Here is a 66,307-nt window from a genome sequence, read left to right as displayed (position 1 = left end):
AGTCAAACCCAAGAGGTATGTCAGAGTTACAATCAGCCCCCCTTCTCCCTTTTAGAAAACACTGCCAGCCAACACAAATTCCTACTCTCTTAATCTAAATAAACCATCATATATACAACTGATGCCTGTGTTCCGATTCTGGAAATCTGCACTTTTTGCTTTCATTTATCAGTACAAATCATCTTACTTTAAATAAAATTCATGGTAAGGATTTTTTTTCTTCTATTTCCAGCTCTAAAAGGGGCCAAGCAGAACAATAACGATAATGTGACAGACCAAGTTTGATGCATGGTTCTTCAGAAGGTATTTAAAGGTATTACTAGTTTCAGCTCTAGCAGCCACAAAAGTGGCCTAAATGCCCACATCTGAACATATTTGGCGGACCTCAAAATGATGCTACAGATTAAGTTTGATGAAGATCCATTAAGGCTTCATGAGAAGTCAGTTAAAGGTATTTCTATTTTTAGCTTTACTGGCCCCTAAAAGCGGCCAAGTGCTCCCGTCTGAATACAATTGGGAGAAGACTTTACAATGATGCTTCAGACAAAGTTTGATACAGATATGTCCAGGGGGTCATCAGAAGAAGTTGTTTAGAGGTATTTCTATTTTCAACTGTAGTGGCTTCTTAAATGGGCCAAGTGCCCCTATTTGAAAGGGGCCAAGTGCCCCCATTTGAACAAAGCTGAGAGAGGACCTTATAATGATGCTTCAGATCAAGTCTGCTGAAGATTCTACAAGAAGTCAAGTGGGGAGAAGGAGAGGACCTCATAATGATGCTCAAGACCAAGTTTGATGATGATCCATCAAGTGATCTTGAAACCTTGTTTAAAATATATTTCTACTTTTAGCCCTATTGGCCTCTGAAAGTGTTCCCATTTGAACAAATTTGTCTGAAAAATATTCCTATGAAGTTTCATGACCCTAGGTCAAAGATATGTGCAACACAAACTTCTACGCCCTTTTATACATATTTTTGACTATGACACGAGGTATAAAACTGGTCTGGCTCTAACAAAATCCCAGGTGCACAACTTCACATGCTGAATAATACTCCTGTAATGTTTCATCATCCTGGGTCAAAGACTTTTTGAGCTACATGTGACACAATTTTGACTAAGTCAAGGGCCATAACTCTGGTTTAGCTCAGTTAGATTCAAATTAAAACATCAGGTGCACATATCTGTGAGGTTTGATGACTCTGGGTCAATTACTTTTAGAGATATGCCTGACACAAATTCTGACAGAAGGACGGAACAAGGGCAAAACTAGTTGCCCCTCCCCGAAGATTTTTGGGGGCACAAAAATGCATAGAAGTCCATGTCATGATGCAACTGACCAGTTTTGATGTAACTCTGTCCAGTAGTTTCAGAAACAAGAGGGCCATGATGGCCCTATATCGCTCACCTGTTATCATTGCACTTGAGGACAAGAAGGTCCTCAGAAAAAATATCTAAGTCCAAAGGACAGGAACAACAAAGGGAAGAAATTAACCAAAAAGAAAAAAAAAATTCTTACAAGGTATAGATATGTCAAAATACACCTAAAAATTGGAGGTACCATCCATGTTGTACCACAGAAAAGTGGTCTTGGTTTTTCCCTACAGCCGATAATAAGAAAGTTACTAAAAATAAGCTATTTATAGTAACGTAAAAGGGAAGTAATTAAAAAAAAATATTGTAAGTGAACAAAGAAGGATCTGCCAAATAAATCTGTTTACATAAATGAAATTTCAGATCAGTATCTTCATTAGTTACGGAGATATACCCATTTTAATTTGAAATAAAGGGAGGTAATTTGACATAAAATCAGTCCATAGTTATCCACCCTGATTGTCTCAGTCCAACTAATGACAATAATGAAATTTCAAATAAGTCCTATAAGTACTAACTGATATAAATCCATTTTGACTACAATCAGGGGAGGTAATTAGATATAAAATAACTCTGGAACCTACGATTGGATCTGATTTGTCATGGAATCCAAGATTTATTGTTGCTGAAGATATTTTGAAAGATTGTATCAAATAAAACCATAAATGAAGTCTCTATATGGCTGCAAAAGCCAAAATAGCCAATTTTGGACCTTTAAGGGGCCATAACTCTGGAACCCATGATGGAATCTGGCCAGTTCAAGAAAGGAAGCAAGATCTTGTGGTGATACAAGTTGTGTGCAAGTTTGGTTAAAATCAAATCATAAATGAAGCTGCTATTGTGCAGACAAGGCCAAAATAGCTAATTTTGGCCCTTTCAGGGGCCATAACTCTGGAACCCATTAAGGGATCTGGCCAGTTCAAGAAAGGAACCGAGATCTTATGGTGACACAAGTTTTGTGCAAGTTTGATTAAATTCAAATCATAAATGAAGCTGCTATTGTGCAGACAAGGTCAAAATGGCTAATTCTGGCCCTTTCAGGGGCCATCACTCTGGAACCCATAATGGAATCTCGCCAGTTCAAGAAAGGAACCAAGATCTTATGGTGATACAAGTTGTGTGCAAGTTTGGTTTAAAATAAAATCATAAATGAAGCTGCTATTGTGCAGACAAGGTCAAAATAGCTAATTCTGGCACTTTCAGGGGCCATAACTCTGGAACCCATAATGGAATCTGGCCAGTTCAAGAAAGGAACCAAGATCTTATGGTGATACAAGTTGTGTGCCAGTTTGGTAAAAATCAAATCATAAATAAAGCTGCTATTGTGCAGACAAGGTCAAAATAGCTAATTTTGGCCCTTTCAGGGGCCATAACTCTTGAACCCATAACGGGATCTGGCCAGTTCAAGAAAGGAACCATGATCTTATGGTGATACAAGTTGTGTGCAAGTTTGGTTAAAATAAAATCATAAATGAAACCACTATCGTGCAGACAAGAAATTGTTGACGCACGGACGGACTGACGACGGACGAAGGGTGATCACAAAAGCTCACCTTGTCACTATGTGACAGGTGAGCTAAAAATGGATATACAGTAAAAATGCTCCCTTCTCAATATGACAAAATATAAACAAATGTGAACACAGCCATCTTTTTTGTACAGATAATCCAAATGAACCAAGGATCTACTTGGTGTGACCGTAGGGGTTGTCTTAATTTTCACAAACAAAATCTAGTTGTCTTCTGTTTATTTCCTGGTGTTGGTACACTCAGATACAATTTTCTCCTTTATTTGATATGTGAATTTTTTGTCACATTGTGTTTATTTACCTGAGAATTATACTTCTAAAGATAAATAATGTGTTCAAGGTTTAACTTTGCAAAACAAACTTTGCCTATAAACAGAAAAATGTGACAATTATGCCATTACAGTTTATCAAAGCTAATGTAAATTTTACCACATCAGTTAACTAATTAACATTTGTTTTGAAAGCTTAATTAGCAACTAACCTTGAAGTGTAAGATTACAAATAGAATTCAGTTAACCTAGACAATTTGGTTAATCTAGTGCAACATTACTGATCATGATTATGCAGTTCATAGAGTGCTTCATGATTTTTGTTTTAGCTCTAAAAGTCCCTACATGACCATCTGAATAGACTCGAGAGAGGACCTTGACAGGATGTTATAGATCAAGACTGGTGTAATTATGACCAGTAGTTTCAGAGATGATTTCTATGATTGGACTTCAGAGGATTGATGATGGATACCAGAACATCCATCTATATTAGAAGCTCATCTGGATCCTTTGATTCTGGTGAGCTTAAGACATGTAGTGGTCTTATTTTTTAACTAATTTCAACATTAAAGGTGCATTGTCTGTTAAATGGTGAAAAAATGTATCTTAATATTCTGTACAACAGAAAATAAAGTTTAAAAACCACATGCCTCATACTGTTTGTAAATAATTGACCGTACGCCAGAGAGACTGTAGCCATGCCTCCCGATAATCAAGGGACAAAACTCTGTCGAGGTCTGTCAAACAAATAAACAATATGGCAGCCACAGAAATTTCTCTATCGAACATTCCCGATGATTTTGGAATTAGCGATCTTAATAGCCACGTATCCCTTCGCAGAAAACAAAAGGCTTAAACTTTTGTAAGCGGGTGCTATGTAGAAAGAGTTAAGTTTAATAAAGTCAGCGAGAACATTGTCCAAATTGGCGGGGAAGTGGAGAGAAACCTGATCTCTTGCAATTTCATTTAAACACTAAGGTTACATATTTATGTATCATCTAAAGTAATAGAATAAGGAACTGTTCTATTTATCAAGCCTGCTTATTTTTTTAATTCTGAACCTCTCCAAAACCAACCTTGTTTAAACCCTCAAACACTGTAGGGACATTTTACATAATGTGTTTATGTTACTAGAAAATTAAGGTAAAAATAAAAATCAGCATAGCAAAATTAAAGGCATTTACAGCTATAGGTCAAGAACAGTTCTTCATAAAATACAATCTCAATCACCGTCTACATAAATATATAGGATACCTCAAAGTAGAATTACTGATTGGGATCCAGGTTCCACAGGACCAGTTTATGAACAAATAAAATATCAGCTTTATTTCTGTATCATTTATAAAGTAAATCATAATAATTTTTTTTTATCTACAATGGAACATTTTCTCAAATATTTATTTACATAAAATTGTACAATGATAGATCACCTGTTTTACAAAATAACCTTCCATACCACTGGGGTACTGCATTACATATGATAAACAGTCTTAAATTGTTGAGGTACCAAACAAGGTATAGAAAGAATTTAAAATTACTGCACAAGTTATGTATTGTTATGATGATTTTTGCCTTATATCAATAAAGTATCTATTTGAATTATCACATATAAGTGCTAGAAAAAATCTGAGTTACAGGGCACTGACTTCTGCAGATTTCATTGGTGCTTTTCATTGTCCAGTTAACCTCGACGGGGATACCAATTTGCTTATTGTATTTTATTATCAGAATTAGCCCGCCCGCTTAGCTAAGTAGGGAGAGCGCAGATCTACGGATCGCAGGGTCAGGAGTTCAATCCTCGGGCGAGGCTATATTCTCTGTGATGATTCGATAAAAGACATTGTGTCTGAAATCATTCGTCCTCTGATTCAAGTGGGGAGGTTGGCAGTTACTTGCGGAGAGCAGATTTGTAATAGAATCAAGGAACACTGGTTTGGGGTTTACTGCCCGCCTTTACAGAAGAGAAATTCAGACAAAAGGAGGGAATCTACAACAAAAGAACACTTAAATGCAAAAGAGATCATCACACTAAACAAGTATTAAATACGAAAAGTTAACAAGAAATTGCTGCTAAGTCGAAAAAAAAGGCATAACTTTGTAAATATAGTAAATAAAGTTATGAAACCTACGCACTGAAGGTCAGACCATCATAGTGAACAAGTTTCTGAAACTTCAATCCATTCTCTCAGTAACTGAGATACCAGCTAATATACAAAACTCTATGCTGAAAAACAGGGTATACCTTTGTAGAAATGGAGATATTTATAGAACCTGGCATTCCGTGTCAGATAATCACCACCAGCAAAGTGTGTGAAGTTCCAATCCATTCCCAACTGTGTGAGGGCAAAAATTACTGTACCAATATTAAAAAAAAAAATTCAAACAGTCAAGCTAAAATATACTCAAAGAATTATACTGACATTTTTCATGAAGTGAAACAAATTTTCAAAACCAATATCACTCATTATGTCTAAACGCTGTCACTGTTACCAATACAGTAAACACCATTACATATGAAACAATGTTACTGCTGGTGTTACTCTATACCACTGATGTACACAAACATTTCAACAGTTAGGTAAATCTGCCTTGAAAAAACACTGAAAGCCCTGATCCTTAAAATTTTCTTTTAAACTGATGCTTGCTGACTAAGATTTTTTTTCAAATATAGGACAAAATTTCCCTTTGACTTTGTTAAATGTTTAAAATTTGAAAAAAATTCTATCCAGAAATAACAGTAACAATATCTAATTATAAGCAGAACCGAAAATGAAGAGAGCCGTGCCATGGGAAAACCAACATAGTGGGTGTGCGACCAGCATGGATCCAGACCAGCCTGCGCATCCGCGCAGTCTGGTCAGGATCCATGCTGTTCGCTAACAGTTTCTCCAATTCCAATAGGCTTTAAAAGCGAACAGCATGGAGCCTGACCAGACTGCGCCGATGCGCAGGCTGGTCTGGATCCATGCTGGTCGCACACCCACTATGTTGGTTTTCCCATGGCACGGCTCAAGAAATGTTTGAAATAATGTATGAATATTTTGACTGCCTTCTTCAACTTTTAAAAGAGCAATTTTGTTGGAAGGCAGGATCTTGTTTGTATTGTTGTTTTTTTATTAGCTCACCTGTCACAAAGTGACAAGGTGAGCTTTTGTGATCGTGTGGCGTCCGTCATCCATCGTCCGTGCGTGCGTGCGTAAAGTTTTGCTTGTGACCACTCTAGAGGTCAAATTTTTCATGGGATCTTTATGAAAGTTGGTCAGAATGTTCATCTTGATGATATCTAGGTCAAGTTCGAAACTGGGTCATGTGCGGTCAAAAACTAGGTCAGTAGGTCTAAAAATAGAAAAACCTTGTGACCACTCTAGAGGTCAAATTTTTCATGGGATCTTTATGAAAGTTGGTCAGAATGTTCATCTTGATGATATCTAGGTCAAGTTCGAAACTGGGTCATGTGCGGTCAAAAACTAGGTCAGTAGGTCTAAAAATAGAAAAACCTTGTGACCTCTCTAGAGGCCATATTTTTCATGAGATCTTCATGAAAATTGGTCTGAATGTTCATCTTGATGATATCTAGGTCAAGTTTGAAACTGGGTCACGTGGGGTCAAAAACTAGGTCAGTAGATCTAAAAATAGAAAAACCTTGTGACCTCTCTAGAGGCCATATTTTTCATGAGATCTTCATGAAAATTGGTCAGAATGTTCATCTTGATGATATCTAGGTCAGGTTCGAAACTGGGTCACGTGGGGTCAAAAACTAGGTCAGTCGGTCTAAAAATAGAAAAACCTTGTGACCTCTTTAGAGGTCATATTTTTCAATGGATCTTCATGAAAATTGGTCAGAATGTTCACCTTGATGATATCTAGGTCAAGTTCGAAACTGGGTCACGTGCGGTCAAAAACTAGGTCAGTAGGTCTAAAAATAGAAAAACCTTGTGACCTCTCTAGGGGCCATATTTTTCATGAGATCTTCATGAAAATTGGTCAGAATGTTCATCTTGATGATATCTAGGTCAAGTTTGAAACTGGGTCACGTGGGGTCAAAAACTAGGTCAGTAGATCTAAAAATAGAAAAACCTTGTGACCTCTCTAGAGGCCATATTTCTCAATGAATCTTCATGAAAATTGGTCAGAATGTTCATCTTGATGATATCTAGGTCAAGTTTGAAACTGGGTCACGTGGGGTCAAAAACTAGGTCAGTAGATCCAAAATAGAAAAACCTTGTGACCTCTCTAGAGGCCATATTTTTTTCATGAGATCTTCATGAAAATTGGTCAGGATGTTCAGCTTGATGATATCTAGGTCAGGTTCGAAACTGGATCACGTGGGGTCAAAAACTAGGTCAGTTGGTCTAAAAATAGAAAAACCTTGTGACCTCTCTAGAGGTCATATTTTTTTATGGATCTTCATGAAAATTGGTCAGAATGTTCATCTTGATGATATCTAGGTCAAGTTTAAAAGTGGGTCACGTGCTTTCTAAAACTAGGTCATTAGGTCAAATAATAGAAAAACCTTGTGACCTCTTTAGAGGTCATATTTTTCAATGGATCTTCATGAAAATTGGTCAGAATTTTTTATCTTGATGATATCTAGGTCACATGTGCTCAAAAACTAGGTCACTTTGTCAAATAATAGAAATAACGATGTCATACTCAGTTCAACACTGGGTCATGTGGGGATAGGTGAGCGATTCAGGACCATCATGGTCCTCTTGTTTTTTATGTCTGGTATACTGAAAATGGTAGAGTGCTATTTCTTCTCACTAAATTTAAGTCAGAGTCACATTCTAGATCACTTTAGAAAAGTCCTCAACATTTGCTTATATCAAAGAGTTATAAAAATAAATAGATCGGCAACTTGAAAGGCATATAGAGCAAATCTTGCCAACATCCCGCGGCTGCAAACGAGATCTCGTTACTGGAAGTTCTTCATGCGTCATTTTGTATGCGAAAGAATGACACTGTCAATTTATCAATTATCACCGTATGACCACGCTTTTTTGATAGTAAGAAACGTGTATTTTGTGCTTAAGACTATTTCATATTAAACAAATGTTATTTTAGAAGCTAACATGTGTTTTACATGTAGTTTTAAAGGTACAAATTGCAACTCCGCGCTCGCTTCACAAAGATAACGCTGAATCACGCTTGGACGCAAAACATGCAAGATAACAGCCAGTTGCCATTCTGTGTATTTTATACTTCTTTGCTTATATTCATGCATTTAATAGATTTCCTGAATGGTTATAAAATGAGTATCACACAGAAAATTGCAGTAGAGTTATAAGCACAAATAACAAAAATAAGTGGAATAAAAACAGAACATGATACAGCATAAGACAAGGCATAAAGCAAACAAAAGTAAGGCTTAACTATGGTCTAAGAATATACTGAACTCTATTAAAGCTATGGTTACAACACAAAGTTATAATTACAATGACACATTAAATCCTTCAAATAAAGTATCAACAAACTGCCCATCAAGAACTCAAATAACAGAGCCATAAAATACATAAAACAAATACATTATCACAAACAATCAAATAAAAATAATTTATATGTGAATAATACGCTATGTATTCAAAGTATGACCTTAACATTGTGTTAAAATGAATCAAGTGCATACCATAAACATGTGCTACAGTTTAGTAGAACTGCATAAAAACATATCAATTAAATTTACTGTGGTCAAAATATATCCCACACACAACAGGTTTAGAAATTTTGCAGCAAATTATTTCAAGATCATCTAGCCAATCACACTAAGGTAGTTCTGCACGTTCAGATCGAAATTTTTTCTACAATGTAGATTTTTATTAAACTCTAATTTTTCAAAACTTCAAAATATACTTAGAAAATTCAGCAAATAAAAAAGATAGGGTCATGTGCTTGATTTTTTGCTAGACTGATTTGAGAATTTGGACCTCACACAATTTTTCATAATGGGAGTCTATGGGAAAATCACAACTTTCGTAACATTTTCGCAAATAGAAAATTTTCTACAATGTAGTTTTTAATGAAACTTCTCACAGTTGTAAAGGAACATATGGCCTATTATGTGGTGAAATAAAATGTATAGGCCTGTGAGCTTATTTTTGAGATATCTGACCATGATTAAATGGACCCGCACATTTCAAGCAAATTTTAAGACATTATTTTGAATTATTTAATGTGTCAGATGTTTTAATATTATATTCTAACTTAAAAAAGGTAGTAACAGTGCCACTGTAATAAATTTACTTACAGGTTGCCATTAATTCATAAAATGATTTTCATATACGTATGCCGAATCCAGGCTTTATTCTATGTTTTCCGGATATTACTGATGTTACGCCATCACTTCTGGTTTATCAAATGTGCAGAATTACCTTAATATTATATTCATATAGATAAACAGTGCATTTAAACAAGCCAGTAAACAAAACTCAAAGCCATTTGCACCCTTCTGTTCTCATGTTCTCTATACCTTGACAGCTCATGGAAAATTGGGAAATTCTTCACCATTTTGTAAGCAATATTTGTACACAAATATTAAACTTATTGTCAAACAAATTGTCTATATAAGTTCACAACTTAAGCAAATGATGGTTGGATATGTTTCATGAAATATGAAAAAACTCAACACCATAGAATAACCCACACACTATAAAATCAAATATTACATTTAGTTTATCACAAATGTAGTGTTTATGAACACTATAAAATGATACAACAAACTGAATTCTCACGGAAGTCTTAATCATAGATGAACAATCTGAAACTTACACAATGAATTTCACTGTCCACAGTGATCATGATTAACTAATATCAAGTTATTTGTTTGAGCATTATAAGCAGAAAGCTGACAAACAAACACACAAGAGACAGAAACTCTGTCACAATGAACAAGTTACATCAAACAACTATTTAAAGGTGCAACATTTTGTAAATTTTATATCATCTCTTAGAGACTTAACTGATATTAAAATCTAGTCTGGCTACCGACTAGATAATTAAAAAAAAAAAAATTCAATCATTACTCTATACATTCTGACCCGAGTCTTTCTGCCAGTGTTTTGAGAAGAAAAGGGGCATAATTATACAAAAATTGAATAGCCTCAGGACTTATCTCCTGTGAACAAAACACTGGGTCTGAACACAGACTAATTAAAAACAAGAAAGCTAGTTTCATAGGTGTATTCCTATTTGAAGCAGACATTGCAACATTTTTTATAAAAGTTTGTAATTAAAAAGCTAATATATTATATACCAGATTTGTACAATGCCTTTATTTAAACACATTGAAAGGCGCTTTACAAATATTGGCAGCTACTCAGGGCACTTAATCATTCTCTACTCACCAGACAGACAGAGCAAGAGAAAGCCCCAAGAAAAGAGAGAGAAATTCATAAGATACAGACCTGTAAGGCTAACTTAGCCTAGCTGACTGCGGACAGATAGTCTGGTTCTGTAACCTGCCCGGTATATAGCACTGATACATGCGAATCAAACTGCCTTGTTCTTTTTTCAGATTTCACAGCTCTGTTCCAGATGACAGTCATTATGCTATAGAGTAATCTTGAAAGTTTTAAGCTACATGTTGCTTAAACACAGTGTTCTATTGCTTCATCACATCAATGCAATTTTACACCAAATGGCTACTTTCCAGCTCTTCACTGTGGAGGAAGATGAAAGATGCCCATCAAGGCATTAATTCGAGATAGAACAACCATTCTTCTATAAGCTGACTGGCTGACATTCTAACATTGAAAAAATTCAACACCCTAAGAGAGGTATTTAACCTTGAGCAGTGAGAGGCAATTCAAAGTCAGTGACCTTAACTGATTGACCATGCAGACCCCTTAGAATAAATGTAGATGGCCAAAATAGACATAAGTGAGGTAATACAAATATTTGGAATTCTTTTTTATATTGAATTACTACAATAAATGCAATTTTCTATGCCAATATATGGTACATGACACTCTAATGACAAAAACATCTATAATGGCAAGACAACTGGTTATGGGAAAATTTGACAATATTTAATATTTCAGAAATTAGCATCAAAGACTTTTCCAAAAAACACACGAAATTTAAGACTGGATTATCCACCTTTAAAAATGACTTCAACAGGGGTGTAATTTTTCTTTCAATAAAATCTACTTGCCACAGTAAATTGTCACTCCCCCCATTTATTATTATCACTTATTATTAAAGGCACACTTGTGTTTACTGAAATAATTTGCATCAATGTGTTTATATTGTAAATGTCGATCATAATAAACTTGGCAATTACTCAATGTTGAAGTCATGCTTTCTAAAATTTGACAAAGCACTGGAAATTAAGTGGTGACGCATTTATTGTAACAAATGCATGATAAGTGAACCACAGTCTAGCATACACCTGTTTATCATCATCAATTAAATTTGAAGCATCTACCAACTCAAGATGATTTAATCATTTTTTGCTAGGTAATTTAGAACATATTTCCTATTAATTTTGGAAAAGTAATGCCACGAAAAGCATTTTCCATGTCTGTTGAGTATACAGTGAGGTTCACTCATCCTTTTCTGACTTTAACTCATAAATAAGAGCCGGTAAGTGGAATTTTACACCCCTGTTTCATAAACTGCCACACTAAAAATGCTATAATACATTTAATGCTGAAAGTGTCACTAAAATTACAAATGTATATAAACATCATCTAACACTTAAAGCTAACAGTTGCCTATAACAGCATGGGACTTTTACTACAGATGATAGTACAGTCCAACTCCGATCGCTCGAACTCTACAGGACAGGAAAAGTTAGTCTGAGTTATTGGTAGTTGAAGCATTGTAATAACATTCATTATACAGGAATTTTGCCGAGACTTGACAATGAATTCAAAGGGTGGTGTTCAAATGATCCGAGTTTGAGCAAACAAAGTTTAACTGTATGTAATAGTTTGTATCAGATGTAATGACACATAGAGGTTTTCAACATGACATGAATTACATGAATATATCACAGATATAAATGCATACAAGAAAGCATGTACACCGGAATGATTTTTAACAGTAGAAGAACTTCTCTGGAATGTTATGTCTAAAGAAAATTTCAACTAGTCTACTTAAATACTAGGAATATATTCCTATTTGACCAAAATATGCCTTAATCAATAAAACAAACTTAACAAGCTATAGTTCAATGCTTATATACAGTAAAACACTGACAGCTCGAGGTCCCAAAATACTTGACTTAACCATTATTTCGAACACCCCAAACACAAAAAGTATGTAGAAAATGGTTGGGGACCACATGTATTGCCCAAGTTGGCCCGGTTGCTCTAACCATTGATGCTCGGGTGAGCAGTCTTTCATGTATAACACATTCAAAGTTTTACAGATGTAAAACAGCAGAAACTGCTGCCAAATGCCAATTGATATGTCTATTGTAGGATATTTTGTATATTTATCACCATGCTTTCAATGTGTATGAAAACAGTTTCAGATTTTTCATATATTTGTTTCATGATTACAGTAATCTGTTCATTATGCAACACTTCCTATCACCTGGCATCCTGAGATATTTGGTATTCTGCTTTCAGCAGGTTCTGAGTATCTTTGTCTTCTGATGCTGTAAATTCTGTGTCCCATTCTAGGTCAACAGACAAGGCAGGGCTGGCAGGACTATCACGACTCTCTTGCTGGGCAAGGTGCATGTAAACTATCTTTTACTTAAGTTTCATACTGATGCATTTCTAATCGTATACAAACTTTATTAAATATCAAAACAATAAATGTGTTTAATAAATCTAATGCATCCATGAAACTATTACCTGTAATTCAGATTGTATGTGTAACATTAAAAGAGATAGGTCTCTGACCATAAACAATCATTCTAAGAAGTATAATCCCAAAAAGCCAAAGCAGTAATAATCCATTTTCAGTCTGGAGCTCATTGTGACCTTTACCTTCAAGCTTCTGACCCCAAAATAATAAGTGCCACCTACTGATCAGACAACTAATCTATACTATAAAGAATAACATCTACAGCCAAAGTATTTTCCAGTTATCGATCAGAAAACATTTTCAGTCTCAATGTCACTGACCTTTGGACTACTGATCCTCTAAAGAACAGGGGGCAACCTTACGGCTAGAGGCAATCATCCTATAAAGTTTGACCACTATAGGCCTAAACATTCTTTAATTAGACATCATTTTCAGTCTCGATGTCACTATGACCAAAATATCTATTTTTTTACCCCCCAAAAAAGAGGACCATGATTGTCCTGCATCTCTCACTTGACTCAAATGGGTGCATGATTTCATGGTAGGGGACTTGTACACAATGCTATAAACCAAACATCTATGCTTTAAACCATGCTGCTTTAAACAAGAAGGCAAGTGACCCAAGGGGCATGATCTGAACAAACTTGGTGGAGGACAATTACACAAAGTTTCAAGCCAAATATCTAAGCTCCTGGGCTTGAGGATTAAAACAAGAAGATTGTTTCCTCTACAAGTCTATATAACACAACTGAAACCTTGGGCAGGGCAATTTTTACCCATGAGACATGATCTAAACAAACTTTGCAGAGGACCACTAGACAATGCTACAGGCCAAACATCTAAGTTCTTGGCTTTGTTGTTTTTGGAGAAGAGGACTGTTCAACCAGAATTCTTCACAGATTGGAATTCTTTGAAAAAAACTTTGATAGAGGACCATGCAAGGAACAACCAAGTCAAGTTTTATCAACTTCTAACAAATGGTTTTCAGACTCAATTTTCAATAGACAAACCAACTGACATGATCAAAATAATATACCCCCAATTCTTCAAATGGGCTGATTGAAGGGAAGGCATATATGTTCTGATGAAGTATGAAAATGCATCCTACAAAATGTTTACTGTGTTTACCAGTATCTACATTTATATGTGTACACTGTTTCAGTAACTTTTAAGTATGTCCTAGTCAATTTGAAATCTATTTTTGAACAAAATTGTAATTATACAAAAACTGCCATGTGAAAGTGTTCTTGATTTCAAACCAGTTGTAACCTACTATATGCAACTTACAGTCAAATTCCCTGCATGTTACAGTTGGAAAAGACCAAGCCTCTTTTGGCATAATGTTTAGTCAAATACACAAAAAAAGCTGTATTGTAAGGTGATCAGCCCCTTGACAAGAGTACAATGCAGTACCATGCTAGCTACACAGAACATGTGTGAGAAAAAACTCCAATGCTTTCTAACGACTTTCTTACAATAGTTACCTTCATCATGGTCCCATTCTAATTCTACAGAGTTAGAGCCATCTGTGTGAGATCTTTCGCGTACTACCGGGGTCGGAGTGGAAGAACTGTTTGAACTCTGCCCATCATTTGATTCTGTAACATAATTTGTTGAGAGGGAAATTCTTTAAGCAACTTTTTTATTTAGTAAAAATTAAACCAATTTCCTACTTTGAATTAGAAATTTCTTGTTAAATGCCATCTCCCTATAGGACATACTTGCTGCTGGCCCTAACTGATGACATAGTAAAAATAAAACCATCTCTAATCAATACAGTTTCCCCAAGAGTTACAACTGACATAAGTTAAATTTAAAATAACTACAAAACAGCAAGCTTTTTAAAATGATAGCTGCATTTGTCAGCATTTCAAGATAACAACCAACAAATAGAGATAACAGCTTATCTCATCTAAACAAAGTTTATTTCAATTATATCCGATTACCTTTGGCTTAATCTAGTATATTTATCAGTTTGTAAACTTTGCATAATAAAATCCATGTCGTAAATACAAGGTATACAACTCTTGGTATTCTTTACTTAACATTTGGCCTAGAGTTATCTTTACTTTATGTACCAACTGCTGATCGAAACAGTATCATAATTTTTTATCAACAGGAATTGGAACATGAGAGTCAAATTACCACAAAACATGCTATTCTAAAGTAAAAAAGAACAATAGTACAATGCTGTTGTGTAGCTTAGTGTATTTGTTTGTTCTGATCATTTTTTTTTTAGTCACACTAACACTTATTTTAGGCCATACAGAAACTTTCCAACTTTTGACAATGAAGGAAGATCCTGGGTGCTCCTCCAGGCACCTAAGTAGAACTTATGACAGTCCATATACTATTTGCATGGCTTCCTCACACAAATTAAGTCCACACCCCAAGCAAGGTTTTGAGCTTAAAGCAGTGAAAGGCAAATAATTACCTTTTCTAAGATGAGCAGTTGCCTTCAGTGAGCGTTCACGGACACTCTCTAAAAACATCTCAAAATCATCTTCTCCTCCAGCACTGGAATTTATATACAATGTCACTAATAACTAGAACAAAATATTTACCCACCCTATTACATGTTTTACATGTTAACACACTTTTGAATAATTAAACAGTAAAACATATAAGTGACAAAAAATGTACCATGAAACAGGTAACTATACGTAAATTACAGATAAGTTACACTTATCATTAAATACCTAACTATATAGAAGAGTACAAATAACTTACACTTCCCATTCACCGTCCTCGCCTGCTTTCCATGACTTTGGACCATTTGGTTTTTTAGCTGCCTGTTCTTTCTGTTGTTGGAGTTTAGCTATGTGTGCCGCCTCTCTCTTGGCCTCGATATATGCCTCCTCCTCACGACGTAACTCCTCCTCATCTTCCTGAAGCTGAGTAATCATCAAACATATCAATCTCTATCACATAATTTATCCTTTTTTTAATGAAAATATAACTATTTAGTAAACTCTAAACACAAAGATAGAGTTTAGTTTTATCATGCCAATTTATTCTGAATTTGAGTTCTTTTAAAGTGACAGAATATAAGAATCTACTTATTTGAGATACCTTATAACACAAACTATAACCCTTAAATAAGAACATTCAAGATGCATACATTATTTCTAACTTGAATGACATGTGAGCATCATTTGTTCTAATAAATAACAAATATTCTATTTTGTCTCCCACCTAAGTAATCTAATTTATCAGTAAACTGTTTTTTGTTGGGTTTTTTTCCGTTTTTTATTCAAAATATATACAGTCAAGAAATTGTTTCTGTTCCACAAAACACTTAACTTTTTTCAATTCTATGACAGCAATGTTTTCAATTTGGACAAAAGTGACATAAATCTGCTGGCATACTCCTCTAAAGTTACGCTAAGGTCAAAATTATAGCACTAGCTGGTGAATACTGACTTCCAACTTCAACTGTTTAAGTTGGAAGAACATCTCATAATCGGGACCAAATTTCTTTAAGTCTTTTTACAAGTATCATATCAAAGTGTCAAGAGGTTCGGCCACCTTTGTTAACTTCACCCTTGATTAAGTTCAATCCAATACAGACTACATAATGTATCAATGTACACAAGTATGTGTAAAAAGTAATTATCCCATAAGTAAAAGAATTAAAAATCTTCAACAGTCAAGTTATTATAAAGCTGTAAAGTACTTCAATGATTATTATAAGTAATAATCTGCAAAGGTTAAATTAAAGATTTAATGTTATGATAAAATGTGAGATTCATGCTGTTTTCCTCATAACTGATTAAAATGTTAAATATCATCAACAAATACAGCTGATTACAAGTCAATGTGAATGGATACAACAAAGAAGATAAAAACAAGTGAAGGAAGTATTGGCAAGCAATACAAAGTCCTCTACTGGTTAATGTGGACCATTAAACAAAAAAGGAAAATATTCTGATCTAATCACTAGGTTGTTAGATGAAGCTCTATAATGTTTGATTTAGTGACATACGTTTCATTTTATCCAACCCTCCATAAAAGGGTAATAGACTAGATTATTAGATAAAGAAAATAACATGAAACCTTTGACCTCGTAACACAGCCTTCTGATATGGTGAACCTTTGAGAAAAGTTATTTGATTTTCAATATGAGCATACAAGACAAACAGGCAAGACAAGGAAAATTACCTATAAGTGTGACCTTGGCCTTTCAGCTATGGGTCTAATTCTTCCCCATGACATGTTGTCTTGTTATAGTGGATGTTCATGCCAAATTATTTGAAAATCCATCTATGCATAAAGATTTATAGACCAACTTGCAAACCTAAATTCATTTACCTCTCTATGTGTGACCAACGTTCTTAGTCTTGCATGCAACACTTTGTCTTGTAACAATAATATTTGTGTCAATTATTTTACATTTGTCAATGCTAAAAGATTAGTTTGTTATGGGTTTAATGCTGATTTTCTACAGTATTTGATTTATGTAACGGCGGGCAGTTAAGCTAACCAGCATTACCAGTACAAACCTGTTAACTTGTAACTGTCGATTTCACCCGCATGAACCAGAGGTGAAGGACAAACAATTTCAGACAAAGTCTTTTAACAAAAGAAGTTACAGACGGGCCAAGGAAAAACAGCTTAGGTTTATTAAATTTAAGTGTGACCTAGACCTTTGAGCTTTGGGTCAGCCTTGATCTCACAGTTTAATGATAAAAACTGTTCCAAACAGTCTGAAAATCAATCTATGTATGGCAAAGCTACTGACCTAATAAAAATGAAAAAAGAAGAATTAAAACAGCATAGCCCTTTAGTCCCAAAAATGGTTTTCTACTAAAAGTGGACTGAAAAATCAAACATCTATAAATCCTTCATATAGGGTAAGTTGTATCTACACTTTCTTAACTTCTACAGTTTCTTTTGACATCATTTCTTTACTTGAACAGAACAATTGTTAAAAATTATGGATGCACCTTAGACGAGTCCTGGATTATAGGAACTAAGTCTAGTTCACTGCTACAATGATGAACTTCCCTGCATGGAAGAAACACTAGTCTTTGGTCCAATGTAAAAGGTAAAATAGTTTTCCCAGATAGAAATTGACTGTCCTGAAAATCTACAAACTGATGTAGATTTCTGGTTATATGCAGTCTTATATCTGTTTTTCTAACCATGTCATCCCATGACCAACTAAATTTTAAGTTGCCCAAACTGACTTCAACTTGCATTGTGTTATACAAATAACTTGGAAGTTACATACATTTTAGATGTACTGTACTGGCATCAGATGCCCATTTAATAACAGATTTTCGCTAGTATAAGATTTAATGCTAAGAGAAATTATTATAAACCTGTAATTTGAAGTTGCCCTCGTAAACTAGAAAGTACATTTGAGCCGCGCCATGAGAAAACCAACATAGTGTCTTTGCGACCAGCATGGATCCAGACCAGCCTGCGCATCCGTGCAGACTGGTCAGGATCCATGCTGTTCGCTAACAGTATCTCTAATTCCAACAGGCTTTAAAGCGAATAGCATGGATCCTGACCAGACTGTGTGGATGAGCAGGCTGGTCTGGATTCATGCTGGTCGCAAAGCCACTATGTTGGTTTTCTAATGGCACGGCTCATTTGTATTTTGATTTGATTTTCTAATTTTTGACTTACAGAAGCAAGTGGATATATCCTAACTTTTAACACTGTATGTGGAGTTATCAGAGACTCTAGCAGTTTAAATTACAAATTCTAGCAAATTATCATACTTTCTAGCAATCATCACAAACTCTAGCAAATTATCATTAAAATTCTAGCAAATTCCAGTTTTCCCCTGGTTCAATCTGGGATACATGTAATTCACAGAACAAAACAAAGCGCAGCTATATTTCATATATACAAGCCAGTGCTTCAAGGAATGGGATACTGAGGAATTGATGATACATAATCTGCTAAACATACTTTTTAGATAAAGTCAAGTATTAGGTTTATCTCTGTAAACTTAAAAAAAAAATCCTACATATTCTACACAGATGCTTTTAATGCCTGATGAATAGAAACTACTGTTTGATCCAAATCCCTTACATATATGCATATTAATTAAATACAGAAAGACTTTTTTCTTGAAAATAAAATGTTCTTTCGCATAATTATTTCGAGTAATATTAATGTACTTTCAATGAAACTTTTTCATACTGTATAAATGGTTGATTTTCAATGCAATGTGAAAACACTTACGGTTTTTCGAATAAAGGGAATTATTCACAAAATTTAAAGCAAACAAAAGTTAAAACAACATTAAATTTTAAGCTATTATGATAAAAAGTACCATGACACCAGTATAAAAACAGTACCAGATAAAACATGTGACTGAGTATTGCAGTGGCAATATAGAAGTCCCCTACTGGTATAAAACTTTGTTTTTACGTAGGGGTCTGGGTGTTGCGCATGACACTTCGTCTAATTATGGGGAACATTTAAGCCAAGTAATATTGTAATCCCTTGATAGATGACAGAGTTCTGGATCGGACATGAAACAGACCCTGTTCATGACATGTTAACATCTAACTGCCAAGTGTGACCTTGACCTTTGAGCTAAGGGTCTGAAATTTGCGCATAATAGATAGTCTTATTATGGGGTACATTTGTGCCAAGTAATATTAAAATCTCTTCATGGAGAATTATGGACCGGCCAGGAAAAAAGCCCTGTTGACCTTTCACCTCCAAGTGTGACCTTGACCCTTGGGTCAGAGTTTTGCCCATGAAACGTCATCTCATCATGGGGAACATTTGTGCCAAGTAATATTAAAATCCCTTGATGAATGACAATTATGGACCGGACACAAAATTGATCTTTGATCATATATCTTTGAATAGAAGACTGCAAAATCTTTATCAGCATAAATAACATTACAATGTAGTAAATATTGCAAATAAATACAATACAGACTTCTTTTGCTAAACCATTATATGTCACAAGTCTGAACCTATTTCTGATGTGCAAAATTAGCAGTGATTGGGAAAATGAAGAAAATCTATGAAAACTAATGCATCTATATATAGACAGATATCACAGCACTGAATCTTCCACCTGTAAACACGCAATATGATGTCAAAAAGTAAATTAGCAATCAAGAAAACTTCCCAGTATATATGAAAAAAAAGAGTGGTTGTGTATTTATTACCTTTCTATCGAGTTCAGCATCTCTCAGCTTCTGCTCACTGACTAGAGTATTGTACTGTTTGGAACTGACTAACTGCTTTTCTCTTTCAGTAACTAATCTAGTGACACAGAAAATAAAAACACACATACTAACTCAAACACACATGTGAAACTAATTTCCTTAGTCCTAGAAATAAGCAGCATTATTTGTCCAAAAAAATATTCTGTGGCAGTCATCACATCTGGTTATGTATCCAAATAAATGTTTCATTCAATTGGAATATGATCTTTGATCTTTGTAATTGTTTTTTTTTTTTTTTTTTTTTTTTTTTTTTTTTGCTGGGTATAATGTCACACAGACACAATTGTAGGTCATATGGTGACTTTCCAGCTTTAATGGTGAAGACCCCAGGTGCCCCTCCCTGCACTATTTCATCACAGGTGGTGAGGGGCAAGTGATTTGAAGTCATCAACCTTAACCACACAGCCATGGAGGCCCCTTTATCTGAAAATTGTGGGGAAGATACTGGATGGGTAATTGAGCAATCTGACTAAAGTACTTGATCTTCTAAACGAAGATCTGAGAACGACCCATTCACATTCGTCTTCTGTATATTTTGGATTTCCAGTATTGCTATTTTTATTTAAACCAATCAGACGACTTGTTCGAATGTCAAAGAGAAAGAAAAATGTGCAGTCATACCAGGTTTCGAACCCGGGACCCCTCGCTTACAAAGTAAGTAGCCTACCGACTGAGCTAACCGGCTACTTGACACATTTAGACATAAGAATTGTAAATATCGGATGTCAAGGCTACAGGTAGATTTGCGAGATATTGTAAGTTAAGTTCTGATTGGCTAGCGAAAGGGTCGCCAGAACGAGGCTATGAATAGGTCGTTCTCAGATCCTATGCGTAGCATAATAGGAGATGTACTTTAGTCAGATTGGGTAATTGAGGTAAGAGAAAATTTATGTTCCAACTTGCTATCAGCAAAGTCAAACTTACATTGGATCTTAACTATAAAGATAAAAGAGTTTTGAATTCTATATGTTCTAGAGATTTCCACCAGTGGGAGCTCTTGCAGTTATACAACTAGTAAAACTGTAGTTACAGCAGACATATATATTAAAGCTTACTGGACACTCTCAAGATATTGTACTTTGAATATTTGCCATCCCTGAGCAAAAAAAGCTGCTTTCATATGATTAACCTTTAGCCTGCTAAATTTCTAAAATGGGCTGGTCTATCACTCAATTTAGGCAATACCATTTATTGTTTGAAGGGGTGTTTACTGAAAATTTACTGACTGAATAGCGAACTGTGCAGACCATGATTAGCCTGCATGGATGTACAGGCTAATCTTGGTCTGCACTGGTCGCAAAGGCAGAATAACTTGCCGCCAGCAAGGTAAAGGTTAAACAAAGACCCATTATAAATGTTTATTTTACAGACTTAAAAATTAGTTTCACAAAATAAAATTGACAGTAATAGCTTACTTAAAAACATGCACCCGTATCTCAACATGCTTTCAATAAGCATTTGGTTAGTTGATCATGCATCTAAATCTTATACTCTTTTTGACTGTAAACACTAAAATTTCACTAAGTTTTGATAATTCTGCATCAGTAATAAATAAATGATTTTTAAGAAGACATTGTGCTGAAATAAAATATAAAAGTTAATTAGATATAGCTATTCTGAGCTTAAATTTTCTTTTACTTGTATAATAATTCTTGTTCAGATTGCTAAAGCATGTAACTTTGCCAGACAACCCAAATACATCCGCCTTTACCAACTTTACCTAATCAAACTAACCCAAAACATCTGAACACAACCACAATGAGACACAAGTATCAGCAGTAACATAAGCACATAAACAGATTATATTTCATATCAAAATTTCAAATCACTCAGTGTTCTATCTATAATAACAGTATCGTGACAGCATTGTCAATCTGCATCCAATACATGCTTTCACTGTGATTATGTAATAAGACTGCACATCAATAAAGTAACAGTGTTCCCAATTAATTAACAGCAATTCAATTTATAATTACAATTGAACAGTGTTGGAAATATCGTTGATTCATCACAACAAAATAATGTGCTCATCAATTAACAGTGATGAAAATCAGATACATCTAGAGTGATAAAAATATATCCAAACTGCTAACTTTCTAGGATTTTACCTCGCAGATTCTGAACATTGCACCTGGTCCAATGATAGGTCAACTTTTCACAATACAGAATTGCAGTTCTGGTGCCCAAACAGATTGGGGCTTCTTAGAGCATCAAAATTTGTCAGGAATGAAGACATTCAGTGACAAATGATCAAATTAATTATCTGTCAAGGCCATCATTAATCAGCACTTTACAATTTATATTTGATTTATGTGATATCATATGATCAAATCACTATGCTTCAGGGATATAAATTAACACTCAGACTCTATTAGCCAACTGGGCTCCTTACAGGCAAATTCTAGGGGCCCAGCCTAAAAGTTAGGGGCCCAGCTATTATTAGCGGAAAAATATACTAACAGTGGTTTAAATCAACATACTTGATAATAAGTCTTGTAATTTGCTTCCTGCCAAAATACATCAATTCTTAAATATAATTACAGAACACTCATCAAACTCACATTGAAAGGTCCTGAAAGTTGTAATCAACCAGTGCATGACATGTTCTAAATATTGGACACAGCCTCTCAAACACAGACGCACTTAAAGTTTGAATGATTTTTGCAGCACTATATCATTTGGGTTGTTTATGGGCATTTTGATTGAGGCTGCATGCTTATGGACATCTGAATTCTAGTATTTTGTTACATTGTCGATTTACTGGACTCGCAACCCATCACGAAATTATTACTTGTTGCCGTCGGTGTTCTATGCAGCCGCGATCTGTTAACAGACCATTTTTCATTAAAAGTCCTCATTGGCCTTTAGGTCTTTTAATAATCCTGATAATATTTCCTTTTGTCACCGCGACCGGCCGTTCTAAGCTCTTTAACAACCTTCAATAAACCTCTACTTTCTAGTGCTGTATTTCTATGGGCACAGCCATTGTTAGTGACAGAGTAAATGATCCACGTATTCCGACTGGCCTTAGTATACATCTGTAATTTTGATTAGTCGATTTAAGTGACGTAGTGCATATTAATAAGACAGTCTCAGAAAAACCCAGAATACTGACATTAATAGGAGAATCCTTTTAAGCCATTCGCCAGCTGGGCGACTATTTTGGAAAATTGACTCAACCAGCTTCAAATCTGGTCGCACTGAGCGAATGTTAATTTATATCCCTGTGCTTTGTAGGCCAAAAGAAATTAGCACATCATGCAGAAGCTTTCACAACAGACAGGTGGATGAACAGACGTAAAGAAAAATACCAGTTTATAGTATGTAGAAACAGTAAAAGGTCCATTAAGCCTTTGTAGTTCCAACTGTGTACTGTGCAGCCAGGAATGCAAGAATTCAATCTTTCAAAACATCAGTATCAATATATACAATCTGACATATGTGTTAGAAAATGTCCAGTAGTTAATAACGGAGTACAATTAGAAGAAAAACTGGAGAAGATGAAAACAATAAAAATGAAATGGTCATAATTATTATAACGGATAAACAAGGTGCTGCTGAAGATATCCTACAATGACTGAGATGGTCTTAGTAACAGTATTTTGCCTCACTTGGTTTCCTCGGAGAGCAAACAGATTCTGTTCACAGTTTATTATAGATGCTAGAATATCTTATACTTAGTCTAGTCCTAATCTCTAACTCTGAACCTGATTACAAATGTTAGCAATTACTTCTACATGTTCACAGATACATTCAACTATAAATCCAATCAAGAGCTCAGTGCAACACTGTTTAACATAATTCTATGAAAAATATTACATGCATAAAGCACTGAAGAAACCAATTTGATGATTTTACTATACAAGACAAAGAAATACATTTTAGTTTATGCCATTGTCCTTTCTAAATGAAGGTTGGTCTGTTATATCTTTGAAAGAATTAAGATGCCCCAAAAATCGAGGGCGTATTAAGTATTTCAAAATTACTGGTGACAATAACATCCAAGCTTAACCAACATTCCAAACCAAATCTTTTCAACATCATTAGTTTAACAACTGTGTTACATTAAGCCTTCAGTTTATTGTACTGTAATAAAAACATAAACACTTTCGAAAATTCAATATAGAATTTGGAATGAAGAGAATACAATGTAGCTATGGAAGAGTATTATGTAAGTATCAAATGTTTGTAACACTATTACTTACTTGCTCATTTCATTTTGCACCTCCTCCTGTAAAGTCCAAAACATACAATTATAACATATACACTTGTCCACATGTGGAGTACAACATAATGTAGGAACATGTCAAGTCAACATTGCTATATAACTATAAAATAACTATTCCCTTCCATAAAATCTGAACATTACACAATGTTCAAAATAATATCTTTCTTTTAACAAAATCAAAACATCACTAAATCTTAACAAGATTTCTTCTTTATACACAAACTGCAAAAATCAAGTTTCAACATCAAAATCTTGGGAAACTTTCTCTCATTCATGAATGATCAGTTACTGCATATGGTAGAATGAAGTTTTCATCCTAACAAGTCAGCAACATTTATATAATAATTATTCTACATGTTTTGACCAATATACAAAAACTAAAAACAACATAACAAAAGACCAATAAATTGTAGATTCCAAGTAAAAGTAAATGAGCCGCGCCATGAGAAAACCAACATAGTGCATTTGCGACCATTATGGATCCAGACTAGCCTGCACATCCGTAAGGGTTTCTCTAATTGCAATAGGCTTTGAAAGCGAACAGCATGGATCATGACATCCGTGCAGGCTGGTCTGGATCCATGCTGGTTGCAAATGCACTTGACATCCATGCAGGCTGGTCTGGATCCATGCTGGTTGCAAATGCACTATGTTGGTTTTCTCATGGCACGGCTCAAATGTCTCTTAGTGTAACAATGTACATGTTATACTTACCTCATCCATCAAATTTGCAAACTGTAAAAAAGATAAAGATGTGCACTGGTGAAAAAGTATATGGGCTAAAAAAGGACCAAGGAATAAAACAGAATCATCAGCGTATCATGAATATTCAGTATCTTATGCTATCCATGAAATATTTAAATCATTCTGACAGGTGGGTTTCAACATAAATACATTCAAGATATAATCTGTGGTACATGTTCATGATTCCAGGATCTATTTAAAGCTATGTAAATTATGGGACAGATTTAAGTGCTGCTGGGTTCTGGATAAAAATTAAATGAAATTTGAGAATTTCTTTAATACATTTTCAAAAATTCTATTAACAACTACAATTTCGTATTTTAATATAGCATGTAAATGAATCTATTATAACCCTTACCCTGCTAAATTTCTATAATGAACTTGTCTGTGTTCCAATTTGGACAGTACCATCACCTGTTAAAATGCGTGTTTACTTAAAAGATACTGACTGAATTGCGAACAGTGCAGATCTTGATCAGACTGCACAGATGTGCAGGCTGATCATGATCTACACTGGTCGCAAAGGCAGAATCAATCCTGTCCAGCATGATAAGGGATAAAATCACATCATATCATGATGTAGTTTTTCCTTTCAAGAAATTCTCATATTTCAGCATGCTGAATACTAACTGCAAGGAAACAAATAAAGTCTGTACAACCATTACCTCTATTGATGTCTCTTTCTCCACATAGTATCTTGTCTGTAAAAACTGTCTCCTGAATAGATAAAATAACATTTTAACATTTAACTTTTTTTATAGAATAACAAGACTGTAAGTTTTTTAAGTATATTGATGAAAAATTAAATGAAAGTATCTGTCTCTAGATAACTACCAAAGTTGTTCAAATTATTATGAATTTTTGTTGCATATGTTACATATATAAATCTGGTATAACAATAATAATATGTCCATATCCATTGTATTCAAAATAATAATTCAAAAACTTGTTTTCCAATGTTATTATAGTTTTTATTATTAATGTGTGCACGTCTGAGACATTACAGGGCTTTTTTCCCCTATAAATCTACCTCTTGTAAAAGGAGGTAATCCCAATGCGAAAAAGTATGTTTTTTTCCCAAAGTTGAATTCAAAATTCCCAAATGATTATACCTTTTAGGGTTTTTGCTGTTTTAAGATAGTTTTGCTAATTTTTATGTATATTTAGGTAAATTATAATACTGTTGAACAATTACTGAAATGCAATTCATTACTATTTCACACAAAAATACATTTATGTAGATTTTGGTAATTAGCAAATTGTCCCAATTAAGACAAATTCTGAGAGCATTTTCCCAATTCCATCGGTGTCGGTGGCATTCCCAAATTGATGAAAAAAAGGCCTGCATTAATGAATTTATAAATCAATCTATGGTATCTGAAAGACATTTGGATACTATCTTATTACAATTGTATGATATGGATTAGCAATGATGTACCACTAGTCTTGATAAGTTTAGACTCTTCTCATTGTGAAAGAAGCTGATCCATTACACAGGCAATTGAATGTATAACAAAAATTGAAAACTATAACATTTATCCATCTCTTTGAACACATGATAAATTGTTTTCTAGTAAAAATCCTTTACAACATTCATACAACAAATGATAATGATACAGTATTCTTACCATTGCTGATTCATTCAATGTCAACTGATGTACAATTTAATTTCTTAAAGGATAAGTAATGATTCAATATAACTTTACCTGTTATTTACTTAAGATATCAATGCTTATCTGCAAACAAAACTTTGTGGGACTGTATAACAATGTACATTTTTAATCATCTCATATAGAATACTGCATTTTCAGCTGATAAAACAAATTTGCCGAAATCAATAATGGCGAAACTAATAGAAGAGGATGATTTTTGTCACTGTCGTCTTGTTAGACAGCATTTAGTAACATATGTGCTACCAACTGAAATTGATTACCGGACGGCTATAAAATCCCGAGGAAATGCTAGGCAGCGGGTTACTGGACGGGATGGCTAGAACGCAATATAGGTGACTGTTTACCGCATGGCTAGAAACTTCCTTTCTATGTTTTTAAAGGTTCTGTACATTCATTTTGCCATGTGTTCAGATATAAAATAATTGCTTACCCATGCTTCAGTACAGTTTTATAAAATGAAGGCAATGCCAACATCTACAGCGAACTTGCCCTTTCCGAACCAGTTTTTAATTTTTTATCGTTTTACTTCGTCAAGTTTATATTTTAAATATAAATTTCATTTTAAATGCTGGACAAATATGTCACGATTAAAATAATGTGAAAAGAAATTCGAAACAAAACATTGTTTGTAACAGATTTCTGTAATTGATCAGACTGGTACTGTGCGTAATCCGGGTCATACTCGCCTATTCCGAATCACCACAAATGACCTGAAATGGTTTTCTTACTACTATCCACAACAACATAAAACTACCACTTGAATCGAAAACTGAAATTATTTTATGTCAGGAATAGAAATAATCGCATTTAAGGCCAATTAAATGACCAAAACGATAGGCATGACATCCTTCTTTGGCATTATTGAAATATTCAGTTTTAAAACAGTCATGTGGGCGGTCTTGTCCTTTATGTGAATTAAATAGTCACATTGTATAATAATACCTCTGCCTTTTTCTTTAACATCTGGCCATGGGTAAAAACAATAACATAAATTAATATTTTGGACACATTGAATCGATATTTTTTCTGCAATCTTTAAACAACGTGCAGCAGAACAGAACTGAAAATTTGTGATTCGGAATAGGCACAATGTATGCCATCTATATTTCTACTTTAGGCATCTCAATGGTCAAATTGTTTTTAATGTGGGATATATGACTGGAAAGAGCATAAAATTTCCTTCTTTTTAATCTCCCTTCCGTTTCATTTCATTAAAAAGCTAGAACGCAAGCGCTCTTTGAATCTGACATTTTTGTTTACATTCGTCTAATTTCCACATAAGAAAAAATATAGCATTTGGACAATGTTGGAAATATGTATTATGTAAGAATAACTTGAACATTTACCAGCAATTAATTATTAGTTTAATGTATTAGATATAAAACCAAAACATAGCTTACGGTTTTTCTTGACGTATGCGCGACGGCTGCTTAAAAACTTGGAAATGAGTCAATTTACAGACTGGTTCGGAATAGGCAAGTTCACTGTATAGCCTGATAGCTACGTTCTAGAAAATAAACACAACCTGGTTTTCATCAAACGAGTTTTCGTAACTGTGAAATCAAAAATATAAGGATTCTATGTAAACAGAGACCTTCTGTCGAAGTGGCCAAAACATTTTCGTAGACAATTCCCCATAATCAGTGACTGTCATTGTACATTTGTTCCAAAACAATGAAATGTTTCGATCAGGTGAGCAGATGACACTTCCTCATATTTACACCGGAAGTGAGTTACCGCCCCTTTTTGGTAATACACCACTATATTTCCAACGACGGACCATCTCTGGTATAGATAAGATAAGATAATCGGCAAGACAGAGAGACAATACAACAGTATATAGTCTGTTACTCTGGTATAATAATCACAAATAAACAATGTAAACATAAGTCATAAAAGTGAAACATACGATTGATTCTGATTATATAAACACAATTAAATAAGCAGTAAATGTCCGTCAATGCACAATATAAACACATTAATATTAATAGTATTATTGCCTTCAGATGTTGTCAACCCGTCTGGGCCAGTGTTCAGTCAGGCTGTAAGCCAGATTGAGCACGTCTCACCCTAAATACACCTGCCCTGTTTTTAACCTGTTTTTTTAACCCTTGTCCTTCTTGCATTTTACCACCACTTTTTACTCTTTTAACATTTTTGCTAGTTGACGCGCAAAGTCTTAAGTCCCCAGCAGGGGTACGTTGACTAAATGGAAGATAGATAGATAGAAGATTATCATTCGCACTTAAAATACATGTACATCACACAACATTTATACCGGTGGAATATACTACAAGTCTTTTAATAACAAATTATCAGTCAATTTCTTCTGATATTAAAGCTGTCTCGTAAAAAAGAAGCAGTAGCCTCAATCAAAGACGCATTTTCTTGGGATAAAATCCACATAAATAGGTTCTGATCGTCATATGTAACACAGTGATTGTTTAGCTTGTGTACTGATTTTAATAACTGAATTCTAAGATTGGCGTTGATTGAACAATGTAATAAGAAGTGCATTTCGTTTTCAATAACTTTACATGTAGAACAAAATCTATCCTCTCGTTTAATGTTATAATACCTGCCAGTTTCAATATGTAAATTATGTGCACTGATTCTAAATTTACAATATATTTGACGCAGTTTAAAATCATTCAATACTGACAAATAATGTTCTTTGCCAAATGACATTTTGAAACTAAAATACGTTTCCAGGAGGGGATTAGTTTTATTTACACGGTCCCGTGTCTTTGGAACATGGTGGGGGTAAGAGTGAGGTTGGGTGCGCACCATAAACCGGTTTAAGCTCCCCAGTGGTGTTTTTGCCACTGACCGTTCCAAGGCGGTGTCCCACTGTGTTCCTTTGTTTGTTCGTTTTGTCCTCTTGTGTAGGCTTTGTGTGTATGCGCGTGTATGTGTGTGTGTTCCTTTGTTCGTTTTGTCCTCGTGTGTTGGCTTTGTGTGTGTGCACGTGTATGTGTGTATGTTTGTGGTGTGCACGTCTGCGTGCTGTAGGTTTCGTTTTGGGGAGGCTGCGATTTTGGTACGTGGCATTCCCTGTTTGATACTTGTCTTTGGTTTTAATTAACTGCTGAGCAACGATTTTAGAAAATTCTTCCACAGAATATTGTTTAAGTGACTTAATATCAAAGTTAACACATTTAAGTAAGTAAGTAGCACTTAAAAACCATGAATGTAGACGGCTATATGCAGATCTTGTGAAACTTGATATGCATTTTTAACAACAAATTTTGCGATTTTTTTTTGTCTATGCAGATATTTTAAGATAGTAACAACAATACTAATGTACATCGGACATCTGCCTGCTATATCTCGGGTCTCTTCACTGATTTTGCCAGTATTTACATACATTTTTTTTTTAATTTTGCAAAAATAATTTTATACCAAGATAAAAGACACTGTAATAAAGTATTTTCATTTTATAGATATTATATTAAAATGAAATGTTTTACATGCATGTCATACCTTTTTTATACCTTCTTTGTGCATAGAACTTGTTAGTTCTAGACAAAGATAAGATAAGGTAAGTTTTATTTTAAGTCAGCAAGATATATAACATAAGCTCTGACTGAGTTTTTTAACCGACTACTGAAAACAAGTACAAACAACTAGCAACAAATATATAGGAGCTGTAAATAAAATAATTTCATTAGTACATGGTTTAAAACAAATTACAACATATTCTAACACGATCCGATTCATTTTCCTATTTAACAAAGAAGGCTGAAAACAGTGAATTGTTATACAATAATTCACTGTTCTGACATTACTATTATTACATCATAGCGTTAAACGTCATAGTGGCGCACTGGATAAGAAACCAATTGAAAACGGGCAAATATTTAATGAATGCCGTCAAGGATGTACTTTTAAGTCCCTGGTAATGTGTTCGAATCAAAAATAATATATCTAATTTAGTGATCTGCTTTTGAATAAAATCATTGTTTGTCATTCAGATGCGTATTATTATATCACTCGGGCTGCACCCTCGTGATATAATTCCTTCGCATCTGAACTCCAAACAATGATTTATTCAGCGACAAATCACTAAATGAGATATTATTTCTTAAATAATCTGCATGAATTCATAAATTCTAAGTTTTTTAAATACCAGGATTTTAAACAAATAAAATATAACTTTGTTAAGATTACATACTATCCTTAACTACACTACTTACATAAACGAAAAGCTAAGAGACAAGGCAAAATAAAAGATGGTTTTAAAAAGCAAGTATCACATGAGAGGTTATTAAATATTAACTTCTTATCAATTCTACTGGGTATAGTTAGCAGTACCGCCACAAGAACTTAGCCATTTTTTAACAAAATGAACAATACATATATTTTTAAGTGCTAGGAGGTTACAGTATAAATCACTTTTTAAGTACATAAATATGTCTTAAGCCAGAAGCTAAATTAGTGATCAAGCAATCATATCAATCATATCACAGGGCTCTTACTGACGTTTGTATGTCTAATCTGTGTAACAGTACAGTATCTATTTATATACACAACTTCACGGCAATTGTATTGCATTGCATGGTATTGCATGGTATTGTGTTGTGTTGCGTTGCATTGCATTGCGTTGCGTTGCATTGTCTGTAAAACTGGAGAAGATCTATTATCATTATGACTAACTAATTAAGGCATAAAAAATTGTTTGTTTCCGGTAACAAGCTAAAAATAATTAGGGTAGGTAGGTCGGTATTTTTTCCCTATTATTTCATTTTTTTTATTAGGTGCAGGGTCACTCAAAATGAATTTTTGAAAGACCCTGTTAGGTGGGACTGTTCGGAAATTATTTTTGTGTCAAAAAATGAATACATATAAGGGGGTTATGCCTTTAAAGCATCAGTTAGTTGATTTCTAATATTACTGACCATGTTGTTGTTGTTGTTGATCTTGAAGTTTCCCCCGTTGATTTTGCGAGGTACCCAAGGGGTAATCCTTGGTAATTGGCGAAGACAATGAATGGGTTAATCCAACGAATAAATCACATATATCCAAACAGACGAATATATACACATATATACACACACTATGCAGATAACTTGCAGCCTGATTTCACTCTCTTCAAGATATTAAATAACAAATTTTCTGAACTTTTCAAATGATTTTCACTTGTATTTACTTCAAACTTCACTTTTCCAAAATTTTCATTTAATATTTCACAACTATTATAACATTATTATTTTCCTCATTTCTATTCAATGGCACTCCTTATTTAACTATGTGTTATCTCCCATATAAATTCAATACTGCTAAATTAGGTTCTCATCCAGTATAAGTTTTGTATGAATTGGTAGAAATTCTTTGTAAATATTATTTTACATTTTATGTCAATTTCCATACTTCTCGTTTTATGTTGTGTGTTAAATCACTACAGAGATATTTTGTTTTTGTCGTATTATTATTCCTATACTAATCCAAATTGTTATTTTATAAGTGAAAAGTGGTTGTTGTTTTTTTCCCCAGTACTTCCTTTTTAAGCTGTTCCAATATTAAATCACTTGGTTTAATGTTTATTTATATAATTATTCTCTTAGTTTTTTTTAATATACTGAAATGTATATTCACTTTGATGAGTACAATACACATGTGTTTCTCCCATGTCATTTCAAGCTTTTGGTGGGTAACAATTACCAGGTGATGCAGTTTTCTAAATACATTTGAATTCTTTAATCCAGTTCAATATGTTTAAGAAGCCTGAGTCTAGTATAATGAAGATTTTGTATATATTGTCTAGTGTACAACTCAAAGAGTTCTGCTGTCTTTTCTCCTATGTTATAAGTCAATTTGCTATCAGGGTGTGTACTATCTAAAATCATCTGTGTGAGGTGTCCAGTACCAAGGGATTGTATCTTATCTTTTGAGATACAGAGAATTTGAGCTGTTTTTTTTCAATGAAGTCTTGTCTAATGGTTCTAGTGGCTTTACATGACGCGAGAAAGTGTTCTCGGTTCTCAGGATCCTCCCTACACAGCCAACAGGTGGGATCTACCTCAAACTGATTGAATTTGGCTCTGTTTGCCTGTAGTGAATAAGTGCCAGTCTTCGCCTTCAACCCTGCTCTCTGGATGTCATGTATGTTGTCGCGAACAGTTGAATACAGTATGTGTGGTTTCCCAACAGATAGTGAGTGCGGATTAATGTATCTTAGGGATGTTTTTTCAGATGGTGTGTTTCTCCAATTATCTTCAACTTTGCGATTAATTGCTTCCTTTAGCATGTCTTTCCAGTTGTTGTCTGAAGGGGTGTTATACAGAAGGTCATAAGCTGTGGGTAGATCATATTCTAAAAGTAGTTTCCTAGCTATAGAGAACATACTGGACTCTTCTATGTCTTTGACAGCTAACTGACGTTCACCAATCTCGTATTCCTTGGTATTTGGGTTTAATAGGGTTGTATAGAGGATACTGAGCAAGTTCTTGTGTATTACAGCTTTGATTGGAAGAACTCCTAGTAAGGCAGTTGCTGCAACTGAGGCAGTTCTATCTGGTAAGTGCTGAATTTGTTTCAATATCTTATTCTCAAATCTTTCCAGTGTTACTTCATTCTTCCTGGTAAGGGGTACCGTCTCCAAACCATAAGTAAGTCTTGGGAGTACATATACGGTCCATAGATGTGCCTTGGTCTTCTGGGAAACACCACTTTTACCATGGCAACCGGCACCCATCAATGAGTATACCGTCCGTCTTCCAAGAGCAACTTTCTCTTCTACGTCTATCTTTCCGTCAGCTCTTCTAGTTACTCCGAGGTGACCAGTCTGTTTGGCATTATCAATTGTCTTACTTTGCAGGATTGAATTTTTAATACTTGTTTTAGAGTTGTACTGAATGGTTGAACTCTTTATAGGATTAATACGGTATCTATTCTTATTGCTGTAGTCTTCTACATCTAACACCATTTGTTGCATTTCATTGTCAGTTTTTGAAAGAAGAGCAAGGTCATCTGCACACGTAACATGTGGTATTTTTGTGGTGCCAGTTGTTATACCAGTGAAATTGTCTTCTAGATGTTTCAATAATGGGTTGTTGTATCTTTTATAATGTGACGAGGAAAGTACTCCGCCTTGACGGACGCCTTGGAGTAATTGGAATTTGTGCGAGATATGTCCTTTCCATTTAACTTGTGCTGTCATATCTGTGTACAAGTCCTTGATAAGGAGCCAATCAGCATCCTGTATTCCATCAAAATAAAGTTTCTGTAAAAGCATATTGTGGGAAACTACATCAAAAGCTTTCTGTGTATCAAGGGTAGTTAATAACAACATTTCTTTATAAGCTTTTGTTTCAAGTTGACACTCTGTGATAATCAATGCAGAAATAAGACTGGATTTTCCTTTCGTAAATCCGTATTGTAGTTTTGATTGAGTATGGAGCAGGATATTTTCATGTCTGTTTGATAAAATACGTTCTAGAACTTTGAGGACTATTGGTGTAACAGATATGCCTCTGTAGTTTCCAGGGTTGTCAGGGTTTCCTTTCTTGAATACCGGTGTGATGATACCGACTTTTAGCTCATCAGGTATTTTCTTGGTTTTCAGAATCGTGTTCACAATATCTTGTATGGCAGTCACTACAGGTGCTTCTCCATGTTTCAAGTGTTCAGCCGTGAGTCCAAATACATCTGCTGATTTGTTGTTATTAAGGCCTTGTATTGCAGTTTTTATTTCTTCCATGGTAGCTAGCCGTGGTTCAACATTTTTTTGTTCACAGATCTGTTCAGTAAGCTTAACGTCGTCGATGATCTTCTCCAGATACTCACTGTCAAAGTTTTCATCTTGCAAGGGAAGGGAGAGATGTTCAAAGTATCTCGCCCAGGCATCAGTTACTTCCTTAGGGGTGTCGACCATCAGTCCGTCGATTGTTAGGAACTCTGTTTGTGAACTTGACGTGGATCGTTGTTCTCGTAAAAATCTGTAGAATGTTTGGGAGTCACCTCGTGAGGCCATAATGTTATTTAATTTATCTCTCCTTTGTTTGTACATATATTGTCTTTGTGCCTTCCTTAATACCCTCTTAGCAGCCGTCATGGTCTGCAGCTTTGGGTCAGTTGGATCTTTAGGGGATCCAGATTTCCTCCATTCCCACCAGGCTGCTTTACTTTCTTTGGACGCATGCTTGATAGGGCTGCTAGCTAACTTCTGGTTACGTCGCTTCATTCGAGTTTTCCTAGCAGGTAGACTTTTTCTTTCTGCTGTTTTAAGAGCTACGGTCAGATGATTTATTTGTGATGTAACATTTTCATGATAGCATTCTGTTTCAAGAAGTTCTTTAGTTACTTTCTTATATGTTTTTATGTCACACTTTCTCCAGTTTGGTTTACCTTGAATGTCATTGAGTTCTTCATCTTTCTTGGAATAGGATAAGGTTAATTCAGTTTTTATGCAACGGTGATCAGAAGTGTTCTGGTGATCATTTAGATCAACTTTAACAAATTTTACGGTGTGTAAGGCATTTTCATTCATAAGTATATAATCAATCTCAAACTTCTCTTTTCCATTCGGGTGGAAGAATGTCGGAGTTCCATCCTGTTTAATATACAAATTGTGCTCAGAGATGAATTTTTTTAAAAGTATATCATGTTGATTTTCCGGGTGCCGAGAAACAGATGCATTGAGATCACCACATATAAACAGCGAATGTGTATTATTGAACTTATGGATCATTTCACCAACTTCATCAAGTATTGTCTGATATTCATCTTTTGTATTATTTCCTCTGGATGGCATGTACACACTAATAATACAAGTTTTTGGATTTGTTTCAAGTTCAAGTACGATCATGCGTTCCTGGCCATCAGGGTGTTTTGTTGTTTTGATATCCCAGTTTTTTCTAAAGCATAAAAAGTGCAGTTTTGCAACTTTTTATTAAGGCAGTGGCTAGAGAACTGGAATCGGTTCCCTAGACAGCGAACTTATTCGTCCGGAACCGGTTCTCTAGCCAAAGTACCGTGCATAAAAGTTGAGAAAAAAAATCTCCAAGGCCATAAAAATATTTAGGGTCGGACCAAAAATATAGGGTAGGTCGGGATACCGGAAACAAACATTTTTTACGCCTAAGCATTAATGCTGGTAAATGCATCTATTTAGTGCGGACTTCGAGATGAAACTGCACTTGAGAAATTTAGTAGTAAACTACCTAAAAGGGCGGTAACCCGTTTGCCACGTCGGTAACGTCTGCGCATGCTCAAAATATTATTCGCACTTCCGCAATAGATCAGACAGAAATTTTGACACAAATTTTCACAAAATAATCGATGTATTGTTTATTTTACAAAAGATCGAGAAAAAGTTCCAGTTATATTGAAACAATTGTTCCCCTCCTTAAATAACTTAGCTACCCGAATAAGGATAAAAAGTGCAGTATCCAAGCTGTTGGATTCTTTTTGTTGCTGTTTTGCCCGTCATGATTTTTTTTCATCGAACTTTGTAGACGATGGCAAATGCTCAAAATACCAACGCTAACTGGCAAAATAGGCCAGCTGTTCCGTCACTTCCGACGCAACCAACTGTCGGTCAGTATGATTTTTGTAATATTTTACAGCACTATTTTGCTCAAACCTGTTTGATGATGTGGAATGACACACGTGTTTTTTAAGCTGTCAGATTTATGTCAGCATTGAATTTACATGTCAAACTTGTATTTCTGTACCAGAATATAACTGGCAAGTTTTTAAATCATATCTTTAGTGTACATTTAAGGCAGTATTGGAGGTTTTTCATCGTTGTATACTCGTGTTAAATAAAATGTGTTGGACATACGTTGCTTAATTTTAAGTGTGTACATTGCCGGCAGTGGACCCTGATGTGTACCTGACAAGTAAAGCAGGACAGTCAATAAAAGTAATAAATTTAGTGGCTAGACTTTAGAATCTGTCCGTAGCTATTCTCGTTATTTGGGCATTCTTTTATTTATCGATATGGTAGCATATATTTTCCTCGCCAGGTTTAGAAAATGCGGGGGGTGTGGGGGGCAGCAGCCCCCCAATTATGAAATATACAAACTAAAAAGCCTTACCTTTATTTAAACCATACAGGTACTGGATATTGCAAATTATGCAGATTTTACCTACGGACAGATTCTAAAAGTGCTCCAATTTAGTGACTTTTTACATCAGATATTGTGGAAAAAGAGTAGTCAGTAGCACTTATGCTTACAAAATCTTGTCGTAAAACAACTTGCGGACTAGAATCATCTGGATAATAGGATAGTGTAATAGGATAGTGCATGTGAACACAGAACTTTGAGAGTTTCAAGGCAGCCCTCCAAAAACTTGATTAGATCCGCCCCATCTGGTAGGATTTCTACCAGAAGTGTCCTCATGTTTATATAGTCAAAATAATTTTACGGTCAAATTGTTTTGTATTTGTGACGGGTTATCTTATTGTCAAAACTTTGAAGGACCAAAATAATGGAGGATAATCCAATAACTCATAGTACACAGTCATGTAAAGTTATTGGTTTTATCACTTGCAAATATTGGCTTTTAGACACGGTAAACGTTAATCGTGTACAGTACATACATAGGTTTAAATCACCAGAAAGTTTGTAATTTTGGAAATTATTTGATAATTTTTACATAAATCATTGAGGAATTGAATCCCCTTTTGATACATGTAAGATTTATATGAATTTATCTCATATTCGCAACAAAATCAGCATTTAAACGCAAATCGACAGCAAGGACATTGATTTCATTGGAAATTTCCTTCACTATTTTGGTCTTTCGAGTGTTTGACGGGAGTGGAGATATTGCCCATAAGTAAAATGACTCAGTATTTCCTAGGATCGCATCAGATTTGTTGAACTAGTTGTTTATAGTGTTTTTGTTTTTTTTAAGTCATTGATTCAGTGTCCTACAAAGCTGTTACTGCTTTTTTTGTAAAATTCCCAATGTTTTACAAGTTCTTCATGTTACTGCACTCCTTAATAACTTCGAAGATTATTGTGCGTAGGCACTGAATGTGACTGATTAAAATTTATGGTGTTTTTACATATCAAATTTTTACATATATGCCAAACAATAAAACTTTCCAACTTTTACATGATTAAAACTTTGTACACTGGTCACTGTTTAGAGACCGAGGACAGGGATGAGAACAGGCACAGTGACAATAGCTGTGAAGGAGTAAACTATGGCTTCTGTGTGTGTGACAGAAGGCAACATGTTTCTCTGACCTGCTGTTCTATGAGAAAAAATGAATATTTGTAGGAATCTTTGTGCTAATTGTGTCTGAAGCTGTATATGTTACCATGTCTGTGACTTGTTTTTGAATCAGCTGGTATTGATAAATTGTTTTCCAGATATAGATAGCTACTAGATGATGACTATCTTAAAAAACCATAATTAAAAGAGCTAGATCTTCTTATCTCTAATGATTGCTAATATTGATTTGTTGACACATCAGTTAGCGAAACAAATGTCAGAATTGTGATGCAAGGAGAAGACTGTTGATGTTGTTTCGTTCATCTATGCTACTGCTTATAAGTTCTTTTGCTGTCTTAGCTAACACCAGAGTTATGGCCCTTAGCAGTTTCTAGTGTTAACTATATAGGGTACTATAAATATGGCAATTTCTGCTTCATAACATGTGACATATTTAACCTAGAACTATGAAACTTTAATTGAATTTAGATCACCATAATGTGGTAGTGCACACACAATTTCATCAGGATCTCTTGAGTAACAGAGTTATTGCCCTTTACTTGTTTAAAACTGAATATTTATCAACATGTGAAGTTGTAACCCCTTCCCCAAGTTCAAATGTAATGAAATTATTTGCTTCCTAGTAACATCCTTAACTTTTTGTCGGATATATTTCTTTGCCATTCCTCACCACAAACCCATTTGGCGGGGGATACCAATTCATCGAATTTGCTTGTACTTTACTGTATATCAAAAAGAAATTGTATGTGATTATCAAATATCAGTAAACTTAACAAATCTTCCAATGTTGCTTAAATAGTCCTAGAGTGCTGATATCAATGGATGTAGCACTTCCTACTTCTCTGTCTCCAAGCAATAAATTTTGATAATTTACTCCTATGTCGTATATCATTTTTCACACATTGTTTTGTTGTTTCAGTGATATGAAGTTTATAATTTTTGCAATATTTCAGGTGTTCCATTAGGAGGCCAAAGACCACCCATAGCAGATAATATGCAGTTAAAAACAGGGCAGTCGGTATTAAATGGACCTGTTCCTATTTCAGGCCCACCAGGCCAGCCCTTATTTCGGCCACCATCAAGTGTAAATGGTATTGCTTCACCATCAGTGTCACAAGGAAGTATGCAAATGAATGGTCAGTTTTCAGGCATAAGACCACCTGTGTCCAGTGGTCCTGTAATGAATGGACCTAATCAAGGACCACCTTTTCAAGGAAATCAGTTTAATCAACCAAGGCAAGGATATCCAGGATCAAGTGGACAGTTTCGACCAGATGGTCCGCCACAAAATTTTAGGCCTCCATTTTCAGGGGCCCCACCTTCAAGTCAAGGTGTATTCAGACCTCAGCAAACAGGAGGACCTTCAGGAATGCCACCTATGCAAGGGATCCCCCAATTTTCAACACAATCGTCACAGGGAGGTGTGTCAGGGCCTCCTGGTGTGACAGCATCGCAGGGCATGGCAAGACCACCTTTGTCACAAGCCCAACAGACACAGTCTCAAGGTTTGTAATTGTGAACAAAAAATCATCTCTTTTTGCATTGTGCTTTGATGCTTAAATTTTGGGTGTACATGTTTTTATTTTCATTCTAAATGCATGACAAGCAACATTTTGACAAAAATATTGTTAGCATTTTAACTATGATTAGTTTGTTCCAACCTGATGAAGCAAAAACCTTCACTATGCCTACTAAGGAGTTAATTTGTAATTTTTATGAGAAATGATCATCACAGAGTTGCATTTTCTTTTTTTGTCAAAAACAGACTGCTTTTCTGGCTAGTTGTAAACATTTAAGTTCAGGCCATAAAGACATTTATGTTGTGTATCCACTCTGCAGGCTACTTTGGATTGTAGTTTGTTTCTGTGCAGTTGGTCTGTAAAACAGCATTTAACTTTTGACTGTTTTATGTAGAAACATATACACAAATTGTATGGATTGATTGTCCGGTAATCCTGTTCTAGACATGTTCACGACAAATGTTTATTGTTATAATAATTAACAGTATTTTGTGTACATGTAGCTACGGTACTACAATTTTAATACATTATATACAGTACAGCTAGCGCGGCACCTTCAAAAACCCTTCGACCCTCGCGCGTAAAAATTTTTTCGGGTGTTCAGTTGCGATGGCCGGACACCCGTCGGCCTTCGCGGTCATGAACACAGCGGTTCGCGGTGGACGGCCGCGAGGATTCGCAGTGTTCACGCGCGAGGGACCATCGCGGTCAACGTTTTATTTTAACATTAATTTTTTAACAGTATATAGAAGCATTTAATTGTTAGATTTATCATCTATAATGTATTTATTATAAATACACAATGCATATCATTTATTCAATTTACTCGTCTACCTTTATCAGGCCTTGTTATCTACGCCCGATAATTTTAATGTTTTGATTTTAGTTTATTGCCATTGACGATTATATTTTTTTTCAATAAATTATATCCAAATTGTAAACAATTGTGTGAAGGGATGTTTTACACACACATTGTATCAAATTGTGACACGTTGATTACAATCACAAGATTTTTTTCATATAATTGTCTGAACACATGTCAAATTTTGACACGTTATCGGCGTATTTTAAATAGAAAGAGCTCGCACATAATCGTAAGTGTTAAAAACAAAATAACATAGCCGATAGAAGTGTTTTTTTTTCTGAGTGAATATAACTTTGTTTTCTGTTTTCTCAACTGTTAACTAAAATCTAGAGGCAGCAAGACCACCATATGCATGTAAGAAATAATTAATCCGCCGATCCGACGGTACCAAGTAAGATGTACTATCTCAAAAGCGAATCTCAGAGAACTTTAGAACTCCTAATGTTATGAACATGTTTTTATTTTTTAACTTATATTAGCTTCGGGATTTGAGCAATTGTTTCAGTATTATTACATACTGATTTTATTTATTTTGCAGGTACAGCCGTTGTCAAGAAACGTATACTTTTGTATTTTGTTATATTTATTTTCGTTCCAATCTAGTGTTTTTATACTAACAATACCTAACAGTTATATTGTTTAGCACTTAACGGTTTATCTTTGTTATGAATTTGGCATAAAATTAAAAGATTATAATAGAGGTAAGTTGCTAGGTTTCTTTTTCTAATGAATTTATTTGCATTAACGACTAAAAGTTATTTTACAATTAAAAAACGTTCTGTTTTGTAACGAATTTTTATTGCTTTTTATTGCCAGTAACAACGTTCTGTTTGGTTCGAAAACGTCTGCATGATAGTTTTTAATAGTGCATAACTTTTCCAAGTGAATCTGAACAGAAACAGTGTACATAGGTTCTCTTTGAATGTTTTTACAACTAAAGGTCCAGTGCTTAAGGTTCAATGATCAATAATTATTTTAATATATTTGTGTGACTTACTAGCGGATAAAATTTCAGTAATTTATTTTATTGCGGAATTAATTTAAAATGCTATGTTTGGTGAAAGGTATAGTGGTCTTCGAAAGTATTGAGCACACATTCTGAATGTTGTTTTTTTTTTCTCTATTTCAGGCAAAGACTATGCAAGATTAGTGTCTTATTAGTTTTCCTGCAATATTTTGCACAAGGAGTTTTTAACATTTTTCTTTTAATACACATTTACCTAACGTGTTCCCGTCATTGTTCTGTCCTTACCATATTTGGCACATTTTTATTACGCAGTATTAGTACTACAAGTATGTGGGCCTCTGACGAACTGGGAGATGAGACACAAATGACGAACTGAGAAAAAAACGGAGACATCTGGACACAGAATTAATTTTATTACCATTAAAATTATGAGCTATATATGGCAAGGCCAGAACAAGTAATGACTGACGGAACGACAACTGGATGCACCACGACTAGTAACAGCGCCGACAGGACATAATTGCGTCGAAAAAGCATAACGTCGAAGATACATTATTACATCGGAGATATATAGCATCAGAGACAAATAACGTCGGATACATATAACGTCAGAGATAAGTAACGTCAAAGATATACAACTCTGATTTAGAAATATTGTCTACTGCAGCTACATATACTACTAGCTTGTACCGGTCTTCCTTTGAAATTTTTGATGCTTACGTGACATCCAAAAGACTTCTCATTCAGATTGATATTTATGTTTCATCAAGTAGCAAAGGTCATTTGTAATGATATGAATGTATGAATACTAATTATCATAAATTTATTAGTATCGTTAGTTTTTTGTGTTTTGTTTTTATATAATGGATATTTTACAGATGTTTGAATCTTCTTACAGTGTAACTACTCATGTTAAATGTTATTAAATGACAGGTTTTGTAATAGTTAATAAAGATAATAGGTATGAGTAGATTTCTTGGAAGCACAGAGCACAAAAAGCAGATTCAGAGCCCGCATTTGCAAAGAAGAACCATAGCAAAAATAAAACCTTTTAAGTACACTGAACTCTAACATGTAAACTAATAAAAACTCGAGGGGTAATGAAATGTGCAGCATCCTCCACCAACCATCAAAACCTACCATATGACGGAACTTCACTTCACAGTACAGTATGTATAGACAAGTGGATCGACTCGAGCATCCCGAAAGATCAGAGAAAAAAATAAACACAAGAGAGATGACTCCAGCAACCCGAAGGTCCAGAGAAAAACAAACCACACTGAGACCACATAAAGAGAGTCTTTTTTCGGTCACCATATGGCATTTATGACTGTTTAGTTAATAAATGAGCAAGAGGGTGTAAAATAACAAACTATGTCTATTTGTATTTGAACATAAAATTCATATTCGTCTTCTTCTCAAACACCAAATTCGCCGCTCGCTTACGTTTACCTGTAATTAGAAAAAAATGCAACTGTTTCTATTGTTGACAGAAAAAGAACATGTAAATATTACAACAATATGCGGAATTCCGAAAACGAAAGGTATGTACATAAGTCTCATATTTCATAAAAGTGTGTATTACATATTCATCTAATAAGTAATGAAAATAATAAATCAAAGACTCGAGTAAAAAGTTTTGAAATACTATTAAATATATTCATCTTATCACAGATTGTCAATAAATAAATTGTCAACAAATATGATAGTAATTATATTATTAAACATATTACGAACAAATAACAATAATTATTTGATGAGTAGCAATCATAGAACAGTGTAAAGAAACTTACCAATAATTTCTAAACAACTGAAAAATGACAAACAAGCGAAACAAAAGAGCGTATTAGGTACCGTAATAAATAAAACTGAGTAAGAAACAGCTGTTAGTAAAACATAATTTGTAAGGTATTTGTTAGATGGGGTGCGAATAGCATAAAATTAACTCAACATTCGATTTAGAAATGAACAATAGGATCAAAGATTTATACGCTTGCAGTGACCTGAAAATAGAAATAAAACTGTTAGAACAAAACAAAGAATATGCAACTCTATTTAGATTTTACAGAAAATACAAAACAATGTGATAATTACTATTACATATCATAACATCGCGACTAATTACGAGTATACGGACGAGGTATACATTCTAAATAATTAGTTTGTATATGCATAGATAATTTAAGCATTTATATTTATAAATTATGAGATGAATAATTCTTTCAAAAAGTATTGAATGAACACCAGGTTTTCCTCGCGGCCGACCACCACGGACCATCGCGTCCGTCCATCGCAACGCGCGGCGTTCGCTGCCTCCGGCAATGACCATTCCTGAACACCCGAAATATCCGATATGACACCCGTCGCGGCGGACAGTAAAAACGAACACGCGAATTGGAATTGCGGCGACGGGTGTTCAAATGAAGGTTCCGCGCTAGCTGTACTGTATCGGCATTGGTTTACTTGCATGAACATGTATATAGAGTGATAGTTGCATTAATTACTAAACCAAGATACGTGCAATAAATACAGGGCTCCACTAGTTTTGGTTAATATGTTTAAGGAGTAATGTGCATGTATTTTAGCTCTCTTGAGCACACAGTGCTCAGGAATGAGCTTTTGTGATCATCCTTGGTCTGTCATTACCGTCCAATCAGCAACAGTTTTACTGTAAACTCTTTGATGAACTCATTCCTGGAGCAATCTCTGTGAAAGTGGTACAGAAGCACAGTGGTGCAGGCTGCAGAGGTAAAACAGCATACTCTTTATCTGGAGGCCACATACATAAATTGCAGTTACTGCAATTTCCGCACTTCATCACAGGTCAATAGTTACATGTATGATGGTCTGAACAGTCAACAGGGGTAGTTAACAGAAGTTGTGGTGACTTTCTCTTTAAGGTGGTTCTGCACGTCTGGATAACAAAATTTTTACAATGTAGAATTTGATTAATTCATTAAACCCTGAATTTTCTAAACCTCAGAATATACATAGAAAATTCAGCAAATAAAAAAAAATAGGGTTGTGTGCTTAATTTTTTTGTTAGACTGATTTGAAAAATTAGAACATCACGCAAGTTTTCATAATGAGAGTCTATGGGAAAATCACAATTTTCATAACACTTTTTGGCATATAGAATTTTTTTTACAATATAGGTTTTTATGAAACTTCTCACAGTTGTAAATAAACTTAAATACCCTATAATATGGTGAAATAAAATGTATAGGTTTTAACTTAAGAAATATAGTAACCTTGCCATTGTAATAAATTTTCTCACAGGTTGCCATTAATACATGAAAAGATTTTCATTTCAGTACACCAAATCCAGGCTTTATTCTACATTATCCGAATAAATGATGTTACGCCATCACTTCCGGTTTATCAGACGTGCAGAACTACTTTAACCAGTCAATAATAACTTAAGTTTAAATGAAACTTACATGAAAGATTGCCCCAATGAATACTAGGAATACAAAACTTGCACACGGTATAATATTTACAAGTTTAAAATTGATGTTCTATATTGCTTCAGTATTAAATATTTCTAAACTTGAGTGGTGAGCGATACCGGTCTATCGTGGCCTGTTTGTTACATTAAATGAACAACAAGTAGGAAAAGATCATGTATTCAAACAGAAAATTAGTTTTAATCTTGAAGGTAAAATTTTGAAGGGAAAACAATTGACACTAAACTGCTTTTGGCAGATCGTCCGAATGAACTCCCTGTACCATTTCATGGACATGGCCAGTACTCGCACCAAGTTGGTATGGCACTCACTCCCGGGATAACACCTGCTAACTCAGGTTTGATTGGCATATACAACATGTAGCGTCTTTTTTTCACAGATACACTTGTGCCCTGGTGTTGTCACTTTTTGCTGTTCTTTTCTCCATGCTTGAGTTTTATTTCTCACTGTGGCTTGTAGCATGCAGACGGTTTGCTTTTGAGAATACTGATGGTATTTTCCATTCCAAAATGAAAGAAATTATGGCACTCAGATGTTGTTATTTATAAAACATTTCTACTGGTACTTTCCCAAAACAACAAAATGTTAATGCTTCATTTAAATCTCTTTATAGTTCAGTTTATAAACATTATCATTGGGGAATATTTAAAGAGTTAGTTGTTCATGTCTTAGGAATTAAATTATTCTTGGAAAGGAAAGATACCATGTCTAGCTTATAGTAATATTATTCTTGCTACGTGTTATGGCATGCCTGCTTTCTGGTATAGAACATGTATGCTCTCTTTACAGATTTAAATGCATGCAAGTCATAAAAAATTAAAGTTTTTGACACTGCTGGAGCCATTTCTTTGATATTAATTATAGATAACAACTCTGTTGAAGAAAAAATTCTGGCATATTGATCTTGCTGTGTATAATTTAGTCATTTTCCAGGACAATTTTAGACTTCAAAGAAAATATAAAAAAGAGATGTTCTGTGTGAATTAAACATCCAAAAGTGAATTCTCCTAATTTGTCAAGAGATCTACATGTACTTCAAGGTTATAAAAACTTTCATGGTGTGAAATCACATTCTCCTCACATACAAGAAAGGCTAAACAGCATTTTGTTTTAGCTGACAGTTTTGGCAGGACATTTAGAACCGTATCCAGTTTTAAGAACATTTGTGGTGGGGAAACATTTATTTGCATTTTATTGTGCACCAGAAATTTAGAATTGTTAACCCTTAGCATGCTAGATAAATTGTCGTCTGCTGGAAATGTCATCTGCTAAAATAGTGAAGTTCATTCAGTTTGCTCCAAAATTGGAAGAAATATTGTCAGAGTAGCAAACAGCTTGGAACCTGATCAGACGCCGATTTAATCGGCGTCTGATCTGGTTCCAAGCTGTTTGCAAAGGCTGTTAAATTCGCCTGCAGCAGGCTAAGCGTTAATGGTTCTCCCTATTCATTATTGAAAATGAGTGATAACGATTTTCTGAAGAAGTAGTTTGTAGTTTACAGCAGGATAACATTATGTACATGTTCTGTATCTAATACTGTATAATAACAATGTTACAGATGTGCAGGACTGGTGTGCTTGCATTGAGAACACTTCAAATCATCTGCTACATTTCACTTATTAACAGTGTAACATGAATTTCTAATTTTCAGCAAGTTATTATTTAAATATTATACTTAGATATATTAAAGAAAGTTTTGGAAGTGTTAAAAGTCTTGTAGTGCAACAAAGAAGTCCAGATTTCTAAAAAGCTTAAAATAAGTCGTAATTAAATAAGGAACTTTAATTAACAACTATATTTTTGTATACTTGGCATCAGCAGAATGTACATGTACATATAGGTGTACAGTACTTTGTATTTAACCTGTTTACTAGCTCCCTGTGCCTTGCATGGTATTTTTCACATCTCAAATCTTTTGGGTTTTTATAAAATTTTGGTATAGGTATATAATATCTTCTTTTTCTGTGTATGTATATATTATAACCTGTATTTATTGTGAGGTTTACATATGTTTTGAGAGACTGAAGACTGTTTCTCATATAACAACCTCTTAGTTTCTTCTCAATATTACAGTTACTCTGCGTTTAAAATATTTCTTTGTATCACATTCTTTGTAACTCATGTGCAGGGTCAGTGCTTGCCTAAACCAGCAGGACTGTTATTGTTGTACAGAATATACAGAAAAATCCATCCTTATTACTCCTCTTTGCATGCTTTTAACAATTTCAAATTGTCATTAAAACTTAAACAAGCCAAGTTATTTTACAGTCAGCATGACTGTATACCTTTAACCAGTAACTCATTTGTTTTTATCCTTTCTTTAAATCAAGGTTTTTAACCCCTTCTGATAAAACTGTTACTGATTTTCTAACTAAATCATAAGTAAGAATTAAAGATCCTCATTGAATGTGAAGAGAATGAAGCAATGAAATGATTATGTTATTGTATAAAATATTTCCAGGTCCATCATCACAAAGGTCATCAAGGACAAATTCTCCTGCAGTGATCAACCCGAATCTTGATGCTCTAGAGGGACAGTTTAGGGGAACACCAGGTATGCTCAGATTGTTAATAACATCAACTGTACATTTGTCAAACGGAAATGAAAATATCACATACATTCAAGTCATATTTTCTTACCAGTGTCAAATTCTTAATGTAAGGGAGTGAGCTTATTTCCATTCCCATGGGTGAAAGTTTTCAGTATTAATACTGAATTCAGTATTTTGAAGATTTCTTCTTCTATACAAGTGATAGGAAATTAGTGTTGTCAGTATTGAAAGTCTTGATTTCAGTATTTTGAAGTTTGACAACTTTCACCCATGCATTCCAAAAGTGTTCTATACAGGATCAAAACAATGCCTGCGAAAGAATTTAGTACTGGTGTACCAGAGATGAAGCTTGGGTACTAGCTGAGGTTTTAAACTGTGACAATGACTTCTAACCTGTTAACTATGAAAGGAGCAGAGCAGTAACAGAACAGTCAATATCCCACATGTACCTTGGCTGTTAAATGCCTGATTTATTGTTTGGTAATAGTCAGGCCAGCAGCAAAACTTTCGTAAGTTAAAAATATCATTTTGACGGAAGTTGACTTCTTATAAATAAAAACTTTGCAGTTTCAAAGATACCTTTCAGTTTGTGGACTTTGGGCTTTTGATTAAGTAAGTTATATGTATACATAATTATGTTAAAGTATGTTCTTCTTTTTTTTCAGAGCAAGAGACCCAACCCCCAGGTAATCCCCAGCAACAATGGAGTCAGCAACATGGTTTACCCCCAGCATCTCAACAACAAGACATGCCCCCAGCATCAAATTTTCCTGGTGTGCCTCCTTCATCACAGCAAACTGGTGTTCCTTCTTGGCAACCAGACATGCCAGGTTTGCCTCCCACTTCGCAGCAAACTGGCATGCCTTCTTCATCACAGCAAAGATTTCCTCCACCCCCAGCCAATCAACCTCAGTTTGGTGTCCCTCCCATGTCAGCCCCCAATCAGAGACCAGGATTTCCTCCTCCACAAATGACTACTGGCCAACAGCCAAGGTTTCCCCCTACATCCATGGGTATGCGACCAGGATTCCCTCCTGTCTCATCAACCAGTCAACAACCAGGATTTCCTCCACCTCCAGTTTCAACCAATCAAGTACCAGGATTCCCTCCAACATCAGCAAGCCAGCATCCAAGGTTTCCACCACCCCCAACAACAGCCAACCAGCAGCCAGGATTTCAGCCCGCTCCAACTTCAGCCAATCAGCAACCAGGATTTCCACCACCTCCTTCAGCCAATCAGCAACCAGGATTTCCACCACCTCCAACTTCAGCCAATCAGCAACCAGGATTTCGGCCACCCCCAACATCAGTCAGCCAACAACCAGGATTTCCGCCACCTCCAACTTCAGCCAGTCAGCAACCAGGATTTCCTCCACAACCAAGTTCAGCAAATCAGTACCAAGGCTTTCAGCCAAATTCCCCTTTAGGTCAGCCGAGAAGTCAACCGTATGCTCCACAAGGGAAAACTATCGGAGAGTTTGTCAATACCTACCCAAAGCAAAATACTGGACTGAATGCCATGACATCGAATTTTAGCAACATGTCTGTGCAGGTAATTACGATCTGATATATTTTATGGGGCTGATACAAATGTAAATTTATAGATGGAGTAGAAAGAAACTTGATGTCATTGATAATATGAAACAGGTGTTTCTATCATTTTCATTAATATAACATGTTGTTTTGATGATTTTTTTTCATTGTTTTAATGAAAATAATTCTAGATGCAATACAGATTCAGTAGTTTCAGTTTTGTTCATTTAAAAGATAAAGGGAAAACTTGAAATTGTAAAGTCTGTTTAGTTTGATAAGAACTTTTTTTTCTAAACTTGGAAAATATTCATTAAAAAGCACTAGTTTCAAAGACTGGAAATATCTGCTTGGTGTATGTTTGTTATAAGATATGTAGAGCTGTTTTTGAAAAGCTAACAAAATGATATACAAGAAGACTTAGTGGACAATCTAATTTTATATATTTCTACAAACTGCAGTTGGTATTTGAAAACTAACAAACAATTTTTCATTACAGGGTAGCCAGAATATAAATCTGTTACAGCAGAAAAAGTTAATCCCTCCCGATGGGGTAGAGACACCAAAGCCAGTGATACCAAATGATAACAGGAATGTCAACTGTAATCCAGAGTAAGATACTTTCTCTCTATGTACTTATACATGTCAACTGTAATCCAGAGTAAGATACTTTCTCTTTATGTATGTCAACTGTAATCCAGAGTAAGATACTTTCTCTTTATGTATGTCAACTGTAAATCATAGTAAGATCTCTTCTCTATGTGTACATATGTCAACTGTAATCCAAAGTACCAAACTGTCTCTTTACCTACATTAATTTACATTCACCTTGTAACTTGTGTAGAAAAAAGTAAATTATAAATGATATTGGTGTATTAAGGTTGAGGACAATCCTTAAAATTTGATAAAATGTTACTAAGGAATTGTGAAATTTCACATTTAATCAATATGTTTACAAAGCTGTTAAGAAATCTCTGCGTTTAAGTAGTCAGACTGTAATGTCTTTATTTTACTTTACATGTAAACTGCAGTTAGTCTGAAGTGGTTTCCAATACGTATTGATAACTTCTTTTCCAGTATAATGTATGTTTTCACATTTCAGAGTGTTTCGTTGTACGATGAACAACATACCCCAGACGTCAGCATTGTTAAACAAGTCCAGGTTACCCCTTGGCATTCTCATACATCCTTTCAAAGATTTGTCCGTATGTTCTTTGAAATATGTAAATATTTTTTCAAAATGTCACTGTGACATAATGCAGCGAGTGAGTAAATAAATAAGATTTGTACAATTTTTGGTTCAGCAAGGAATTGCTGAAGAAAAAGCAATATATTATAATCGTTGATAGGATTGTTCTTTAATTTGAATTCATTTGCTGTACAGCTTAGTTGAAACAAATGTTTTGTCAAAACTTTACCATCTTTTTAGTTCCTGATTTTCTTGTTAGTTAATTTGTCTAATTGAATGTGTTGTTAATTTTCTGCAGCAATTGCCTGTGATACAGTCCAGTGTTATAGTGAGATGTCGCTCGTGTAGGACGTACATCAATCCGTTTGTTTATTTTGTAGACAGTCGACGGTGGAAATGTAATCTTTGTTACAGGGTTAATGAATGTAAGCAAAATTCAAATGATGGTATAATTCTTATGTTATGTTTGTTGTTTAACCTTTAGCTTGCTAAATTTCTACAGTACACTGATCCATCATTCAATTTGGGTATTACCATTTATTATTCGAAGGGGTGTTTATTGAAAATATACTGACTGAATAGCGAACAGTGCAGACAGGTTTATCTTGATCTGCACTGATCGCAAAGGCAGAATCACTTGCAGACAGCAGGCTAAAGGTTAACATCATCATCCATTGTCAGTGTTTTTTTGTGCACATTCAAGAGTTTTAGCAACGATTGCACAATCCCACAGATAATATAAAGCTGCTGGTCTAGAAATACAATAACCGCAGTACAGATAAAAATGTTTTAATCATAATATCAAAATGAAACATTTCATTACCTTATTTTTAAAACAAATCAAATTTTGAACTCTATAATGGGCTTGCATGGCTTTGAAATTGTGAAGACAAGTTAGTTTATAGCAGGTTGTGTTGGTTCTTTTTTCAAAAGGATAAAATGTTCCAGGTTTACACAAGCAATTACGTACTTTCCCTTTTTTTTTAGTGCCAGATGAGTTTTCATTTGACCCAGTGAGTAAAAGTTATGGTGATCCACAGAGGAGACCAGAAATCAAATCAGCGACCATAGAGTTCATAGCACCTTCAGAATATATGGTATTTCCTTATATTTATTTGTGTGCATTTTTGTTAATAAATGATAAAGTACTTCAGATGTAAAACTGTTTTGACTATTGAGTGGTTACTTTCTGTGCCTTGTATTGTTTTGTTTTGATTCATTAGTGCATTGTTTGTAAGCCTAGACCTATCTATACATTTTTCGCCAGTGTTTTAGAGTAACATGCTTCCACAGATTTAGGAAGTAACAGTAAAATGGATACTTTCAAATTCTTGTTAATTTTTCAGTTAAGACCACCACAGCCAGCAGTGTACCTTTATTTGATAGATGTGTCTTTCAATGCCATAGAAACAGGTATGCGATTTAAAGCTTCAGTAATATTACTGATAGGTCAGATCTGTAATTGATAAGATACTGCAGAATTTACATCTTGTAACTCAATAGTTATGTAAAATTTTCCTGTGATACAGAAATAGAGGTTTATTTTGTTGGGTTTAACGTCGCAGCGACACAGTTATAGGTCATATGGTGACTTTCCAGCTTCATCAGGAGTGGGCACCTGGGTAGAACCACCGATCTTCCGTAAGCCAGCTGGATGGCTTCCTCACATGAACACCCCGAGTGAGGCTCTTACCCACATCGTTGATGGGCAAGTGATTTGAAGTCAGCGACCTTAACCACTCTGCCATGGAGGCTCCTAGAAATATAGAACTCCATATATGGAACACATCAAATGTGAGAAGAGATATGCTTTGAAATCATTGTTTTTGGAGGGCTTTTTAAGTGGATTTTATGGTTGTTCCCAATCCCAAAGAACAATTTTAAACTAATTCAACAAACTCTTGTCAACATAAAATACATGTTTAAGTGAAACTTAAAAATTTATGCAATTTCAAAGTATGCCATTAGAGGTTTTTTTTAGCTCACCTGTCACGAAGTGACAAGGTGAGCTTTTGTGATCGCGCAGTGTCCGTCGTCCGTTCGTGCGTGTGTAAACTTTTGCTTGTGACATCTCTAGAGGTCACATTTTTCATGAGATCTTTATGAAAGTTGGTCAGAATGTTCATCTTGATGATATTTAGGTCAAGTTCGAAACTGGGTCACGTGCGGTCAAAAACTAGGTCAGTAGATCTAAAAATAGAAAAACCTTGTGACCTCTCTAGAGGCCATATTTTTCATGAGATCTTCATGAATATTGGTGAGAATGTTCACCTTGATGATATCTAGGTCAAGTTCGAAACTGGGTCACGTGGGGTCAAAAACTAGGTCAGTAGGTCTAAAAATAAAAACCTTTTGACCTCTCTAGAGGCCATATTTTTCATGAGATCTTCATGAATATTGGTCAGAATGTTCAACTTGATGATATCTAGGTCAAGTTCGAAACTGGGTCACGTGGGGTCAAAAACTAGGTCAGTAGGTCTAAAAATAGAAAAACCTTGTGACCTCTCTAGAGGCCATATTTCTCAATGGATCTTCATGAAAATTGGTCAGAATGTTCATCTTGATGATATCTAGATCAAGTTCGAAACTGGGTCACGTGGGGTTAAAAACTAGGTCAGTAGATCTAAAAATAGAAAAACCTTGTGACCTCTCTTGAGGCCATATTTTTCATGAGATCTTCATGAATATTGGTGAGAATGTTCACCTTGATGATATCTAGGTCAAGTTCGAAACTGGGTCACGTGGGGTCAAAAACTAGTTCAGTAGGTCTAAAAATAGAAAAACCCTTGTGACCTCTCTAGAGGCCATATTTCTCCATGGATCTTCATGAAAATTGTTCAGAACGTTCACCTTAATGATATCTAGGTCAAGTTTGAAACTGGGTCACGTGGGGTCAAAAACTAGGTCAGTAGGTCTAAAAATAAAAACCTTGTGACCTCTCTAGAGGCCATATTTTTCATAAGATCTTCATGAATATTGGTCAGAATGTTCAACTTGATGATATCTAGGTCAAGTTCGAAACTGGGTCACGTGGGGTCAAAAACTAGGTCAGTAGATCTAAAAATAGAAAAACCTTGTGACCTCTCTAGAGGCCATATTTCTCAATGGATCTTCATGAAAATTGGTCAGAATGTTTACCTTGATGATATCTAGGTCCAGTTCGAAACTGGGTCACGTGGGGTTAAAAACTAGGTCAGTAGATCTAAAAATAGTAAAACCTTGTGACCTCTCTAGAGGCCATATTTTTCATGAGATCTTCATGAATATTGGTGAGAATGTTCACCTTGATGATATCTAGTTCAAGTTCGAAACTGGGTCATATGCCTTCAAAAACTAGGTCAGTAGGTCTAAAAATAGAAAAACCTTGTGACCTCTCTAGAGGCCATATTTCTCAATGGATCTTCATGAAAATTGGTGAGAATGTTCAGCTTGGTGATATCTAGGTCAGGTTCGTAACTGGGTCATGTGTGGTCAAAAACTAGGTCAGTAGGTCGAAAAATAGAAAAACCTTGTGACCTCTCTAGAGGCCATATTTTTCACGAGATCTTCATGAAAATTGGTGAGAATGTTCACCTTGATGATATCTAGGTCAAGTTTAAAAGTGGGTCACGTGCCTTCTAAAACTAGGTCATTAGGTCAAATAATAGAAAAACCTTGTGACCTCTCTAGAGGTCATATTTTTCAATGGATCTTCATGAAAATTGGTCAGAATTTTTTATCTTGATGATATCTAGGACACATGTGCTCCAAAACTAGGTCACTATGGCAAATATTAGAAATAACGATGTCATACTCAGTTCAACACTGGCTCATGTGGGGATAGGTCAGCGATTCAGGACCATCATGGTCCTCTTGTTTCATTAATGATGCAGGTGTTAACATTATGCCTTTCCTTGTTTTGACGCTTTAATGGTGCATATGTAATCAGATACAGGGCTAGATGTATAGTTTTTCCATAAAAGACCTTTCTCAAAGAAATTGGTGTTACTTTGCAGCAAGATTAACTTGATATATTGCAGGTTATTTAACTGTTTTCTGTGAGACATTACTAGATGTGTTGGACCGGATACCAGGCGATTCTCGGACACAGATAGGTTTCATAGCATATGACAGTTCTGTACATTTCTTTAATCTGGCCGAGGGTTTGTCTCAGCCTCAGATGCTCACTGTTACAGATGTAGATGGTCAGTATTTAAGAATATTGCAGTTTTAGAAATACAGATAGTTATAAAAAAAAGTGTTATGCATAAAATTTGACAAAATTCTTTTGGATTCATTCATGTAGTATCAGGTTTTCAGGTAACTTCAGAAATAAAGAAACAAGAATAAAAATGACACTTTTACCAGTTATCAGATTCATATAAAATATATCTTGTGGATTTTTTTTATCCACTGTTTAAAGATGAGGGTAAGAACTATCGAGACTGTCATTTTCTTAAAATATTGTAGGGCCAAAAAACTTACCATTTTTAAATCTAGTATCACCACTCGTTTCTTAACACCTGTTGCCATTTTATCAAAAAGTAGAAAAAGTAATAGTTCAGGGGTCTAGAGATGGAGTTTTTCAAACGGTTCCAGTAACAATTTTAGTTAAAGTTTTGAAAACGAAAGTAATGAATATAGTGGATTTCCCTTTTTGATTACTTTTCATGGTATGAAGTACCTGCATATTCTCTTACACTAAATTGTGATAAAACTGGGAATTATAATTATCATTTACCTGTCTTGGTAAAGTTAAGCTATCCACTCACTTGACTTACGAAATATTGAAATAAATACAACACATAGAGTGAAGTGTTCAATTTGGTGTATAAGTGTTGTATATCAATGTATTTCAGATATTTTTCTACCCAGTCCTGATGATTTACTAGTCAATCTAAACGAGTGTAAAAGTTTGGTAATTGATCTGTTAAACCAGTTACCAACATTATTTGAGAACAATATGGAAACCAGAAGTGCCCTTGGTGCCGCACTGCAAGCAGCTTTCAAAATGACGGTCAGTCTATAAATCATTTCTCTTCAGTGTAATGACTTTCATAGGGGAAACTAATCTCAGCAGAAAGTCAAATATTTTCAGTTTTTGATAAATTGAATAGCTTACAACATCCTGTTGTTAACCTTGAGAATTAGTTATTATTCTCAGTCACATTGAAAATGTTGTTGCTGATACAAGGAATTTGAAAAACAAATGGCTATATGTATAGTACGAGTACATACATGTCAAATGTTACAATTCACTTCTATTAGTGAACGAATTTGAAAACCTTTCCTACACCATTATGAAATAATAGTTTGGTTTCATGTTAGATGCATTTAAAAACCTTGTAATATTTTTAGACGGCCACTGGTGGACGACTGACTGTTATGCAGACTGTGTTACCAACATACGGCCCTGGTGCACTACAAAATAGAGAAGATTCAACACAGAAAACTTCCAAAGTAATATTGCAATGTTTTTGTCTGTGTTACAACAATTTGTCTAGAAGTACTACTTTAATATCGAAATTTAAATAACTATCAGAATAGTTAAAATGTTTTGTCATACTGTGATGACCTTCAGCAGATACCTCTTGTCATTTTTTTTTCTTTTCACTCTGAAAAAGTATGTTCATCTTGCCAGCATATATGCAGCTTATGAGGAAGGTAGGAACAATTTATATGAAAATTTGAACCGGCACCATTCTAGAACATGCTTGATTAGTGTTAAGCTTTTTTCAGGACATTTCAAGTCTTGGTCCAGCAACAGATTTTTACAAGAAGCTGGCATTAGATTGTTCTGCCCAGCAGATAGCAGTTGATCTCTTCATGTTTAATGGACAATATGCTGATATTGCATCCATAGGTAGGGTAGCAGAACATACTTTATTTCTTAGTAATTCGTAATCATTCCAAATTTTTGCATATAACCTGTCCTTGACTACCACCACTATGATTGGGTAATCATTTTGAATTGATATTGTTACAGGTTATGTTGTATTAACAAGTTCAACTTGATAATATACAAAGAAAGTAGTTCCTGAGTATGGAAAACAGAAATGTGTGCTATTAAGAGATTACATCTTTCAAAAAGTTAAAAAAAAACTTAAAGAATATCGGTTAAGCTGTTGTTTCATCAACTGTTACAGAGATCTTACTTAACATAACTCCACACATCTAACAGCATAGGTTATAAATCATAGGTATTGGTATTGTTCGATTTGTGAATGTTTCACTGATTCAATTACAGAATGTATATCAAAGTTTTCTGGTGGTTGTGTGTCATATTACCCATCATACCATGCTGTGCGGTCACCGCATTTGGCGGAAAAGTTTGAGGCAGATCTCCGGCGGTACCTGACACGGAAGGTTGGATTTGAATCTGTGATGAGAATTCGGTGCTCAAAAGGTATGAAGACAGTTTTGAAGCAAGTATTTGTTGCAAGTTGTACTATGGAGTGTTCAGGACTTCGAAACAAGTATTCTTTGTAGCAAGTTGTGCTCCGAGTGTTCTGGACTATGATACAAGTGTTCTTTGAAGCAAGTTGTGCTTCGAGTGTTCTAGACTATGAAACAAGTATTCTTTGTAGCAAGTTGTGCTTCGAGTGTTCTGGACTATGATACAAGTGTTCTTTGAAGCAAGTTGTGCTTCGAGTGTTCTAGACTATGAAACAAGTATTCTTTGTAGCAAGTTGTGCTTCGAGTGTTCTAGACTATGAAACAAGTATTCTTTGAAGCAAGTTGTGCTTCGAGTGTTCTGGACTATGATACAAGTGTTCTTTGAAGCAAGTTGTGCTTCGAGTGTTCTAGACTATGAAACAAGTATTCTTTGTAGCAAGTTGTGCTTCGAGTGTTCTAGACTATGAAAGTGTTCTTTGAAGCAAGTTGTGCTTTGGAGTGTTCCGGACTAGAAACAATATTTTTTGTAACAAGTTGTGCTTTGGAGTGTTCCAGGCTATTAAACAAGTGTATTCTGGTAATACAATATCCACCAAACTGTTGTCAGAGTACTTAGCAGTAGTTTTGCTCACTTTGTACTAAGATAGTTTTCAAATGTTGACAAGGATGAACAAGTATACAGTTTTTGCTCTCACTTGAACTACAGCAGTGAATATTTTAAGGTTATTTGAGCAATTCTCACTTCATCAGCTGTTCTAGAATTTCACTGTATTAGATAATATTTTTGACTGTTGACATCATTTCTGTTTTCAGGAATTAGTATCCACACATTTCATGGTAATTTCTTTGTGAGATCTACGGACTTGCTGTCATTGCCCAATGTGAACCCAGATGCTGGGTTTGGTATGCAGATGTCGATAGAGGAGCCACTGACAGACATGTCAACCATGTGTTTCCAGGCTGCACTCTTGTATACTTCCAGTAAAGGTTAGTTCTTGTATATTTATACAGTAGAAGTTGCAATATCACCAAAATTATGCTGGTGTAACTGAAACATCGTTTAGGCATCGGCGTCCATCTGAATCCACACCTTTGATAAAGTTTTGATACACTTTCTTTTTGTATGCCCCCAAAGGGAGGCATATAGTTTTTGAACTGTCTGTCAGTCTGTCGGTCTGTCCGCATTTTTCGTGTCCGGTCCATATCTTTGTCATCGATGGATGGATTTTCAAATAACTTGGCATGAATGTGTACCACAGTAAGACGACATGTCGTGCACAAGACCCAGGTCCGTAGCTCAAAGGTCAAGGTCACACTTAGACATTAAAGGATGGTGCATTGATGGGCGTGTCCGGTCCATATCTTTGTCATCGATGGATGGATTTTCAAATAACTTAGCATGAATGTGTACCACAGTAAGACGACGTGTCGTGCGCAAGACCCAGGTCCGTAGCTCAAAGGTCAAGGTCACACTTAGACATTAAAGGATAGTGCATTGATGGGCGTGTCCGGTCCATATCTTTGTCATCGATGGATGGATTTTCAAATAACTTTGCATGAATGTGTACCACAGTAAGACGACATGTCCATGCAAGACCCAGGTCCATAGCTCAAAGGTCAAGGTCACACTTAGACGTTAAAGGTCATTTTTCATGATAGTGCATTGATGGGCGTGTCCGGTCCATATCTTTGTCATTCATGCATGGATTTTAAAATAACTACACATGAATGTGTGACACAGTAAGACGACGTGTCGCGCGCAAGACCCAGCTCCGTAGGTCAAAGGTCCTAAACTCTAACATTGGCCATAACTATTCATTTAAAGTGCCATCGGGGGCATGTGTCATCCTATGGAGACAGGTCTTGTTCTGTTTGTCTCTTTAATTACATGATGGATTTGCTTCAAACTTAAAATAGTTATTCCTCATCATCACCCATATCATTTGTCACAAGAGCCATAACTTTTGCACCAATATTTTATGAATTACCCCTCTTTTTACTTAGAATTTCAGATTAAGGTTTGGTGTACTGCTCCCTGTACTACTCCCTGTGTCAGTTGTTTCTAAATGAATTTGAGTTTTGTTGTGTCTTATATTTGTGGAAAGTGATATGCTGTCATTTTCTTTGATGTGTCAGTGTGTATAATGGAATTTTCTTCCTTTACAGGTGAAAGACGTATTCGAGTGCACACACTTTGTTTACCAGTAACGAATCAGATCAGTGAAATACACGCAGGGGCTGATCAACAAGCTATTATAGCTTTACTGGCTAAGATGGGTAAGTTGCAGAGACGTTTTAACTGAGAAATGTCGCCTCTTGTACAGTTCTGATTAAGTCTACAGTTAAATTGTGTAAACCTAAAATGGCTTTCATTGCTTCTTAGAATATGATCACTGACATAAATTGAAGCTTAACTGTTTATGTTGTGAGGAGTAACATGCCAGAGGGGCAAAACAGGTGAAGCTGGATGTCATTGATATAGTTTTTGTGATGACCAACCTTCAAGATTATATTAGCTACAATTACTGTTTTTACACTTGTTTAAGCTTTATTTTTCTATATCTAATTTTGTGTTGGCATATATTTGGACTGGTTGTCATATCAGCTCATCCAGTATGTTTTTTCTGAATGGTTATGAGTCTAAGTGTATTGCCATATTGTACAGAACAATGTTAAATAACTTAATAATATTGTATTTCGTGAATGTTGAATTATTCATGAGTTAAAAATTTTCACACTTGTATTACTGTTGCAGCTGTAGACCGCAGTATATCATCATCTATGTCTGATGCGAGGGAAGCAATTGTGAATGCTTCCATTGATATATTGAATGCATACAGCAGTACATTACCAGCATCGCAGAGAGTCGGAAATCTCTGTTCCAATGATCAGCTTAAACTTATACCACTCTACTGTCTGGCATTGCTCAAATCTGTAAGTACGAAATCTTGCTATAGTTGCATCATGTAGAAGATACTCTTTAATGCATCATTTTGTAAGTGCTTCTTTTTGAAAAAAAAATAAAAAAATGTCAGTCATATTTGATTTTAAATCATGTCTGTGTATTTTCAGTGAATGTATTCTGCAGTTTTTGTAATATTCACAGCTCTAGGCTCTATAGTCACTATTATATGCGATCAGTGCGACACTCAAATTTTAAACTTTTATATTAAAAAGGGACACTCCATAAGTATAAATAACTATGAAATGTGAAAATGCGAATTCTTAATGCAAATAAGTCTTGTCTTTTAAACCAAGAAATATGCAAAAATTAACAAGTCTACTGTAAAAGGAAAAGGTTATCGCCTAATAAAATACAAAATGCAAAATATTGAAGTTAATGTTTCATGTTTTCAGACGGCATTTAGGACAGGTATATCAACTAGTTTAGATGACAGAACATACGCTCTTCACCAGTGTAAAAGTCTGCCGACAACTGAACTGATTAGAATGTTATACCCAGATCTATATCCTATACATACAATTATGGACGTGGTATGTATTAATTGTTTATAGTACCACATGTTATTAATTGTAGAACAAAGCTGTGAATAGTCAACTTCAAATCTAGGACAGCTGATTTTAGTGTATCACCCTTAAAGCAGTGCTCATGGTGAGCTATTGTGATCACGCAGTGTCCGTTGTCCATCATTCGTGCATCAAGTCGTCCGTCCGTCATCAACAATTGTGTTTAAAAGACATCTCCTCTAAAACCACTGAATGGATTTTGATGAAACTTGGCATAGATGGTCCTCTACCAAAATTGTTCAGATGGTTCCGCTTGGTTGCATATTAGGGCCGCCAGAGCTAAAAATAGAAAAATCTTCAGTCAACATCTCCAAAAGCAATGGTCCAATTTTGAAATAATTTCATACAAATATGCCGCCCTCTACCAAGATTATTCAAATAATACTGATTTATCAAAAAACATGGTCGCCAAGTGCCGTGGTCACTTTTCCCTATATGTATATAGTGGAAATTTAAAAAATCTTGTGTGAAACTGCTGGCCCGATTTTAAAAAGATTTTGCACAAATGGTCCTTGTGTGACCCTCGACCAAGATTTTTCAATTTTTTTTGATTCGTCAAAAAACATGGCTGCCAGAGGGCGTGGTCACTTCCCTATATGTATATAGTGGAAACTTTAAAAAACTTGTGTGAAACTGCTGGCCCGATATCAGAATAATTTTACACAAATAGTCCTTGTATGACCCTCTACCAACATTGTTCAAATTATTTTGATTTGTCAAAAAGCATGGCCGCCAGAGGGCGTGGTCCCTTTTCCCTATATGTATATAGTGGAAACTTTAAAAATCTCCTTGCCCAATTTTAAAATAATTTAACACAAATGGTTCTTGTGTGACCCTCTACCAAGATTGTTCAAATTATTCTGATTCATCAAAAAATATGGCTGCCAGGGGGGCGTGGTCACTTTTTCCTATATGTATAATTATAGTAGAAACTTAGTGGAAACTTTAAAAATCTTCTCGTATAAAACTGTTAGCCCGATTTTAAAATAATTTTACACAGATTGTCCTTGTGTGACCTTCTACAAATTTTGTTCAAACTTTTCTGATCGTCAAAAAACATGACTGCCAGAGGGTGTGGCCACATTTTCATCAACAATTTCTTTAAACAACATCTCCTCTAAAACCACTGAATTACAATCTTTACACAAATGATCTCTGGGTAGCCCCCTTTTAAAGTTGTTTAAATGGTTCTGGTTCATTGAACATATGGGTCTTTTTGGTTAAAAATAGGTTTTCAGCTATCAGACTTTAAAAATCCTTTTCTCTAGAGTTTTGATATTTGGCATGCGATATAAGGGTTTGGTTCTCTTCCAATTCCATACTTGTCCAAATTATTGCCCAAGGTAAAAAAAAAAGGCCAGGCCCCTGTGTCTGACATGTATTTACTAAAGGCTTTTATATAAGAAACTTTGAAAATCTTCTTCTCTGAATCGATAATAGCTAGAGCCTTGATTATTTGGCGTGTGAAATCATATTTGTAATGTCTACAATAATTGTTCAAATTATTGCCCTAGGTTCAAAAATGTATGTGACATTGTATATAATATAGGCTAACTTAATAGAAGAAACCTAACTCTGTACTTATACAAAGTGAAACACACTTGAAGCCTTGTACACAGGTGAGGGCTTTAGGGTCATTGATCCTCTTGTTTAACTTTAAACACCTATACTATGAAATCATTAATATTCATGGGGACTAATTTTCGTGGTTGAGTCAGTCCACAAAATTTAATCCCAGCGAACAATTCCCATTCATTTTATGTTCAAAAAGTTAAAATCCACGAATTCATGTCCCCACGAAATTGCAGTTTTGACCAAAACCACGAAATTTCATGCCCACAAAATTAAATGATTTTACAGTAACCTCTTATTATCAGTCAGTTGAACATGCTATGGAAATGTTGAGTTCTTCAAAGTTAATTATTACAATATTTTTCAGGAAATGGTGAAAAAAGGAAGTCTGGAGTTTCCTAAATTACCGTTACTTCAGCTGTCATCAGCTAACATTGATCGTAATGGGGCGTATCTACTTGACACAGGAGATACAATATACCTGTATTTAGGTAGTGCCGTAAACCCACAGTTCTGTCAGGATGTGTTAGACAGACCACACTTTGCCTCAATACAAGAGGGTGGCATTGTAAGTATTTATATATATGCTTTATTTTTGCCTTTTGCTGTAATTTAAAAGAAATATAGTTCTTGAATAACTTTTGTGTATAGGTCTTTTTATGCCCCCAAAGGGAGGCATATTAGTTTTCAGCTGTCCGTCCGTTCGTTAGTTCGTTCGTCACAATGTTAACTTTTTGCATGAAGGCACTTTACTCGCAAACCACTGCACCCAGGACCTTCAAACTTAACATGCTGATAGTACTTATTGAGTACACGACCTCTACTGACTTTGGGGTCATAGGTCAAGGTCACTAGCTCAAAGGTCAAGGTGCTGCGGGGGCATTTGTCACCATTAGTGACAGCTCTTGTTATTATCAAATTTGCAATAAATTAACATAGAAACTTAGAGCTTAGTTATTTGCCTATTTATGGTAAGTTTTGTGTGTGTTTTATTTCAACAACATTATTATTGTATTGACATGTTTCATTATATAGTTAGATAATAAGACAAATGATGCCATCTTTGTGTAAGTTTAAAGTTAGCTCAAAGAAAACAAGAAATGTAACGCAGTCTGCTTCTTATTATTCTGGTAGCAGGTATCAACATATATACCAGAAATGTCTGGCCATTCTGTTTAATATCTTACTGAAGTAAATCTATGTATATTACAGACAGAACTTCCTGAACTAGAAAACGATGGATCAGAGAGAGTGCGTTCTTTTATTACCTATTTGTTAGATGGTCGATCAAATGGTGCAGCCTTGGTTGTAGTCAGGTAACATACTTTGTCATGTTTTGTTTTCTCTCTATACCTTTCTCAGTTTACTTAATATTGTTTCCGCAGTTTCACATACAGCTTAAAAACTCAAAACTCCTAGTTTTTGTGATCAAGCTACTTGTTTACATCTTGTTATACAAATGAAGTCTTCTCAAAATATGCCAGATGTTCTTTGGGAAAATGACCATTGGTATAAATTATTTGAAGTTTGCACGGTATTATTGTAAAGTATTAAAATATTTGAAAGTACAGTGTAACAATTTTCAATTGGGCATCAATGTTTGAAGCAACACGGGCTTAGTCAAGCAATTTGTTAGGTTTCTCTAGCAGTTTTCCGTGTATTTTCTATATTTGGATCACTTGAACCTCTCAATAACTGGACCAGTGTTACTCTTGTAAAACATCTGAAATGGTATGAGAATATGGGAGAAAATCCGCATTCTCCATGTGTTTTCACAAAAATTTAACATTCATTCTAATCCCTTTTGATATTTTTCTATGTCTCATTCAAAATACATGTTAAAGTTAGCTTCATTAACAACAGCTTATTTTGAGAAACTATTTTGATTTGTTTATTTGAGAATCTATGTTGAACTGGTTTTTTTTATATTTGAGGAGCTTGTTTTTTTTTTATTTGACGAGCTGTGTTGAACAGTTGCTTTTTTACATTCACAGGGAAGATGGCAAGTTGAGAATGAAATTTTTCCAGCATTTTGTAGAAGATCGGACAGAGTCAAGTATATCATATATAGAATTCTTACAACAAATACAGATGCAAATAAAGAGCTGAGAAAGAATGAAAAGAATATATAAAAATATTTATAGAAATAAAGTCCATAGCGATTCCTAAATGGATTGTCTATGAATATAACTCAAATCAATGCAAATAAAGTAGATTTTATATGGAAATATAAGTCTGGAATATTCAGCTTGATTAGTAAAAATTAAAAAGGTGATTAATACAGTCTGAGACACCTTCATTGAAAAAAATAATAAAATAAAGTGCTGTACCATGTCGTGCCATGATGTTATAAGGGATAAAGTAGGATGATGTGCCAGTTAGATAGTGCTTCAGAATGAATTACCGCAACATGAGACAATAGCTAGGAATTTCATGTTGTGGAAAACACCTTCACGAGGAGTTTGCATTGACATAAAAATCTTGTTTTAGAAATATCATGTGATAGAAAACTAACTGGTTTTAGTACTGGGGGAGGATACATGGGAATATAAACAGAAGTGACCTACATTGGCTAATTAAATAAGATGGCCAGTTAAAGCCAATTGGAACAGTAAAAAATGAACTTGAAGAGGACAAAGAAGCTGTACAAAATTGATCTGCTAGTTATCTACTGGCTGAAAAATGTCAGCAAAGCTAATCTGCATAATGTAGTGATCGTTGAAATGCACAGTGATATAAATATAGAGAGGGCATTTGTGACATATTTTAATGCTGCCTGTTGCTAACTGGTCTAGAAATGTTTGATTATTGATAGAACGAGGTAAATTTATTTCAGATTTAGGAGGAAAGGTTATATAAGAGGAAATCATTCCTTTTATCTTTGACAACTTGTGATAAGAGATTTTAGACAGAATTAAGTTAGATGATTTCTGTATTTGTATTTATGCTATATATTTTCCAGGCTACAAACAGTAAATGGTTTAGGCTGTCAAACCTTTGCCTGTATATAAAATGCATTATATTCAAAGAGTATATATAAAACACTGACTTTTATACATAAATGTTGTATTGGATGCCTGACTAGTATTCTTAATTAGACAAAATGGCAAAGCCACTTGATGTTGTATTTAGAATGCCTGCTTGTGTTTTAATATGAATTTATGATAGACTGGATTCTAATTAACTGAGAAATATGTGAAATACAAATTTGTTGTATTTCATGCAGTAAATTTTTAAGTTGCACAAGCATCAGAAAGTAGTTCCTTGTTTGTTGAAGTTATGCCTTGAAGTTGCAGTTACATTTTGTTCCACAACAGTAACAGAAACGCATGGCAATGAACAACAGTAATTGTATTCAAACTGTTTTGAAAAGTGTGTAAAAAGATCTTTGCAGTTAATGAAGAAGTTGTTCTTTGAAAGTTGCTGATGTGCACAAATAGTATTTTAGCAGTTAATTCATACAGCTATTATTTTTCTTTTTGAGATTACATTTTATTCATAGATGGTTAATTTTACCTGAACGCACCTGGTGAGTGTTAGAACTTTAACATAGTGTTACACTTTCTTTAAATTTACCTCATATTTGCAGTATTGAAGTACCTTTCTGTCCCTATCGGACATCAGATAGACAATTTATAAAAGTACAAATTATAAAAGTACAGACTGTAACATGTGTCTAGTAAAAGAACTACAAAACACAGTTTCGAGGGGTGGGGGGAGGCATGCTTGTTCAGAAATAACCATTTGATTAATAATGGTTCCATTTTGTTCCTATTTATTTATTGTTTACTGTCGTATTATGTGTTGTGTGTTAATGTCTTCACATTAAGTAGAAGTACCATGCTGAAATCTTGTCTGATATGCCTTTGGTTCCCTATTTATTTACTGGCTTCCTGTGAAATTAATGAATTTGAACCATATTATTCAGCTTTTAAATTCAAGACCACATGGTTACAATTTAATTATTTAATTTGCAATCAAATGTTATTAATTGATCTATTAATTGCATGTCTCAAACATGTTGATGAACTTTCTTCTCACACTGTGAATTTAAGCAATTTTTGTTGACATGAAAAATTACTTAGTTTACATACCACTGCTGTTCTTGATTTTTGACTTGCAGTATGAAATTATTCAACAGCATGAAATTAGAATAAATCTTGGCTTTGCGCCATATCTTAAGTGGTTATTTTCTTCCCAGAATAAAACTTTGAAGTCAGCAATTTCTTTAAGTGAAAAGATATAGTTTCAATTAGTCATGGCCCTTATGATATAACAAATAATGTTCGATCACAGGGAGAACATTCTGAGTTTGCGCAAATTGTGTTATAGAATAGAAAATGCCATAAAAACTACAAGCTTTGTATTCAGTAAAGTAATGAAATATTGTATACATAAATAATAAGCCTTAGTAAAATTTATATGATAAAAATGAAGAATATATAATTTATATTACTCTTGTTGAGTAGTACAGTGTGGATGTAGTTACCAAAGTCTATAGGAATATCCAAATGTTAAATTAGCTCAGTGTTTTGACAGACAGGTTGTAGGGACTCATACTTGTTATTTCCCGTCATTTTCATACACTCACCTTCCTGGTATTGCTAGAATTTCTGCCATGTTATTAGCAAAAAAAAAAGGAGGGAATTTCTCTCTGAAGTTAAGACATTTAAAACAAAATTTGTTTGGGTAGCACTGTCTTTCTCTGTTAAGGAGTTCTTAATAGTGCCTTGCAGGTAAGTGGCGAGAACTGAGGAAAATCTATGTGCGTGTGTA

At 34.8% G+C, this 66,307-nt stretch overlaps 2 protein-coding genes across 5 annotated transcripts; one reads left to right on the top strand and one right to left on the bottom strand.

Moving 5' to 3' along the window:
• Nucleotides 1-7,879: 7,879 nt before the first annotated feature.
• LOC123564356 (uncharacterized) lies at nucleotides 7,880-28,491 on the bottom strand. The gene is made up of 9 exons (XM_053526643.1): nucleotides 28,371-28,491; nucleotides 25,769-25,820; nucleotides 25,074-25,094; nucleotides 24,337-24,362; nucleotides 20,072-20,168; nucleotides 15,654-15,817; nucleotides 15,358-15,440; nucleotides 14,270-14,521; nucleotides 7,880-12,858 (listed from the first exon to the last, which is right to left on the bottom strand). Exons 1-9 carry the CDS (start codon nucleotides 28,412-28,414, stop codon nucleotides 12,701-12,703), a joined length of 897 nt encoding a protein of 298 aa, XP_053382618.1. The 5' UTR covers nucleotides 28,415-28,491; the 3' UTR covers nucleotides 7,880-12,700.
• Nucleotides 28,492-35,991: 7,500 nt separating this feature from the next.
• LOC123564355 (protein transport protein Sec24A-like) lies at nucleotides 35,992-65,702 on the top strand. Of its 4 annotated transcripts, none has more exons than XM_045357866.2 (22): nucleotides 35,992-36,313; nucleotides 39,013-39,471; nucleotides 44,991-45,122; nucleotides 47,247-47,339; nucleotides 48,003-48,889; nucleotides 49,367-49,479; nucleotides 49,970-50,072; nucleotides 50,355-50,481; nucleotides 51,044-51,153; nucleotides 51,403-51,469; nucleotides 54,076-54,240; nucleotides 54,895-55,052; nucleotides 55,394-55,495; nucleotides 55,775-55,898; nucleotides 56,283-56,441; nucleotides 57,245-57,418; nucleotides 58,598-58,708; nucleotides 59,187-59,365; nucleotides 59,789-59,926; nucleotides 61,899-62,099; nucleotides 62,744-62,847; nucleotides 63,526-65,702. In XM_045357866.2, exons 1-22 carry the CDS (start codon nucleotides 36,235-36,237, stop codon nucleotides 63,638-63,640), a joined length of 3,900 nt encoding a protein of 1,299 aa, XP_045213801.2. In that variant the 5' UTR covers nucleotides 35,992-36,234; the 3' UTR covers nucleotides 63,641-65,702. The 4 variants fall into 4 exon arrangements, with proteins under 4 accessions (XP_045213801.2, XP_045213802.2, XP_045213800.2 ...); XM_045357867.2 differs by having other exon boundaries at nucleotides 35,993-36,313; nucleotides 38,920-39,471; nucleotides 45,024-45,122; XM_045357865.2 differs by having other exon boundaries at nucleotides 35,993-36,313; nucleotides 38,920-39,471.
• Nucleotides 65,703-66,307: the final 605 nt, after the last annotated feature.

This window comes from Mercenaria mercenaria, chromosome 2, assembly GCF_021730395.1.
Source record: "Mercenaria mercenaria strain notata chromosome 2, MADL_Memer_1, whole genome shotgun sequence".
NCBI lineage: Eukaryota > Metazoa > Mollusca > Bivalvia > Venerida > Veneridae > Mercenaria > Mercenaria mercenaria.
This window is presented reverse-complemented; position numbering and strand designations above follow the sequence as displayed.

Bases quoted from the DNA above. Each gene is read 5' to 3' on its own strand.
- LOC123564355 (XM_045357865.2), top strand. From the start codon at position 36,235: ATGGCAAATGCTCAAAATACCAACGCTAACTGGCAAAATAGGCCAGCT. The intron at 49,480-49,969 runs GTAAGATACTTT...TTCACATTTCAG, and splicing joins AATGTCAACTGTAATCCAGA to AGTGTTTCGTTGTACGATGA. The intron at 55,053-55,393 runs GTCAGTCTATAA...TAATATTTTTAG, and splicing joins AAGCAGCTTTCAAAATGACG to ACGGCCACTGGTGGACGACT.
- LOC123564356 (XM_053526643.1), bottom strand. From the start codon at position 28,414: ATGGGGAATTGTCTACGAAAATGTTTTGGCCACTTCGACAGAAG. The intron at 24,363-25,073 runs GTAAGTATAACA...TGGACTTTACAG, and splicing joins TTGCAAATTTGATGGATGAG to GAGGAGGTGCAAAATGAAAT. The intron at 15,818-20,071 runs GTAATAAATACA...ATGATTACTCAG, and splicing joins ATGCTGAACTCGATAGAAAG to CTTCAGGAAGATGAGGAGGA.